The sequence below is a fragment of the Silene latifolia genome, chromosome 5 (genome assembly GCF_048544455.1).
Source record: "Silene latifolia isolate original U9 population chromosome 5, ASM4854445v1, whole genome shotgun sequence".
NCBI lineage: Eukaryota > Viridiplantae > Streptophyta > Magnoliopsida > Caryophyllales > Caryophyllaceae > Silene > Silene latifolia.
Window position 1 is genome coordinate 90292772 of NC_133530.1, and position 71269 is coordinate 90364040.

General features: G+C 39.9%; 7 protein-coding genes across 7 annotated transcripts; 5 read left to right on the forward strand and 2 right to left on the reverse strand.

The window, feature by feature from the left end:
- Window positions 1–895: 895 nt before the first annotated feature.
- On the reverse strand, window positions 896–3480 carry LOC141656251 (uncharacterized). The gene is made up of 3 exons (XM_074463078.1): window positions 3333–3480; window positions 1482–2793; window positions 896–1189 (listed from the first exon to the last, which is right to left on the reverse strand). The coding sequence occupies exons 2-3, from the start codon at window positions 2787–2789 to the stop codon at window positions 1160–1162; spliced, it is 1338 nt and encodes a 445-aa protein (XP_074319179.1). The 5' UTR covers window positions 2790–2793; window positions 3333–3480; the 3' UTR covers window positions 896–1159.
- Window positions 3481–6404: 2924 nt separating this feature from the next.
- Window positions 6405–9568, forward strand: LOC141657856 (uncharacterized). Its single transcript, XM_074465237.1, has 6 exons — window positions 6405–6858; window positions 7567–7779; window positions 7998–8144; window positions 8236–8355; window positions 8446–8532; window positions 8851–9568. The coding sequence occupies exons 1-6, from the start codon at window positions 6493–6495 to the stop codon at window positions 9274–9276; spliced, it is 1359 nt and encodes a 452-aa protein (XP_074321338.1). The 5' UTR covers window positions 6405–6492; the 3' UTR covers window positions 9277–9568.
- A 3923-nt stretch (window positions 9569–13491) lies between these two features.
- LOC141657864 (uncharacterized) lies at window positions 13492–17662 on the forward strand. Its single transcript, XM_074465247.1, has 4 exons — window positions 13492–13990; window positions 15407–15690; window positions 16283–16507; window positions 17080–17662. Exons 1-4 carry the CDS (start codon window positions 13540–13542, stop codon window positions 17557–17559), a joined length of 1440 nt encoding a protein of 479 aa, XP_074321348.1. The 5' UTR covers window positions 13492–13539; the 3' UTR covers window positions 17560–17662.
- Window positions 17663–21734: 4072 nt separating this feature from the next.
- Window positions 21735–24331, forward strand: LOC141657863 (uncharacterized). Its single transcript, XM_074465246.1, has 4 exons — window positions 21735–22402; window positions 22886–23169; window positions 23280–23504; window positions 23692–24331. The coding sequence occupies exons 1-4, from the start codon at window positions 21940–21942 to the stop codon at window positions 24208–24210; spliced, it is 1491 nt and encodes a 496-aa protein (XP_074321347.1). The 5' UTR covers window positions 21735–21939; the 3' UTR covers window positions 24211–24331.
- A 378-nt stretch (window positions 24332–24709) lies between these two features.
- On the forward strand, window positions 24710–25721 carry LOC141655749 (wall-associated receptor kinase-like 22). Its single transcript, XM_074462811.1, has 3 exons — window positions 24710–24763; window positions 24952–25329; window positions 25389–25721. Exons 1-3 carry the CDS (start codon window positions 24710–24712, stop codon window positions 25719–25721), a joined length of 765 nt encoding a protein of 254 aa, XP_074318912.1.
- Window positions 25722–26693: 972 nt separating this feature from the next.
- Window positions 26694–27383, reverse strand: LOC141657865 (histone H3.2). Its single transcript, XM_074465248.1, has one exon. The coding sequence runs from the start codon at window positions 27277–27279 to the stop codon at window positions 26869–26871; it is 411 nt and encodes a 136-aa protein (XP_074321349.1). The 5' UTR covers window positions 27280–27383; the 3' UTR covers window positions 26694–26868.
- Window positions 27384–68879: 41496 nt separating this feature from the next.
- Window positions 68880–69552, forward strand: LOC141657866 (histone H3.2). Its single transcript, XM_074465249.1, has one exon. It carries the CDS (start codon window positions 68971–68973, stop codon window positions 69379–69381), a length of 411 nt encoding a protein of 136 aa, XP_074321350.1. The 5' UTR covers window positions 68880–68970; the 3' UTR covers window positions 69382–69552.
- Window positions 69553–71269: the final 1717 nt, after the last annotated feature.

Consider the following 71269-nt stretch of genomic DNA (forward strand, 5'->3'; position numbering starts at 1 on the left):
GAGATGGGTGGGAACCGTCTAGGAACCTGAGTAGGCTATATCCAAAGAGGATATGGGTTAGTTGGAAGTGCCACGAGGTGTAGTTCATGGGAGTGAGTTTCACACAATGGTTGAGATTGAGAGAGGTGAGTGGAGTGGTGGTTTCGTGAGGGTTGGAGATGGTGGTGTCGATGGTGTTAGTCATGGTTGCAGTAGGTTTAAATTGAATTTTGGTGTGGCGTTTGTAGATGGAACGGCGGGGTTGGAGGTGAGTTTTGGCGGATCGATGTGAGCTCTTGGATACTATATAAGAAGGTTGTATTTCAATGAATAAAATTACAATGAGTTTCATCCTATTTATACTACTAATGACCTAATAGATGGAGTCATATACAAGAAGGCTATAAACACAAGTTATGGAAAAATATACTCCCTCCTATCCACTCTTTTTTTCCCTATTTCCTAAAACGGATTATTCAGGTTTTCTTCCCCTTTCCTTTTTGAGAAAGTTTTTATTAATATTATACTCTTACCTTTTTCCACTCATCAAACCCCACTATATACTTTATTAATATTTAATTCTAATTATTCCTACCTCTCTCCAATAACCAAACGTCCAAACCCCACCCATCTCCTTTATTAATATTTAATCATAATTATTCATACCTCTCTCCAATTACCAAACCCCACTCATATATTTATCAATATTATACTCTCCACCCTTAATCTCCGTGCCCACTTCAAAGGGGAAAAAAAGGATGGATGGGAGGGAGTATTACAATTATACACTTGAATTATTTGTTGCAGATTGTGTCTTGCTTGAGGAAGATATGGAAAGTATACAAGATCTTGATATATCGTTAATAGTTACAACTAAGAAAGCTGAATGAATACCTTAGACCAACATAGGATGCACTTTTTAGTAAGGTGGAAAGATCAATCTTAATTACTTTGGTACACAGCAAAAATATTCCCATTTCAAACTTTGTATCTATAAATAGAATACTAATACTAAATGGAAATGGAAATCAATCTTAATTACTTCAGTACACAGCAAAAATAAACAAGTCAGGCAATGAAACTACTAGAACAGAAAATGAGTGTCTCAAACTAAAAGATAAACAGACTCCTCCCCTAATTGTGAGGTCCTCTATTTGCTTTGCCCAACTTCTTTTAAGTCTCAGCGGTACTCGCATCCATTGCTCGGCAACTGCAAAGAGCAAGACCAACTTAAGTTCAATCATACAAGAAGCTTATATTATTTCACCAAGAGTTGAAGACATCTTAACACACGATGCAGTGCAGAGCCTTATACTTTTACTTATTATATTGGTACTGGAAGCGAAAGAAAACCAATATCAATTCAGTAAAAATTTAATGAAAAATCAACTCAAATCACATATGAATGATATTCGAAATTGTAAATAAATTATAAAGCATTAGAAAATGACAACTAAATATCAAAGCAAGGACTGGAATTGCGACATGACATGCCCAATTACCTCTTCACCAGCATCCATAAAGTTCAGGAACGGCTTAAAAGCAACAGCACAATAAAGAAAGTTTGTATGCTCAACACCTTCATCTTTTACACCACAAATCATGTCAAGGGTGTCCGTATTTAAATTGTATGCAAATATTGAGGATTTGACCAGAAGGTACATAACAGGAACATCTGGGTGGCATGCGAACACCATTACACGAGCCCTTGTATTAAGGACCACTTTGGATAGATGTTCACGGGCTACTGGCTTGCACCATTGTCTCACAGGGTTGATTTCAAGCATAGGGACCCACACCCACGCATCAATTTGGGTGCAACCCGCTTTCCAGATCCAAAGTCCGGTATCGTTGTAGTAGGAGAGATAAAGGCTGTTAGCACACCCCCAAATTTTGGACGGACTTACGTAATTTCCAACTAAGGCTTCAGGCAAAGGAAAACAGTATTGATTCATGACATAATTCATGGAGCCCTCGAATTTCACTGCTACACCAAGGCCCTTATTTGTCAACACATATAAACACAAAACTCCACATTCATTACAAACTGCATAATTAAATGTATGCCAGTAGTGTCCTGACGTCATAACTTCAGCGTCCAGCGTCAAATCATATTTTCTCCACATTCGAGTCGTCGAATAGTAGACTTCCATGATCCTCAAATGGGTACAGAATATGACAAAAATAAAGCCACACCTTTGTTCAGTGAGACGGGAGGGGAGTTTGATGATGTAACCAGTCACTTCATAACCATAATGGCATGTAAAACCATATTTTGCCGTACTTGGAGACGTTGGCACAACATAGATTTGCTTGGTGGCTGGATTGTGCACTTCCCAAATGGCATCATCACGAGCTACCACAATCAAACCACCGCTCACATTGAATGCAAGAAACCGCTCATCACGAGCACGGTCTGTGAACTTGTATATTATTGAAAAATCAAAGGATAAGTCAGTCAGCAACCCACTTTCAAAGCCACTGGAGTAATATAAATTATTTTTGGGACTGCAGCAGTCTGTGATAGAACACGTCTTGGTCCTCAAACATACGTAGCTAAAAGCGTGCTTATTTTTTGATCTGAGGCATGTAAGAAAGAGACCACACACGGGAATATACATAGGGTCGGTGTCGATTTTATTTCCCAGGGTGAAGAAAATGTTTCTCCACGACTTACACACACATCGACTAATGAAAACAGACTTGATAGGCAATCTTGAAACAATCTCGAGCCATATATCATCAGGTACATACTTATGACCTTGTTGCTGGCTTACTAGGGAGTAGTTCTCCCCATTAATGATCACCATCCTGCTGCAAAATCATACCAAACATGAAAATATAAACCAAATGTTCATTAAAATAACCAAATACGCCAAATAACACATGAAATTCCATTTTTAAGTCTTTTTTATGCTACTCTGCGTCTCATACATCAATTAACACTTCTTCTACCATAGTCCATAGCGGACTTATTCATAATTAAAATATACGGAGTACTAAATATTTAAAGTCATTCGACAACTTCCTACACAAGGAGGAAAAAAAAAAAGTCATTTGACGAGATTTCTGCTAATGCTTCAAGATAAATCTTAAATTAGTAGTCTAGACATTTAATTAAAATATTCAAATTATGATTTTATTAATCAACAATTAGAGATGTCAATTGAAGTAGTAACTAGTAAGAAGAAGAAAGTAATCACAAAATCACAATTAGACAACAAACATTCAAAATAAAAGTAGAAAACATTTATATAAACAATTCATCAAAGAGATTTTCAAGCTAACAACCTATATTATAAAATTGGGAAGGGAGAAATTAGGGTTTGAAGTTTTGAAGCTTGAATACTTACACTAAATTAGGCGGCAAGGAGCAGGTGGACGGTGGTCACGGAGGCGGCTGCAGGCGTTGCGTTTGGGGGAAAAAAAAAAACAAAGGGATCGAACACGCGACCTCAAATGCAAACAATTTGATTTTATCCGCTGAGCTCCTTTGATAATATTGATGTCCAATCTAGGCTTCTAGAATATGATACGTACTGATTTTCCTTGATTTTCACCAAAAAAATTTAAGCAAGCCAGGGTTTGCACGTACGTACACCTGGAAAAAGCAACCCGAGCCGATTGACTTAATCCGAAAAAGCTGATCCGAGATCCGAAGTGACCCGACCTACATCACCCGAATGTGCCGACCCGACCCGAACATGACCCTAGCTTTCTTAACCAGTACTGGCTCGACCCGAAAATGACCCGATCCCAAACCACCAAACCCAAAAATGACCCGACAAAATATAACTCTATTTGAACCGAAATGACTTAAAATATCTATTTCTCTATTATTCATTGACCCGAAAATGACCCGACCCGAAACAACCCGACCCGATTGACCCGAAACAGGCCCGACAACAAACCCGAAACCCGAAAAGACCCGTCATGGCCCGAATTAACCCGAACTCAGCGAGAGACCCGAATTGACCCGACCCGACCCGACCTCGACCCATTGACCCATTTTGCCAGGTATACATGTACGTTGATATACAACCCCCTACGTTCAGTTCAGTTCAACTCGATTAAGGAATTAAGTTTCTGGTCTTTAAGGTTTAGTTCCTTTCAACTCGTTTTTTCACAAATTAACTCTTATTTCTGTTCAGTTCAGCTCTTTTAAGCTGAAAAGAACACGACATAAGTTCAGTTAAGTTCATTTCAGCTCCATTAAGTTTTGTTCAGTTCAATTCTGCTTTTTTAAAAAACAAAAAGGCAGTTAATGTATTATACAACTTATTAAATGTAGTTGAGCTTTGTTACAAAGTTGTCGAGCTTTATTAACAAAATTATCGAGTTATGGTACAAAGTTATTGAGTTTAACAAAATATTTTGTTAAACTCAATAACTTTGTAAAATAGCTCAACAGCTTTGTGTAAGAGCTCAATAACTTTGAGGTGGTTGTATAATGCTATTATACAACTGGTTGTAGGATAGCGTTTGTGAAGAAAAAGACCCTAGAATACGCAACAATGCAACATGATAAATTCTTTAACTATGATAATTATGAGTTCATAATTCAAAATCTCATGATATATTTGTGTAATTCTTTCCTTATTGCCTCCTTATCATGTGCCCGTTGGGTACATGATAGAAAAACCCATATTATATTTGTCTATGTTAAACACTTAACATCTTTGTACATCTAATAAACTATATAGTATAATGAAATTATATAAATTTATCTACTTATATTGAAGTCCCTTGGTTTCCGGATTATATATATATAGTATTTTTTTTTTTTTTTTGGTGACGAGGAGGTTGGATCCTCCCCGGATACAGGACCCCACCCTGCTAGGCGCCTGTACCATGTGAGTTCATTCCCGCGGGGATTATTCCCTCTCCGGGCGTCAGGTCCCCAGGAAAGTGTTCATCTAGGGAATCGAACCCAGGACCTCGCAATTCCTCCTTAGGAGGCTTTGAGGTCACCCTGGAATTCCACTAGACTCACACATCTTAGGTATATATATATAGTATTGATTGATTGTTAGTATTGATTAGATTAAATGTAGACTAAGATCATGTTCTTTTGAACTTAATTTCATATCATTTCAGTTCAGTTTAGATTAGTTCAGTTCAATTTCATTTAGTTCAGTTCAGCTCAGTTCAGTTTATCTCTTGACAAATTAACTATTATTTCAGTTCACTTTGATTAAGGGATTACGGTCCTGATCTCTTGGACTTGATTTCAGTCCAGCTCAGCTAAGTTCGATTCATTTCAACTCATTTTTTTCACAAATTAACTTTTATTTCAGTTCAATCCAACTATTTTAAGCCGAAAAGAGCAACGGCCCGAGGAAGAAAAAGGCCCAGGAATACATAACAATGCAACATGATAAATCACACTTAGACACTTAGTTACACCACAAAATCTCATTCTAGACGGCATATATCCGTCTATAACTAAAGACGAGCCAAATACAAAACCACATTTTTAATAGAACAAGCAATAAGTAGGGTAGCGGGGGCAAAAAATGTCACAACTGTCAAGTTATTTGACTTATTTTTAGCTATAAACGGATATATCCGTCTAAGCAAAACTAGCTGTAGTTAACTACAATCACAACACCAATAAATTGATTCACGTTTTAAGCCTCCCCTATCTCCCAAATCCCAACGTTATTATTTTCAAAATATAAATATTTCCCTCCCAAATCAATATACTTCCAAAGTAGAAAAAAATCACATTCTTCTTATTCCAATAATCTCCAACAATTAAATTCCAACCCCTCTTGTTGGAATAAAATCGCAGTAACAATGAAAAGAGAAGAGATAACCAGTTTCGTAGTGACGTGGTAAGATAGCCACTGCCTTGAAAACTATATTTCCGGTACGACCGTGGTGGCGATCAGCAAATGACCGGTAGTTCCCCAAGGATTTACACTACTGCACTCAGGCGCGCCCACTCGTGACTGAGAGCATTGGAACGACAGAATTTATCTTTACCCAGAAATTATAGAAGAGAAGAGAAGAAGATAGAAGATGAGTTGTGTATCTTTTCTGGAGTGAAGAGCTGCTCTATTTATATAGAAAATAGAGGAGGTGAGGAGCCAAAAAACGGATATAGGCACAGCCCGCCGCAGGCGATTGCCAAATCCCGAATCCCGAATCCCGAATCCCGAATCCCGAATCCCGAATCCCGAATCCCGAATCCCGAATCCCGAATCACGGATCCGGGCCGGGCCGGGCCGGGCTCGGCACGGCATCGCCACATGTGCGTGTCTGAAATTAATTAAGACCTCGCAAAGCTTCCACAAAAGCCTCCCATGACCCACTAGTGATATGGTAAGGAGTGTGGTCATATATAAACACATGACAACAACTTCATTCTACCAATGTGGGACAAATTGGAAAAACTACAAAGGCAAAACAAGCCCCTATTTCCAACACCTCTTACCATTATTACAACAACATTTCACATTCAAATAAATTTCAAAAATCTCTTCATTCATCTCCTCTCTTTCTTCCTCAATGGAAGATGAAAACCCGGTTTTTACGCCGTCACATTTGGTCATACTCTCCCCTATCCCACTCACTTCAACCAACCCACGTCGGCTTTCCAGCCGGTTTGCAAAGCCGAGTAGCCCGATCAAAGCCGACTCCACCAGGATTAAACCGGCTATGGCTTGGGTTTCGCTCCAGGGTCGGCTCATTGGGGCTGAGGAAGCTACCTCGGCCCGAGCCATTGGAGGAGGATTGAGCCCCTGTGAAGCTGTTGCTTGGGAGTTATTCACTCCTATTCATCGGGTTCTTATTGTCGCTGTCGTTGCTGTCGCCGCTTCTAAGTCTGAGAAGAACCGTCAGATTCGCCAGCTTAAGAATTGCATTGAACTCCGGGTTTGTGACATTTTATGTTTTTTTTCTTTTTTCTCTTAAAGTTTTGCAAATGTAATGATTTTAAAAAAGTTAGAGTTGGAATGTAGGCACCCCGTCTTGATCATTTGTTTACATTTGATTAAAATAAATAAAAAAATGATTGGGACGGAGGGAGTTAATGTTTTTACTCTCATCTTGAGTGAGCCCTTATGAATGGAAGAAATGTGCAATGTGTTAATTTTAAGTAATTGAATGGTCTCTGACAAATTCCTTTTTAAATAGTTAAAGTTTGATTAATTCATTTGTTTACGTTTGATTAAAATACTGAAACAATAATGAATAAAAAGTAAATAAAAAAATTATTGGGACGGAGGGAGTTGAAGCTATTACTCTCATCTTAGAGCGAGCCCTTATGAATGGAAGAAATGTGAAATGTGTTAATTTTAAGTAATTGAATGGTCTGTGACAAATTCCTTTTTAAATAGTTAAAGTTTGATTAATTCATTTGTTTACGTTTGATTAAAATACTAAAACAATAATGAATAAAAAGTAAATAAAAAAATAATTGGGACGGAGGGACTTGAAGTTATTACTCTCATTTGAGCGAGCCCTTATGAATGGAAGAAATGTGAAATGTTTTAATTTTAAGTAATTGAATGGTCTGTGACAAATTCCGCGACTGTAAGATGGTGAATGCCATGAATGGTTGTTTCGTCATTGTTTATGCAGGATCAAATATTGATGAGTATGCAGCAAAAACTCGATAATTTATGTGAGGAAATGAATTGTATAAAGGACCAGTCTCAAGCTATGATTTCTCCATGTGCATCTAAGATTGTGGAGTTCTCGTCAGCTGAAGCGTCTTTTCCCTGCAACTCTGATTCTATATGTACTGATTGTTGGTTATGTGATCAACATCGAGCCCAATTAAATGATTTATCGGTAATACATTTGATTTCTTTACATTTTGTTTGGCTTGTAACAGTTTCTTGGAAATTAGGTTGCAAAATAGCTTAAGAAACTCTTTATGGCTATACTGTAGTGAGTTATCCGACTGCGTACAGGTTGCAGCATTGCATTGATATTCTCTGTGTGACATAATTTTCGACAATGATCCTCATACGAAATGGCACCTGAAGTTTCTTTCTTGACATTACCAGGGTAACTCTAATGTGAAAGCAGCTAGTATGGATGCGATGTTCAGAAGCAGACTGTCAATTTCAAATGAAACAGAACAAGAGGAACGCCGTATGTCTGATTTGTCTGATTGGGCGGCCTCTAGCATCACTTCCGCTGCAGATATGCAGGTAATTTAATTAGCCGTATGTCTGATTTGTCTGATTAGGCGGCCTCTAGCAACTTAGCATTGTCCTGAGTCAGGATGAATGTATGTTTCAGCTGAATAACTTAGCGATTGAGCAAGATACGTACAATCTTAAGAAAGAATGCGAAGAAAAAGACGCTGCTATCAAGGAACTTTCAGCCTTCATTCGCTCAAAAGATGCTGCCACTTCAAAGGTTAAATCTTTTTTCTTGACAGCTTTTTTTCTGATTTCCGCGAATGTTATTTTACAGTACAAGTAAAAATGTATGCGTATTTGTTAACAGAGGATCGAAGATCTTGAAGAAATTATACGCAGGAAGAACACTATCATTACCAGACAGAAGAAGGACATTATTGTTTTGGAACAGAAGGTAATATATAGTTCCTTCTAAGTTCTACTCCTAATCTCATCTTTAAATTCGAGATTCTGAAATTTCAGGGATAACCGGATAAGTTGTCGCCTAGAAACCCTGAATATCAATATGCAAATTTAGTAGACTGTCAATTACATATCTTTTTTATTGAATATGACTGTTTTTTCGTATGTAAGTAGAGGCAAAGTATCGATGCTAACAGGTTTTGAACGACGACTTTATCTGAAATTCTGAAATATAATGTACCTGTGAGTTAGACAGTAGCATAAATAACGAAATCAGATAAGATAAACTAATGACTCTTGCTTATTACAGGTTGTGAGCCTGACAAGGATGAGGAGGCGATCATATTCGGGTCCAGAAATAGAGAAAAAGAAGCTGCCATTAATGACGGATAATCTCCTTTACGACATGGATAGTACAACCAGTCCATCGTCTTCTGACTCTGACAGCTCCTCTAAGAAACAGCACATCTCTTCTGTAAAAACCGAGGAAGTGAATTCAGTAAGCTTTACGTGTGAGAACATGAATGTGACAAAGAGACACAGACAATCAGCGCCTCCTAGCATCCCAAGGTCGCGACCAGTGACTCCGCTTCAGGAAAAATCATTGAATCAAAGACATGGTTCAGTACCTTCTCCAAGGATAACCCGGTTTTCATCAAGTGTCGGCCTCAGAAACAGCAGAAGACGTACCCTAAATGTATCCCAGGAAACAGCAACATCCAAGAGATGGATGTAGGAAGTATATGCTCCTCATTTAAATGGCTGGTCGAACTAGTAAGAGTGTAAGACCATCTTATATAAGTGTTTTCGTGTCGACCAAAATCTTTGTTTTGCCATAGTGTGATCTAATAGACAAATATTTCAACACAATGAAAAGCTTATATGTTGGGGTCACAAATTGGCATCATTTTCTTCAAGCCACGGCACAGAATGATGTGGCCTAGTTTAAGGTAAAGTCGACATTCTCGTATACTTGTATTTTTGTACTCGTTCAATAATATTCAACATTCAATTATTCTTCTCTTCTATTGTCTCTAGCAGTCATGTTTCATTCATTAACTGCAAATGAGTTACCCTTAAGGCCTTAATCTAAAAGATTCATTGCGCAGCGTTGTTGATCACAAACGTGAAGAGCGATATTTTGATGCTGATAGAGTTTGAACTTAAGGTTATGAGTACCACCACTTTACCAAGTAAGCTAATTGATTGTATTGCAAGCATTGTGCTTATTGTGATATACAACTTCTTATAAGAGATGGTTTTATGATAAGTAAAACCTCACATATTAGTAATAATTTTATACATATTTCTTGTTTTCATTTTTTGGCCCCTAGTACATTATATATAAATGTATTTTCACATATTTAATGGGAAACAATTTCTCAGAAAATTTGTTGGTTTTGATGAAAACTGTCTTTAGTTTGCTCAAGTATGTTGACTTCTTCCCTTGGCGTAATTTTGAGAGTGTTTGACCACTTGAAACTCCATTTTATATCACAAATTTTCATTGAAGACGGACATTATCCGTCATAAGCTAAAGACAGATAGTGTCCCTCTCAAAAATTGCAAATAGATAGTGTAAGTGGGGGGAAATGGATACCCCACTTGCATTTAGTGAGAGAACTACTATCTGTTTTCAGCTTGTGACGGATAGTGATCGTCTTCAATAAGACGGACTAATTTTATATAATCCGTACGTTCTCACTATCTTTTTTTTATTTTTTCGAAGAAATTTACTCCCTCCTATTCACTAAGATGTTCCACAATTCCGAAAATGGCAAATTCACTAAGTTCTTCCACTTTCCTTATTAGTCTATTATTTGTGGTTTTTATGACTTGTGACCCCACATTCTCTCTCTTATTTTCATTTTCCTCTATTTTCTACCACAAATCTCCTTCTTCTTAAAAACTCCCCAAAAGATAGTGTGGAAGATCATAGTGAATCGGAGGGAGTATTAATGCTATTTTTGGTGGGGACTGGTTAAAAATTGCATCGGTATTTGGAAAGCGATGGATTTAAAGACATTAGCTCATTTTTGATTTAATTAGTCAAACTACTTTATTTTTAACTAAAAATGGGAATCAAAGACCGATTTAGAGCAACGATGCATAAACTACCTTATTTAGTTATTTTTAACTAGAAATAGGGAAAAAATGACCAATGTCACTATCATTCTCTCAAGATACAACAAGTCTCCCTTGTAACGGGTATATCTGTAACAAGTTTGCAACGGATCAAGTACTACCTATGTGAGTAAATAAGACAAAATATAATGTTACTTCCTAAACATTCTGTTTTTTGTCTTATTTACCCCACATAGGTATATTTGATCCATCGCAAACTTGCGACAGATATATTCGTCACAAATGAAAATTTGTGCTCAAGATATCTATGATCAAAGCGTCTTCCTTGTGACGGGTATATTTCGTCACAAGCTGAAGACAGGGTAAAATATGACTTATTTAAGACGGAAATGTAACCAATTTACCTAAAAAGTTACCAGAATAATTTTCTAAGCTATCATAATTTGTCATTAAAATGGTCACATTTTATCGTTAAATGGCGACATTTAACCCGTTTTTAACTTGTGACGTGACGAAAAGTGTCCGTATCTAATGAGAATTGATAATCTATGATAAATCTCCAAGCATGGAGCACCAAATGTCACTATGTCAGTATGTCACTGCTATAGTGCTATCCTTTGTCATCCACACGTCACATTGCACATTACAATCTAGTGGAATTAGTATATTGTACGTACTTTTGTATAAGTACGGAAGGTTCGTTGTCTTTGGGTTGTCATGTTACTATTCAATGCCTCACATATGAGTGATGTTAGTAATTTCGAAGTAATATTATATATTTTCCTTTATATTTTAACTATTTTCATTTTTCATTTTATTCTTTTTCGTATTTGCTTTCTAAGTACTTGCTTTTGTAAGTTGTCTAATTCTTTTTTCCCATAATTTTGGGAGTATTTGACCACTTTAAACTCCACTCTATATACTCCTTACATTTTTTTTTTTTTTTTTGTCAGATTACTCCGTATATTTTTAGCTTTGGTAAACCGTGATTTTGCAAGGAAACCTGGAAAGCGAATGATTCAAGACCTACATGGTCCAACCTCGGACTTTACAGATCCCCAAAAACCAGACCATGTATCAGTTCATTCTACATTTCTACATAATGATGTCGAACACCTATTTGTTCTTATTTATGTAGACCATATTATCGTCGTTAGCCTGACCACAACTGCCATTAATAATCTATTGCAGCAATCACCAAGCGGTTCTCACTGAAGGACATCGGCCCGCTCTCTTATTTCCTTGGTGTAGGTAGAGGTGACCCATACCAAATTCGGTTTCCACCTAAATCTATCTAAGTTTACTAAGGAGTTGTTTTCTCGCCTGAATATGCTGGAATTTCGACCTGTCATCACACCCATGTCAACCTATCCTCTTTGCTAACCAGGCAACCCCGCCAATAATGAACTGACTAACGAGCAATCGTCGGTAGTTTTCAATACTTATCCTTAACAAGACCAGACGTTGCGTATTCTTAACAAGCCTTGCAGACATTGGAAAGGAAGGCATAAAAGCTAGTTGAACTTGGTTAGATCGGGGGCCTGGCGGATTCGCTCTATGCCATTGGCCAAGTCTATTCCCTATTATGTCATCCTTGAGTGGCTTACCTGGTATACGTGGTTTGTAGGCTATCATGTATACCCGGGGGTTTTACCCAGATCGCACCAAAGATAGCGGCTGCAGCCTGCAGGTTCCCTCGCCAAAAAAAAAAAAAAGTCCACTCCCTACTTTCCCAACAAGTCATTACTCACCAACTTTTTTTTTTTATCATATTTTAACATCTATAATTACAACTAACATTCACGCCTTCACTTGATCATGCTCTATACAATATTAATTTAGGGAGGAAATCAGAAAAAGAAAAAAAAAATGAGATGAAAGTTATTTTACCCAAACAAAATTATTCTCCAATATCAAAATTATGTGTCCACCACTTGATAAAAGTCTAAATAATTAATTAGTATGACACAAGTTGCCTAGGAAATGCTTACTATCGAAATTAATCATAACTCATTGGAATCTATTTTTTTTTTCATATTTTAAGGTCAACAACCACAAATCATGGCTTATTAAACTACTTCCTTGAAATCTGGTTATAACTATTTCACATTTTACCTTAAGAATGAATTCTCTCTCAATTCACAATGACAACAAACTAAAACTTATGAATTACGGAGTACAAATCAAATCGATCACCATTCATTCACTAATGTCACTCTCAAGACATCTACAATCTCCAATCGAGTCTAATTAGAATTCAACTAATCAAATGTAATTATTTCGTATTTATTACTTTAATAAAAACTTCTCTTTCAATATATTTGTCTTAAGAATAAAACGGGTTAAATATCAACTCACTTGCATAGATAAGATCGTAAAACAAACGTTTTGCTAATTTCAAAGCATATATTCTGCTTTTGTCTTATGTGCGATATTTAACCCGGATGTTAAATTTAAGAAGGATATGTCAATTTATGCAATTCATAAATGACAACAAAACTAATGAGTTCCAAATCAAATCACCAAATGTCACCTTCACATCTACAATCTCCAATTAAGCCTAATTAGAATTCAACAAATCCCATAAAATATGTTACTATTTCCCATTTGTAATGACAACAAAACTAATGAATTCCAAATCAAATCACCAATGTCACTCTCAAGACATCTACAATCTCCAATTAATTTAATTAAAATAAAATTCAGCTAATCTCATAATACGAGTAGTGGTATTATGCGTTCCCTATTAATATCGGACATCGTTTTAAATCAACAACACAAAAGTAACAGCCAACTATAATCCCCTCCAAACTGTGAGAATTTCTCCCGCTACATAAAATCCGGAACCATTAAAAAAACCGTCTCACACTAAATCATCAATAGACCGTTTAATATCCTAATTAATAACAACAAAATGGCGCCACTAGACCAAGAACAATCAGCGAGAAAATCAACATCGACCAGCGACGTATCCTCGCGACGCTGGTCCCCACCCTCCGGCTCCACAAAAGTCCTCGCGGTAGAGTGCGTAAGAGGCACCTCCAAAGCCGAGGAGTGGAGCGGAGGGCTGCTCCAAAGCGGAGATATCGTCGAAGAGATCGAGATTGCTCAAGTCATTTTACGAGCCCCGTTTAAGGACGGTAACTCAGGGGTGCAGAAAAAGTTACATATTTGTTTCAGGAATAATATGAGTTCTATTCGAGTTCGGGTACGTCGTGGTGAGCTTAATGACTCGGTCGAGTTCAATGCTCGTATCGTACCTGATGGAAGGAAGAAGCATAAGTATGTTTTGACAGCTATTGATGATCCGGATTATGCCGTCGCTTTCTCTGATCGTACTGAATCTGAATGCCTCCGTCTCAAAGGTAATTCATCTCGTGTGGCGTTATCTCATTTTCCATTAATCTATCCACGGTCTTTGTTTTCTTTTTCCTTTTGAATTTGTCGTTGACTTAATATTTGTTGACTATAAAGAAGATTTCGGCTCGGTAAAATTAGCTGAAAAGGTTGGAACCTGAAAATATGACTAAAAATGGAAGCTAATTGAGACTTGAAAAGATAGCTGGAAATTAGAATCTGATAAGGTTATAACTTATTATATAAAAAATGTTTCGCAAACGAACTGAAAAGGTAGCTGACTTTTTCGTGAAATGACGTAAAATGATATACAAGTAATAATTGTTTGATATTATAAATTAAAGGGATAAAAAAAGATAAAATAGAATCATGTACTTGATTTCTCAAATGTTATCGTAATATTTCATTTTATCAGATAGCTTATTTGGTTAAATAAGCTACTTGCTAAACAGTTGCCGAAAAAATAAGCTAGCTGAAATTTTGGTCAAATAAGTTACCTGAAAGTCTTGTCAAACTACCTTTATTTCCAAGAACTAATTAAACATCACGTAATCACATACAGAGTACGAGTATATGGTATTATAATCATAGTTTTGTTTTTTGAAATTGTACAATTGAAATTTTGGAAAACCAATAAATACTACTCCATGTTGTATAATTGTGGAGATTAAAACTCGAAGTTAAAGTCGTATTCTTGTTTTCTTGTTATATTTTCGGTACGAAATAAGATATGGGGCGTATTTGGTGACATTTGTATATCTAGCCTAGTTTAGGTAGCACCAAAACGAACACGGACACGTGACACGACATCTCATGAAATTTAGGACACGGGACACGTTATTTAAATTTAATAAAATATATATTTTATAATTATAAACGTTTGATTTTTTTTTATAGAAGTATTTGATATTAAATTTAAACAAGTGAAGGTAAAACTTGTCGTTGATTATAACTCATTTTCACTTACCATCCAAACGAATCTTCTAATCAATCTCTTTCGACAGCTCATTTCACGCTTAAAGAACATCATTCACCCCAAATGATGTCCAAATGTCATGGACACGCGTCGGACACGGCCAAAATACCATGGACACGCGTCTGACACGTACCCGAATAAATGTAGAAAATTAGACATGGCTTTATAGGTGTCCGACACGTTTTGACGTGTATCCGAGGAGTGTCAGTGTCGGACACGGGACGGCTGATTCGGAGAAGTGTCTGTGCTACCTAAAACCTAGTCTAGTTACATTTGAAAAGAGGATAATATCGAAATTGGAGTAAAATGAATACTAATGTTGTTAAACTGATGCATTCGTCTATGATAGAGTAAGCGAATCGAATATAAGCAATCTTATTTCAATGTTGGAATGCGACAATATTGTTTTCTTAAGATTACTCTGTTAAATAACATGAATGATGGACAGCTTCAAGGACATCGAGGTTGAATGAGGCATTAAACAGTGCTCAGCTACAAGACGGATATGTGGCGTATCCATGGGAAAAGAAGATGCAGGAAATGCTACCAGTTCCCAAATCAAGCAGCTTCATGTCCATTCTTTTTCTCCCCAAAGTTTCTGATTTAGATTCGGGTCGCTATAACGACTTGGAGGATACTATTGCCAAAGCCAATGCATGGTTCAATTCAGCTCAATCATCTGGTGTTCCCATTCTCTTCACCAACATACAAACTGAGTCCCTTCTTACTAAGGTTTGTGTGCTCTCTTCCTTACTCAACTATCCCAATATATCGACATTTCTGACAGAATTAGAATTTGAAGTCTTCTGAGACTAATGAATTGAAATTTTAGATCTCCCCTCGCTCTGCCACTAATTTTAGAAGAAATTACGAAAGATGATCAAAACCCTTCAGCTACTCCACCAGAAAACAATGGCGTCATGGATAATTATTTTTAAAAAAAGAACACAAAAATTTGCTGTAGCCAGGATTCGAACCTGGAATCCCTTTTCATAGCTGAAATTGATTTACCAATGTGCTACTACAGCTTGTTGTTCAAATAGGGAAACAAAAACTTACTATAACTAGTTGATGCCCCGCGCCCTACCGGGCACGGGACCGCAATTTGGAGAACCGTTGAGGCGAGCACATATAAACGCACAGAAATGGAAATTTGGTTGAGGAACTACACACATATGCAACACTGTACGTCTTTACTGTACATAAAACACCTAAACTGACGAGTTTCAAACATCATCAAAACTAAATGGCTCGGCCCTTAGCTAGCTCACATACGGTTAGCCTTACATGTTAAGAAACAACAAGTTACATTCGTTTTGGGCAGATTTCGGGTGAGACAGCATCTTCTAGGGTAAACACTTCGTCACAGTCAGACTTGCCAAAGCTAGCGAATGCAAGCTTATATGGGTTCGAGGACTACCATGGAGTTGACATTGGCGTAGTCAGAGCTGTTCGTCTTTGGTACGCTCCCATCGAAGAATGTCTAGTGGAAATACAGATACTAGAGGGCGATCTGAAGCTCGGTTTTGTCATCAGTCGCACTGAAGAGGTAGTCATTCTTCTGTCATTTTGCACGTGGTACCCAACTTTTTAACCTTGTGTACATGATACCCTGCATGTTTGATTTTCATGCACAACATGCCCTTTTTGTCGCTATAAAAAACTCAATAGCGCATAACTCCTAGACCGGAATTCAGAATCAACCAATTTTTTTTCATAAAATGATTATGTGGTCATAAATTCATAATCTACAATTTGAGAAAGAGAAAAAAAATTGTCGACTGACATTTTAAAGGTTTTTTTTTTAACGAAAATATCAAATCAACCATATTTTCGATCTTAAATTTCCGAATGATCATTTTCATTTTATCAATTTATAGATCCCAAAAAGTAATCAATTTGGAAAAAAAAATTAGTCAATTCCGATTTCTGGTCTATGATTTATGCTCAATTGAAAATTTTAAAAACGATAACAATGGCACGTTGTGCTTGAAAATCAAATCTCAAGAATATCATATGCACAAACTTAAAATGGCAAAATTCAAGGGTGCCACGTGAATTTTCCGTAAAAACAATCTCGCTGCGCTTCTAATACAAGGATAATTAATGTTGCTATTGCAGGGATTTATATACATTTCATCAGTTATACAGGGAAGCGAGGACGTCCCTTCAGAACGGTCAGGCCTTAACGCACTATACAGAGAGGCGATGAAGGAGTCAAAGCTGTTAGTCATCTCGCGAGTAAACAATCAAAAGGTGTTACCATGGATAGTATCTTCAACTGGCGCCATCCAATGTTTTGACACGGTTTCTCTATGCCAAAAGCTGTCACTGCACCGCCATGCTAAGGTACCGATCATCCTACATGTTCTCATGTGGGGTAATAGTTCGCCTTCCCCCCTTGCAATGTCATCCCTGACTCAACTTCAGAGTTCAGATGATTCTAATGGTGATCATGGTCCACTTGATTTATCGTCATCCAATGTTGAGGAGTATGAAAATGAGAGTATTGGCGAAGAATCGAATATAGGATTGGCTAGGGACACTGCTGGTGAAGAGTCTTTCAGGTTTCATAACCTCAAGGGAGGTAATTGGGTTTAGGCTACAATTCAGGAAATCTATCACTTAACTTTAGGTAACAACTCTAATTGTACCTAGCCTAAGTTGTTAGGCCTTAATCTTGTATAATATAAATATTTAATATTGTAACCATAATCATTCATCACATTAATAAAACAAATTCTTCATGGTATCATAGAGCAAGGACTATCCGCCTATCCTCACCACCCCCATAAGCCCCCTTCTCAACGGAACCACCACCACGAAGGAAGCGTGGGATACCCTTGCGGCCTCCTACGATCTTTCCCTCTTGTGGTCACATTAAACAAGCTCAAACACAAAATTGTAAGCACATCACCAAACGCACTTCCACCCTCACTGCCTGATAACTACGTTATCGTCCCATTATTTATGTCAAAAACCCTTGCTTTAGTCCTAATTGTGGTGCATTTAATCGCTAATTGTTTGAGTTTATGATTAAATTGGCTAAGTTAGTTTCACCGGATATTTTGCTAAGCTTTTTGTAGTATTGCGCGCTTCCCCACGCAAGACCGATCACCATTTGGAAGCTAAGGATCAAGATAACCCAAGCCTTTATCTCATTTTGCCTTGTTGGTGTATCTCCAACTCCAGTCTGTGCATTGTGATCAGGAGCGGTGTATCATGGTCCAGCCTGTGTAACGATTTTACCCTTGTTGGTGTAACATGACCCAACCGGTGTAACTCAAGGCGACCTGTGTGATACACAGGTTGAGAATAGTGATGGACAGCTTTGGGCCTAATTTGTAGTCTTGCTATATAATTTAATATTTTGGGCCCTTCATATATATAAACAAACACCCAGTCATACACCCTGGTATTTTCCTATCCCGACATCCAAGTACCCCGCTACACTCGTACCCCAACCCCCCAAGCCCAAGCCAATCCCACTGCTCTCTCTACCCAACTGCCGCCCTTACCATTGCTGAGACCGTGCTTCGCACCATGTCACAACCAACCTAAACAATCTCTCCCTTCATTATCCTTACGATGGCACCGATAAATTAAATGTCATCTGAGATGGTTTTGGCGTTCCAATTCTAAATATCGGTTCTACTCTCCTTTTCTCCTCTTTTCGTTCAAATTGGCATCATTTTTCTTTAAGCCATGGTACAGAATGATGTGGCCTAGTTTAAGGTAAAAATGTGTACTTGGACATACATTCTCGTACACTTGTATTTTGGTGCCCATACTATATTACTCCGTATCCTAGTACCAGTAGTTAAAGAAACATTCGATTATTCATTTCAATAATCTACTAAACTATTGGTCATGTATAATTCATTAACTGCAAATGAGGTAAACTTAATCTCGGATTGGATTCTTTTCTCCTAAACAAAATATCGAAAACTTAGACTCATGCAACATTCTCCTAGACTTGTACTCTCTAGTACATTAATTATCCTAGTATACATCGTATTAAAAAACATTCAACTACTCTTCTCTTCTAGGTCTCTACTAGCTGCTACTACTAGTCATATATTTTGGCATGAGACTTTGAGGAGAACAATCAACAAGAGGCGGCTTGAACAATTATATGGACTTCCAAAGTCACTTGACAAAATAAAAACAATCTAACTAGCATTAGTAGCGTACCTACTCAAGATTCATTGCCTTTTTGTGACTTTTCCTACTAATGTGGAAATAAGTGGAATATTCTCCAACAACAACCCCTTCGTAGAATACAAAATGGAATGTATTTTGCTTATCATGTATCGTGATGTATAAATTCTTTTAAGAGAGGGTTTATGATAAGTTTGTAAGGAGTACTCCCTCCTATTCACAATAAACTTCCTTATTTTCTTTTCCGTCTATTCACAATAACTTCCCTATTTTCTTTTTTGGTAAGTGTTTGTGTGGTCCAAATTTAATTGTATGGTGGAGTAGTGTATTTGTGTGGTCCAAATTTAATTATAGGGTGGGATAGTGTGTTTCCTTAATATTTGTGTCAAAATGAAATGAGAGGTTTATTATGAATAGGAGGGAGTACTACTTTACATTTTATTAGCTTTTAATACATTACTATGTATATATTAGAAATTTAGAATTCGAGATGTGAGAAAGCATAAAGCTAATCGTTGTATTATTGAATCGTTCGTTGTGTCTCTAACTATTATAATTATGATGGATATATAGTACTAACGAAAATCTCGTAATATCGGTAACCGAAAATATTATATGCTAGAAAATCACAACATTATTCTATACGATATATTTGAATATATCGTATTCCCTCCGTCCCGGTCAATTGTTATTTATTTCCATTTTGAGGTGTATCATTGAATTGTTATCTATTTCCATTTTTAGCAACCTTTTGTGGATCACATTTCATTGCATAGTTCTTTCCTTAATCTTTGTGTCAAAAGCAATAGATAACAATTGACTGAGAAGGAGGGAGTATTTTCTAATTATGATATGTCGATATCTGAACATATCGACATATATTCTAACATCCCACTCAAATTCATAATAATTTGTCAAAATTTCCAGGCGTTTGCAAAATTTCAACTAGTTTGGAAAAATCGACGTTCACATTTCGTTGAATTTATTTTGTCTTTACTTCCTAGAGTACTTGGTTAAGTTTGTTGACTTGCTCCCTATGACATTATTTTGGGATTGTTTGTCCACTTGAAACTCCATTTTATATCACAAATTCTTGTTTGTGACGGCACATATCCGTCACTCTTGAGTGACGGATACCATTTTACCTCACAAAGTACCCACTTTTTCTCTCTCTGCAACACTATTTATGTGGTCCCCTTTCTCCACTAACTCATCTTGTTACCATTTTAACTCATAAAATATCTGCCACAAATGGTAACCCGTCACAAGGGAGACCAATTGATTTTATATAATCCGTACGTTCTTAGCTTTTGTAAACCATGAAATTGCATCGAAATTTGGAGAGTGACAGATTCAAAGACATTAAGGTCTAGGTCAATAGGAAACACGTGTTATTGTATTTAGATGCTTGTTGACTCATTTGCTCATTTTCATTTAATTAGTCAAATTACTTCATCATTTTTAACTAGAAATAATGGAACAACTATGCATAAACAAATTTATGGTTTATTTATTGTTTTAAAAAGAAGTGTTAGTTTTTTGCCTTCACATGCAACTAGATCGATAGTAGAATTAGAAACAAAGAATTGACTACGAAATCAAATAAGAGGACGGCGATAGGAATTAAGCACAAATTCTCATTTATGACGGCCGATATCTTGTGACGGATCAAATAAAATCCATATGAGAGAATAAAAATAAGTCATTTATGATTCTCTATGCATTTTACTTTTTGTCTTATCTACCAATGTGGGTGATACTTGACCCGTCACAAAATTGTGACGAATATATCCGTAATAAGTGAAACCTATTGAGAAATAAGACATTAATTTTATGTAAATAGTCCATATAAATTAAATTTAACGGAGTATACAAGAAAATATTACGGGTTAAATTGAGCTTTAACGGTCTAGCCCCAGCCTTAAATAATGAAAGTTTAACAATCAAGCAAATTCCATACTACCCGTAGTAAATCATAAGGAGTACAAAGTAATTCGTAAAAAATCTCTCTCTCCGTTAAAGTCATTTGTTTGCCTTTTATTAAAATATCTTCACGAAATTAAAAAAAAAAAAAAAGGCAAACAAGTAATTAAGACAAAGATAACCACAGCTCGAGCGCTTGCTTTAGTCGTTCATCAAAATTACTTATTACCATTTTCTTATAACCATTTACTCCCTCCATTCAACTCCACTTTGCATGTTTCTCTTTTGCACACTATTCACAAACGGACATTCAATTTCAGTTTTCTCTCGATACATAAGATAAAATATATTCATGTGGGATCTTATTTGATTCGTCTTTAAAAGTACATTAAAAATATTTCTCTTTTATAATTTTTGAAAACACGTAGCTAAAGATATTTATCGCGCAAAAATCGCGTTGACAAACGTGATAAAACAAACATGTAAAGTGGAGTTGAATGGAGGAAGTATATCTTAATAACAAATTCTCTTTCAATTCATAATGACAACAAACTTATTTAATGAATTCCACAACAAATATCACTCTCAAAACATCTTCAATCTCCAATTAAATTTAATTAAAATTCAACTAATCCTATAAATAAATAAAACTAGTTAAGGACAAAAGTATGTAGCAGCCAACTATAATTCCCTCCAAACTGACCCAAACCAATCGAAGACTTTGACAATTTCTCCCGCCACAAGATTCTCTCTCCTCCAATTTCCTCCCAACATAAAACTAAATTACACCCTCCGTTCTATTCCTTCCGTCTTCCCCTCAATTAAATCCCGAACCAATAAAAAAACTGTCTCACACTAAATCATCAATTAACGGTTTAATATCCTAATAATAACAAAATGGCGGCACTAGACCGAGCACAATCAGCAAGAGAATCAACCTCAACCAGCGTCGCATCCTCGCGACGCTGGTCACCAACCTGGACCACCAGCTCCGGCTCCACAAAAGTCCTCGCGGTAGAGTGCATACGAGGCACCTCCCGCGCGGAAGAGTGGAGCGGAGGACTACTCCAAAGCGGAGATATTGTTGAAGAGATCGAGATCGGTCATCTCAATTTACGAGCTCCGTTTAAAGACGGTAATTCCGGAGTGCAGAAACAGTTGCATAATTGTTTCAAGAATAAAGTGAGTTCGATTCGAGTTCGGGTACGACGCGGTGAGCTTAATGACTCGGCCGAGTTGAATGCTTGTATTGTTCCTGATGGAAGGAAGAAGCATAAGTATGTTTTGAGAGCTATTGATGATCCTAATTACGTCGTTGCGTTCTTTGATCGTACTGAATCTGAATGTCTCCGTCTCCAAGGTGATTCCTTCGTAGGCGGTGACGCTATCTCATTTTCCGTCTTTTTTTTTTTTTTTTCAATTTACCGTTGACTTAATATTGTTGACTTTAAGCATTTTTTTGTCTAAAGTAGATCTAATTTCTAACAACTAATTAAACATTACGTAATCACATACGGTGTACATGTTATTATAGTCGTAGTTGATTAATTAAAGAATTCAAAAAAGAAAGCCATGTAATTAAATTGATTGTATAGATACGGGTCGTATTTGGCAACATTTGTGTTTAAAACTCGAAGTTAAATAGTATTCTTGTTTTCTTGTTATATTTATCGGTACCAATTAAATTGGTTTGTATAGGATACGGGTCATATTTGGCGACATTTGTGTTTCTAATCTAGTCTAGTTACATTTGGAAATCGGATGGTACGAAATTGGGGTAAAATGGATGTTCATGCTATTACATCGAATGTAAGCAATCTAATTTCAACTGAATGATGCACAGCTTCAAGGACGTCCAGGTTAAATGATGCATTAAACAGTGCACAGCTACAAGACGGGTATGTGGCGTATCCATGGGAAAGGAAGATGCAGGAAATGCTACCAGTTCCCAAATCAAGCAGCTTTATGTCCATTCTTTTTCTCCCCAAAGTTTCTGATTTGGATTCGGATCGCTATAATGACTTGGAGGATACTATTGCCAAAGCCAATGCGTGGTTCAATTCAGCTCAGTCGTCTGGTATTCCCATTGTCTTCACCAACATACAAACGGAGTCCCTTCTAACAAAGGTAATGTGCCCTTTACCTTACTGAACTATCTGAATGACCGAACATTTAGAAATTCCTGACAGCATTCTGATTTGGGTTGATCTAAGCATTGTTACATTCTTTTTGGGCAGATTTCAGGTGAGACAGCGTCTTCTAGGGTGAACACTTCGTCACTGTCAGACTTGCCAAAGCTAGCGAATGCAAGCTTATATGGGTTTGAGGACTACCATGGAGTTGACATTGGCGTAGTCAGAGCTGTTCGTCTTTGGTACTCTCCCATTGAAGAATGTGCAGTGGAAATAGAAATACTAGAGGGCGATGTGAAGCTTGGTTTTGTCATCAGTCGTACTGAGGAGGTAGCCATTCTTCTGTCTAACCACTTGCTTCACCTATTCGTTGCGCTACTGAAATTAGACAATTGACATTACAGAAAATTATCCGCCAAACTGTACGTTTTTATGTTTTGAAGTAGGAATCACAAATACATTATGGTCATTTAAAAACAGTCTCCCAGTGCATTCTAATACTGTGTTGCTGTTGCAGGGATTTATATACGTTTCATCAGTTCTACAGGGAAGTGAGGACGTCCCATCAGAAAGATCAGGCCTTAACGCACTATACAGAGAGGCGATGAGGGACTCAAAGCTCCTAGTCATCTCGCGGGTAAACAATCAGAAGGTGCTACCATGGATAGTATCTTCAACAGGCGCCATCCAATGTTTTGACACGGTTTCTCTATGCCAAAAGCTCTCACTGCACCGCCATGCTAAGGTACCGATCCTCCTACATGTTCTTATGTGGGATAATAGTTCGCCTTCCCCAAGACGACACATTGACCGTAGGCCTGCACCTCTTGCAATGCCATCCCCGACCCTGGCCCAACCTCAGAGTCCAGACCATTCTAATGGTAACCATAGCCCACTTGATTTATCGTCATCCAATGTTGAGGAGTATGAAAGCGAGGTTATTGGTGAAGAATCGAAACTGGGATTTGCTAGGGACACTGCTGGGGAAGAGTCTTTCAGGTTTCACAACTTCAGGCTCCCTGGTAATTGGGTTTAGACTACATTTATTCATTCGGCGAATTGTATTGGTGTTTGCTACATGTACATATGTGAATTGGTGTATGGTATCACTATATCAGAATTTTTGATGTTGTCTCTATGGTAGATCTAATTAGCCAGAACAATTGCTTCATTTTAGGTTTGTGTATCGAGTCGCGTAAATATCATTTCATTCACATATTAATGAATGACCTTTATTTGAACTCCTCTATATGAATGATGAAATATGACTTATGGATTACGGAGTAATTGGTAAAAAAGAAGGTTGTATACTCGTATTACTATAGAATAGTTGGGAAATTAACAGCAATCTCCTACGGAGTACTAGCTATTAAAGCAACCAATCAACAAGTAAATTGTAAAAGTAAATACACTGCAAACAATAATATGATGAGACAATTTTAGAGACGAACCTTCCAAGACGAAGGTAAGCCCACTAGCGAAATCGACTAGCTTTCGTTTAATTTCACCATGATAGTATTCTGTCACCATGAATTATGCAGGATGATAGACAACTGCCAGCACAGGAAGTCAACAAATCAATACAGGAAGTAATTAATTATTACTCCGTACTTTTAATTAATTATTGACTTAATCAAACCCCATATACTGCAAAACTTGTTTACTCATCATTACTTTGATTCCACATTATTCCTTACTGATGGGTCAAACACAAACAAAGTAGTATAGCACAGAGCCGAAACCGGACTCCAATGGAGTTATTTTCCTTGAAAAACAGATTGCTCTTAGCAGAGGCCATGATACAGGATCAAGACAGCTGAAAATACTGTCAACTGTCGAAATTGAGAATGCTACAAACAACTATGATCCCAATCTAGTTGTCGGTAACCTTCAATCCACTGTCTTTAAAGGACTCATAGATGACCAAGTTGTAGCTGTAAAAGTCTCTAGAGATTTTCAGCTGAATCACCTCCTAATTGGTGTCTACCTAACTGAGGCCGCGATATCAATGGTCATGAATCATGAAAATTTGGTGAAGATCTATGGTAGTTGTCTTGAGACATATATACCGATGATGGTGTATCAGTATATGCCTAATGGAAGCCTCTTTAAACATCTCTATTCTGATAAAAATCGTATAAGATGGTCTGATCGAGTAAAGGTCGCAACTGGCACTGTGTATGCTCTATCTTATATGCATAATGCTATGTCTAGGCTGTTCAATCATTCATTACACTTCTCGACCAGTCATTTAGAGCAAAGTTGTCGAATTTTGGCTACTCGGTGACTCTTACTCCTGGGGAGACAACTCAAAATGGACCTGTTATTGGATCTCCGGGATGTACTGATCCTGAGTACGTTGAAACTGCGCAGGTTACAGAGAAGTTTGATGTTTATAGTTTCAGGGTTTTGTTATTAGAGCTGTTGACAGGAAAACATCCTATTACAATGGCCAGACATGGCACCGACTTGGTTGATGTCTTTGGTTCAACTGCAGAAAAAAATGGGATGATGGAGATGATAGATAGGGAAGTGTTGGAACAGTGAGATTTGACAAATTGCAGGGCTTGCAATACCATGTGTGGCAAGGAAAGGGGATGAACGACCGACTATGATAAAAGTAGTTCAAGAGCTTTGGCAAATGCAGGATCAATTTAAGTACAATAGTTGGAGTAAAGCTTAACAGGTGAGACTGAAGCTTGCAAAGTCCAAACTTTGAAACAGATTACTTGGCAAAAGGTAACACGTAGTAGACGGAACGCATGAGGTATATAATCCATATTCTGTGATCACCTTTAGTTCAGTGGAGTTGTAATCCTTTGTAGGCCTTAAGACCTGCATTAAGAGGAAAGCCCTGGTTATGATCACATCTACGTCCTTCAGTTCATTCTGCTCAGCCTAGCAAAAATCGTAAAATAGCAATTATGCCCATACTCCATAGTTGCATACCTGTAATTGTCCTCCGCGAGCAGTGACACAGGACTGCTAGGGGATTCAATTGCTCATTCAATGAAACCACCTCTAGTCAATTGGGGTTACTACTGTGGAACACAAACACAGCCACCAAAAACTAATTAGCTTCCCAGAACTGGAGAAGCATTGCTCAAAACAAGTACAGTATAAAATACTCGTACAGTTGTACATAAAAGAGTGTAGTTCAACTGTACAATCCAATTTCAGATAAATATCTCAAGACGATTTGATTTAACAATGATAGTCAGACAAATTGCTAATTTGCTACTAATTAATTATGTAACGGAACACTCAAATTCCAAATTCACACTACTAGTGCAGATCCAACATGCCTAGCAGAAAAGAAGCGTAAATCAAGTTAAGCATTACAGTAATCAGTCACAAAGAGAGGAGATAAACCAAGTTAAATCAATCAATTACTCGGTTCATAATTGAAGGTATACAAATGATTGAGATGGAGAAAGGAAAGAACTAATCAAGAAGTACACATTTTAGATCTAATAATTAACCAAATTAAAACAAAGTAACAAATCAGAAACAGCAAGATTGAAAATCAAAAACACTTGATTTCATTTCATTTAATTCCATTCCAGAAGCTAAAAGCTTGATTTACATCAACAACTACTACATAAAACCTAGATACTACTACATTCCCCGACATTTCAATTAAGCAAAAGAAAACAACGAAATTACTCAGATTACTTCCTCAATACTTGAAACCCTAAGCTCTTTCACCACGAATGCGACGGGCAAGCTGAATGTCTTTAGGCATAATAGTGACTCTCTTGGCATGAATAGCGCACAAATTAGTATCCTCAAACAATCCAACCAAATAAGCCTCGGCCGCCTCCTGAAGAGCAGCAACAGCAGAACTCTGAAACCTGAGATCAGTCTTGAAATCCTGAGCAATCTCTCTAACCAGCCTCTGGAATGGAAGCTTCCTGATCAACAACTCGGTACTCTTCTGGTATTTCCTGATTTCTCGAAGCGCAACAGTTCCAGGACGGAAACGGTGAGGCTTCTTCACTCCTCCGGTTGCTGGTGCTGACTTCCGTGCTGCCTTGGTGGCGAGCTGCTTCCTTGGGGCCTTTCCTCCGGTGGATTTGCGGGCGGTTTGCTTGGTACGTGCCATTTCGGTATCGAAAGCGGGATCGGGATTAGGTGTTGGAAGTTGATTATATTTGGGGGAGAAGAATGAGAGTGTTTGTTTTGGTTGTGATGGAAAATGAGGGATGGTGGTTGGGGTATTTATAAGGTGGAAAATGAAGCGGGAAATTTGAGTTTTGGGAAGGAAGGTGAAATTTTGAGGAAGGTGTGTTTTCTGAGAGTGGTGTGAGAGCCGTTGGATTAAGATGTTATCGACGGTTCTTGATTGGTTGAATGGATGTCACACGGATCGCTATCCGTGTGTGATGAAAGGACAGCGTTTGTGTTTTTCTTGTGGGTGTATTTCGTTTCCTACACAAAGAAGCCCCATCCCAATAGTTCAATCAGTCCGTCTTATTATAGACGGACACTATCCGTCTATAGCTATAGACTAATAGTGTCCGTCTATAGTAAGAATTTGTGTAGTTCAATACATATGTTATTTCCACAAAACAATTCTTGTAGTAGTACGAACTCCCTCCATTCAACTCCACACTACCATTTTCTTTTTTCACGTTTGTCAACGCGTCTTTTACGCGTTAAATATCGTTAGCTACATAGCGAATACAGAAAGTTTTTAAACCCGTGCACTCAATAGCGAATACAGAAAAAAAAAATTACCGGGGTCCGGATTAATATTTAAAATCACACATAAAAAAGTTATAAATTTATTTTTTTAGCCTGAAAATTAGACAAAATACGCAAAAAAAAATCTGTTTCCGGTGTCCGCACACCCCGGAATGGCCTTAGTAGATCCGTCGTTGCGTGCACTGTACGGGTGAAAACGTAAAGTATTGTTAAAAGTAACAACTTACATATTTTTTGCATTTAATAAATTATTAAATTTTAGAAAATTTCACTTTGTCTACTACCCATACACTTTTGATACTATGATTTTTTTTAATTCGAAATACTATGATTTTTTTCTCGACTTTTGATAAGTTATTAGCAAGTAGTCGAAGTAGGCGGCTGAGGTAACTTAAACTTGTCAAAATTAAGTTGATCTGAATAATCCTACCTGATATCCAAATTCAGGACCAAAGCTTGATCTGAACCCGAATTGTGTAAAACAATGGAACTATTGCAATGCGACACATGTTATTTTACTACCCCGTTGACGTATCAATGTTCACGTTCTCATACGCATTTAAGTAAAGATGTATAAAATGGTTTTGCTACCCCGTTGGCATATCAATGTTCACATTCTAAATTCTAATACTCCGTCTTAAACTTAAAACGGATCAAATAAAATACATAGGACAAGAACATAATATATAGGGATTAATAATGGGCTTGTCTGGAACACGGAATTATGTCTAGGGTTTCCTAGGGCTACCGTCTAAACTTCCTCGATTTCTGTCTAATCTTCTTCGTTTTCTCCTCTTTCTCGAGGCTCATCTCGCGAATTTCTTCGTGAGATCAGTTTCTCTTTTCGTTTTTTGTTTGTTTTGGTTTTTTCGTGCAGGTGTCAAATGTCAAGCGAAACACGAGGGCAACATCGGGATGGGAAAGAACCTATGGGGGAGGAGGGTAATACCTTCGAATGGGAAGAGGATGGAGATGACGAGAGTGCTAAGAATGACCTGATTTTGGTGGGGAAATTATGGGCGTCAAGAGCCATTAATGTGAAAGCAGCGATCGAGATAATGATTAAATTGTGGAACCCGATAAAGCCAATGATGGGAAATATTGTCGATGCTAAAGAAAAGACTTTCGTTTTTCGATTCGGACACGAGAGGGATAAAGCTAGGGTTTTGGAAGGCCAGCCATGGCATTTCGACAAATTCATGTGGTGTTTCAATGAGCCGAACTCATCAGGTAAATTAACTGATGTCCCGCTATCGCGTTTTCCAATTTGGGCTAGAATTTACGACCTACCTATTTCTGGACGAACGAATTTGGTGAACGCCCAGAAGCTTGGGAATTGTTTGGGGAAGTTTATAAGCTTTGAACATGGACCGAATGCTGAACTCGATAGGGCAATTAGAGTGCGTGTCTTTTATGATATTAAGGAGCCCCTCAAATCATCAGTGCCAGTGCGGATGAAGAACGGACGTACTATTAACTTCCCTGTAAAGTATGAGCGTCTTCCCACGTATTGTTATGGATGCGGCGTGATTGGACACGGCGAGAAAGACTGTGACGAGGGCCCTTATGAAGAGGACGATTTGAAGTTTGGAGATTGGTTACGCGCTTCGCCATGGAAAGTTATAAAAACAAATAAAGAGGGAGAGGGGAAGGCAGCTAGAGATTTAAGATCAAGCTTCGAGGCTGCTGGAATGGAAGACAATGATGAGACGATATCAGCTATGATTAAAAAGCTGCAGCTTATTTCGATCGACCTCAAAATGAAGAAGAGTGCGCAGTCAAGGAAAGGAGATGATCATGGGGAGGAAAGGGAGGTGCGGGAGGAGGGGAGGAGCATTGATATGCGGGTGACCTATTTAGAAGATCAGGAGGGGTTGAGGGAGAGACGACTAGGGGAAGAAGGGGAGCAGAGGAGGGGAATGGTGGGGACGGAGAATGGAGGACAAATGGGTAAAGGGTATGCGGTTGTTGAGGCATTGTCGATGGAGGTGGACGCTGTGGGGCTGGATAAATTGGGGGAGGATGGGTGTAGTGAAGGAGGAAAGAAAGGAGGGGCAGGGGTGAAGGAAAGCTGTAGGAGTTGGACAAGAATTAAGAGGGCGGAGATGGGAACTTTTTCAGGGGAAAGGAGGGAGGAGGGATCTGATCAAGGGGGAAAAAGGGGGAGGGAGGAGATACCGTTGAAGATGACTCAAAAAAAATCGAAACTAAATACAGACGGGGGCGTCTTGATACCTGAGGCGGAGGTTGTCCTAGAGCAACCCCGCCAGGCCCAATGAATCTCTTAAGCATCAACTGTCGGGGCCTGGGCAACCCCGACACGGTGACAGCGCTCCGTGCTCTGGTACGGAGGGAGGCCCCGGCCATGTTGTTTCTCTGTGAAACGAAACTATGTGGTCGTGAAATGCGGAGGGTGAGGGAGAGATTGGAGGGGTATTATGGTATGGAAGTAGATAGTGCAGGGAGATCGGGAGGGCTTGCTTTTCTGTGGAGGAAGGAGATCGATTGTACTTTTATATCTGCATCATTGCATCATATGGACTTCACTGTTAGAGGAGAGGATGGTGAGTGGCGAGTCACGGGGTTCTATGGGTGGCCTTCGGTGTCTGATAGACATCTTTCGTGGGAGCTGCTTAGGCTCTTAGGGAGACAGTCGCAAATTCCATGGGTTTGTATAGGAGATTTTAATGAGGTGCTTTATTCGACGGAGATGAAAGGGGGCAGTAGGCCGCAGAGACAGATGAATATTTTTCGCGAAGCAGTTGAAGAGTGTGGGTTACGTGACATGCCATGGGAAGGGTATAATTTTTCTTGGGATAATGGGCAAGTGGGAGAGGCAAATAGACAATGTATGCTAGACAGGGCGCTTTGCACGGCCCCATGGTTAGAGAAATTCCCTTATGCGAGACTGTTTTACCTTGACAGAGAGTGGTCTGATCATGCGCCCATCAAGCTTTGCTTTAATAGGAGAAACAAAGAGCCTTCAAGAAATCGGAGTTTCAAATTTGAACAAGTTTGGGTGGGGGTCGAGGGATGTAGGGAAGCTATTGAGAGAGGGGTAGAAAAAGGGAATGGCAGCTTGGTGCGTGCTCTGGACGAATGCAGCAGAGAGTTGAGAGCTTGGAAAAGCTTCAGTATCTCGGGAGTGGGCAGGGACATAGGGAGGAAAACGAAGTTGTTAGCTCGCTTAAATGAGGGAGAGCGGACTGAGGATAATGTTAAGAGAAGGCGGGTTATTGTGGCGGAAATAGCTGATTTACGAAGGAAGGAAGAGCAATATTGGCGTCAACGCTCGCGGGCTCTGTGGTTAAAAGATGGAGATCGTAACACGGCTTTTTTCCACAATAGAGCCGGGGAGCGAAAAAGGAAGAATTTCATTGGCAGGCTTGTTGATGATGATGGAACAGAACATACAGGGGCGGACAATGTCGAAAGAATAGCTGTCAATTATTTTGAAAATCTCTTCACGTCGTCGAATCCATCAAACTTCGATGTTATTGATACTGTGGGCAGGCGAGTTACCAATGATATGAATAGGCTACTGACAGTGGACTATAATGAAGAAGAAGTCGTGACGGCCCTCAACCAAATGCACCCCTTGAAGGCCCCAGGACCGGATGGAATGAACGGTTTATTTTACCAAACCTACTGGGACTCGATAGGTCCACTAGTGGTGGATACGGTTCTTGCCATCTTGAGGGGCGAAGCTTCACCGAGATCTGTTAATATGACCCATATTGTATTGATCCCCAAGAAAAAAGCCCCGGACAAGGTTAGTGATTTTCGACCAATTAGTCTCTGCAATGTGGTTTATAAATTGGTTTCGAAGGTCATAGCGAATCGCTTGAAGGTTTTTTTGGGGGATATTGTTTCCGAGAATCAGAGCGCTTTTACTCCGGGGAGAGCTATTACGGACAATGTGCTTATTGCTTTTGAACTCTTCCACTTCATGAAAAATAACAGACATGGTGACGGATTCATGGCTATTAAGCTGGACATGGCGAAAGCATATGACAGGGTGGAATGGGCGTTTTTGGAGCGGGTCCTTTGTGTTATGGGGTTCGATCGACAATGGGTGAGCCGGGTTATGGAATGCGTCACTTCGGGTCATTTGTTGTGCTTATAAATGGGGCACCATCCCGCAGCTTCAGGCCGTCTAGAGGTTTGCGTCAAGGTGATCCTCTTTCACCTTGTTTATTTATCCTATGTGCGGAGGTTCTGTCTAGCCTGATGAGGAGAGCCGTCGAGACAAATTCACTCCATGGAATCCGTATTTCGACCAGTGCACCACATATCTCTCATTTGTTATTTGCAGACGATAGTCTTTTCTTTGCAAAAGCTAAGGTGGAGGAAGCTGATGTTATTAATAATATATTAAGGCGATACGAGGAAGCGTCGGGGCAGCTTGTAAACTTGGATAAGACTACCGTTTCATTTAGCAAAGGTGTACCGATACAATGTCGAAGCAACCTAGCCACTCGGCTGTGCATCACTGAAGTGGACGAGCACTCGCGGTACTTGGGTTTACCCACGGTGGTGGGGCGATCCAAAAAGGTTTTGACGGATATTCTTCGGGATAAGCTCAGTAAAAGACTGAATTGTTGGCGTGGGAAAACGTTGTCGAGGGCTGGTAAGGAAGTTCTTATAAAGGCAGTGGCCAATTCGCTTCCTACCTATGTGATGAGTATCTTTAAAATTCCTGTCAACTTCTGTGATGAGCTTAGATCGTTGATTTCTCGTTTCTGGTGGGGCCATGAGGAAGGTAAGCGGGGCATTAATTGGGTGGCGTGGAAGCGATTATGCCGACCAAAGGGCGTAGGGGGTATGGGTTTCCGGGATTTTCACATGTTTAATATTGCGTTGATTGGGAAACAAGTCTGGAGGCTTTTGACTGATCCGGATAATTTATGGGCAAGATTGATGCGAGCTCGATATTACCCGAATGGAGATTTTGCGACGGCTGAGCTGGGGTATAACCCGAGTTATACTTGGAGAGGCATTCTTGAAGCGAAGAAGGAGATTTGGAGCGGGCTAAGAAGGAGGATTGGTGATGGGCAATCTACACGGGTTTGGTCTGAGGCATGGGTACCAAACACGCAGTCAGGCCGTGTTCTTTCCCCATGTGTGCATGGTTATGAGAATATGTTGGTGGGAGATTTGATAGACGAGAATGGCTGGAAGGATGATCTGGTGGATGCATTTTTCCTTTCTTTCGAGAGGGATAGGATAAGGCAAATTCGCTTGGGGATATAAAGGCCGCGAGATGAATGGTACTGGGGGAACGAGAAGGATGGTGTGTATTCGGTGAGGTCTGCGTATAGGCGTTTGGCGGGGGACAAGGATGACCTGGAACTGGGAGGAGCATCGAATTGGGAGCGGGAAAAGTGGTTGTGGAATAGGCTCTGGAAAGTCCCGGTGTGGCCTCGTGTGAAGCTTTTCTTTTGGCAGCTGTGCAGCGAAGCCTTGGCAACAAGAGCGAACATTGCGTCTCGAGTTCGAGGTGACATCTCTCCTTGTTCTTTCTGTAATTTTTTCTGTGAAACTAGTAGTCATTTGTTTACAGATTGTACGGTTGCTAAACGGGTCTGGGAGGGGCTTGGAATAGGCGATGAGGAGGAAGGCATTTCAGCGGGGATTCGGGACTGGGTTGAGTCTCAATGGAGGGTGTGCGGGGGGAGGGAACAAGCGTTGCTAATGGTGGGATGTTGGGCTATTTGGGAGCATCGGAATAAGGTGGTCTTTGATAATATTACGGTGAACCCGGAGATGATAGTGAGAAGAGTGATGGATGTCATGGAGGAGATTGATGGAGGGGGTTTTGGGCAGCAGATTCAGAGAAGCACAAGAGGGAGTAGAGTAGCGAGTGAGAGAGCGAAGGGTTGGATGGCTCCTACGGACGAGTTCGTGAAAGTAAATGTGGATGCGGGGGTTAAAGAGGGTGAAGGCGTCAGTCTTGGTTTAGTCTGTCGGGATGCGAGGGGGCGAGTCCTTTGGGGTGTGTCGCATGCGCAGGAGCTTTGTTGGGAACCACAGATGGCCGAAGCCGTTGCTATTCTGGAAGGGGTGCGGGAAGCGTTGGCAAGAGGACATTCGCAGGTTATCTTGGAGAGCGATTGCTTGGAAGTCATCGAGGCACTCAAGAAGAAAGCCAAAGGACGAAGCATTCTATCTCTAGTCATTGCGGATATTTTAAATTTTAGTACTTCTTTTTCTTCAGTTGTTTGGTCATACACTAGTCGTTTGAACAATTCTGTAGCTCACGCTTTAGCTCATGTTTTTCCTAGGGTGATAGGTAGAGTCGAGTGGTCTGAGGCCTTGCCACCGATCGCGAACAATGCTGTTTCTTTTGATTTATCTTTAATGCAGTAAACCTTCGGGTTTTCCCCTCAAAAAAAAAAAATAATGGGCTTGTCTGGTCCATCCAAATACGATGTTATTTAACCCCATCTTAAGAAATACCAACTAAGCATTTATAATGTGAAGTATCAAAATGGTGGTAAATACAACCATAACCGGTGTGAATTTCTACGTCATTGGTTAGAGTTGTATTGTCACTTGTGTAAAATTATATGGTAGATATATGTTTTTAAATCAACCTTAATTAGAGTAACTGCAAGTTAAAAGACGTATTGTGAAGAGTAGATTAGAGCACAAAAAAAAGATGAATCAAAGGATAAGTTATTTAACATATCAATTTATACGAATCCACTATTAACCTCCATCTAACTCGTCTCTAATAAATTGTTCAATCAATTTGTGTTAGTTACATTTCTTGAAAGATACTCTCTTCGTCCAATTCATTTATTTCTGTACCTTTGATTAAAAGACCTCCACAAAGAATATCAAAGATAAACAGATGATTTTGACGGAGGGAGTAATATGGAGTACTCCAGTCCAATCTACTCATTGGAATATTAATTGGAAAGGAGTCCTTTTTTGACGTTAATGAGGATAATCATAATTGGAATAATCATAATCCAAATCATTTTGAATGAATTTGGCCAAATTAATATGCTAATTTTATAATTGGAATATTAATTAAAAAGTAATCCCTTTTTTTCTTAATTTTGTAGGAGATGTTGTTGTTTGAAGTTAATGAGGATAATATTCAAATTACACATGCCAAATTTAACGCAAATCACACTATTGTTATTTGAGGTATGTTTACAATCTTAACAATTAACAGTATGGCAAATATAATACTCCCTCCTATTCAATATAAACTTCCCTATTTCTTTTTCCGTCTATTCACAATAACCTCCCTATTTCCTTTTTTGGTAAGTGTTTGTGTGGTCCAAATTTAATTGTATGGTTGGGTAATGTATTTGTGTGGTCCAAATTTATTTATATGGTGGGGTAGTGTGTTTTCTTAATTTTTGTGTCAAAATGAAATAGGAGGTTTATTGTGAATAAGAGGGAGTATATGGTAATAATATTTTAATATATAGTATTTCACCTGGTTATGACACGTGACATTCAATACGAAGTATACATCAAGATGTCCTACTATAAAATAACATTTGGAGTTGCTTATGGTAAAAGAGTATCATGATGTAAGATACCAATAACTTTATCGAGTATAAATTAACATTTTACATAGATAACATCTTTCCTATTATCGTATGTTATCTAATATTCTCTAATATTTGAAGTATAAATATAAAACTATAAAAAAGGATGAAGCGAAAAACGTAACTAAATAAAACAATAAATGGCTCCCAACAGTTATCGAGTTCCTTGGTGGGTCTAATGCACTTTTGGAGTCTAATGGACTTTTGCAAATTGAAAATGAACAATATGATAAAAAAAATGACATAATTCTAATTTTTATTCCTTAAAGAAAATTTACCTAAACAAAGGTAACAAATTTATTCGCCTAATACTACAATATAAAGTGTAGATTAGACGGAATCTCAACAAATCACGATTTAATTCCAAATTTAATTTAATAATGATAATTTCTCCAAGTTAATTTCTCCAATAAGGCAATAAGCTCTCCATATTATAGAAATAATAGCATATCAAATATTCATGTGTTTAGGAAGAAAGCAAATGACACGTGGCGTAGGAGTAGGTGTTGAAACGTGCCGATCAAAGGGGCTGCTGGTTTCAGCTTTAATATAATATATGATATGATATGATGATCTGTGAGTTTAGAATATGATGATCTGTGAGTTTAGAATGATGTAACTAATACAGAACGTTTAATCGTTTTATCAACAATTAAAATAGTCTTCAAATCTTTCCAAATTATAACGGATGAAATAATAATCTTACATAAAAAAAAAAGTGTAATACTACGGTTTTATGAGTCTCTGGGTACTCTATCGAGTAGGCCTTACTCTGTCGAGTAAGGGTGTGTTGCATTTTAAAAATAGTTTCTGACCTGTTGGGTACTCGATCGAGTAACCTTGATACTCGATCGAGTAAGGGGGCACTCGATCGAGTACCTCAACTACTCGATCGAGTAGCCGGTTTACGGGGTGATGATTTGTCGGGTGTTGTTAATAATGCGATTAAGTATATAATTACTTCCGCCACTTTTCTTTAAACACTTTTATAACCTAATTGCTTTCAAAAGAGAAAACAAATTACGTTCTTCGCATCAATCGCATTGTTGGCAAATCCCGGAGCTTGGAAGGTCGGATTTTACCTTTCTTTATACCTTTGTGATCCTTGCGTCGAGGGTAAGATCTACGGTACCGTTTTTATAGTATTTCGTTAAAGTTGGTTAAACCCTAATATTGGGATTTGGGGGTTTTATTGTATTTCGTGATTGGTAGTGATTATATGTTTGTATGTTAGGAGGAGGATTCGTAGAAGAAGCCTTTTGATATCAGTTGTGAGACCGTCTGATTGTGTTGCTTTCCAGGTAGGGTTTCCCTACTCATATTAGTCCTATAATGTGTTGTTGGTGTGTTGTGGTTGTTGAATATTATCGTATTCGTATTGTGACGGTTGTTGGTTTTGATTGATGTCTAATGGTTGTGATTGTTTGTCTCTGGATCTCGAGATGCGTTCTCGGCTGAGTGGAGTCACTTGCGGGAGTGGCTTCACGCCCTAGTTTTGCCCTCCGTGGAACCCGCCACGGGAGGGGATGTGCACATTAATGGGACAGGGTTATCGCTCGGTATGATGAGCGGGGATTTGGTGGGTACGACTGCGGTCCCCATCGCGGGATCGTCCAAAGTGGACGATCGGTGACGGAGATTGATTGGAGTGGGTGTGATTGTGTGTGTGACCGTGTGAGCTGCTTGTTTACTGTGTTGTTGGTTTATATAAATTGTGTGATTAGTACTGACCTCGTTTAATGTTTTAAAAACTGTAGTGATCCATTCGAGGATGGTGAGCAGTTATTGAGCAGGTGTGAGACGATGCGTATGGGATAGCTGGGATGAGTCACCACGTTGCAATTTAGAAGTCTTCCGTTGTGTCTGACGCTTGATAGTATTTTGACAGTAGATAGTTTTGAGAACTTGTATTTCTTTTATCAGTTTTGGTTTTGAACATGTAATCACTTAAACTATAATTACTTTTAAATTACGTTTATTTATTGTCTTATGATATTCATTGCCTCGGGTAACCGAGATGGTAACATTTTTATACCTGAGTGGTCCTGGTAAGGCACTTGGAGTATGGGGGTGTTACAAAATGGTATCAGAGCGACGATCCTGAAACCTGTAACCAATGAACCTAATGAACATATGGAGTCAAAATAAAATGAACCCGAGGTAGAAGTTGTAGGAGCTAATGCAAAGACTTGGGAGACGTCCTAAAGTCGCGAACTCGCCCTACAATTTTGAACCGGTCACCATGGGATATGAGTTGGGATCGCTATGTGTTTATCTTATGAATTGTGTATCTTTGTAGCAAAGTGTGGTATAAATCGGTGGATGTATGTGTGTGGAGAATGGGGAATATGTAAGAAACATGGTGATGATGTGATTTTTGTTATGTTGTTGGTTGAAAGCATGTTGCATGATAGTTGGTTTACATGTTGGTTGGAATCGTTGGAAAAGTGTATGAGAATGATGAGTAATGTGGTGGAAAAAGGAAGTAGTTCATATGTGATATGATTATACATAATTTTGTTTGTGTAATTTTATATAATGATTTCTTGTACTTGTCTACTGTTGTATCATATGCGCTAGTTAGATAAAGAATGTGATTGAACTAGATGAATTGATTGGAAAATATGAAGTGACAATTACATGAGAATATGAATTCCTTGATTATGAACATGTTTATATGATGAAGTGGATTTGTAATATTGTTGTGTTAGTAACATGGAAATAAGATTTGTAATGTATGGGTATGATTTGTGTTATGAAAGTTATAAAGTTGGGATATTCTCTCGTGTACCCCTGAACTTTTTCGTTTTCTAAGGTGTACCCCTCGTTTTTCACAAAAAAACTTTGACCGACAATAATTCTCTCTTACGAGTTCAGAAAACGGTAATTTTTTTTTTCAAACCAATTATCTCGTCAAGGCCTTAAATTTGAAAAAAAAAAATACCACTTTTTGAACTCGTAGCCGGTAGTTATGGTTGGTCAAACATTTTTTAACGAATAAACTTTGACCGACCATAATTCCGTAGTACCAGTTGAGACGCCGGTGATTTTTTTTTCAAACTGAAGACCATTTTAAGACGGTCAAGTTGGAAAAAAAAATTATCGTATTCTGAATTTGTAGCCAAAAGTTATTGACGGTCAAAGTTTTTTTGCATGAAAAGAGGGGTATATCATAGAAAATGAAAAAGTTGAGGGGTACACGAGAGAATATCCCTATAAAGTTAAAGCATGCGGGTAGTACATGTTTGATAAGTTGAATGTTATATGAGCATGATAGATATTATTGTTTAGTTTTGGTAGGTAGTAGCATGTGGTTATGGATGGTTGTAGATACCCGTATCCGTCGATATTGGAATTTATAGAGAACCCGACAAACACCCGATGATGATAGGACACATGTATTCTTTAGTTGTCATTGTCATTATTTGGGTTCGTTTTACGATGTAGAATGAGCGTTGTCGACGGAGTATTTTATTAATTTAAATGATATTTAAATTAAATGTTTTTTTAAGTGAATTCATTTTATTGCTTTATTTTGAATTTATTTTCTCAAGTTATTTTATTGAAAATAAAATAAATAATTGATTTGAAAAATCATTTTATGAGTGTATTTGATTTGAAAAATCATTTATTTTAATGTGTTAATCGATTTAAAAATCGAAAAAAGCTCGTTTTAAACACGCGTTTTGGAGCTCGATTATAGATCGGTTTTGGAGCCCGTTTTCTTTATGAGTTGGCACGAGTCTCGAGTACACTAACCAACCTAAGCCTCTACCCATCCAACCCCAGTTCGAACCCCATAACCACGGCCCAAATCCCGTCCCAAACACTCCCCAACATCCCGCATATAAAACACGAGCAGCCCCCTGTTTTGCGTGCCAAATCCCGAGCCCAAAACCCGCTCCAAATACCACCAAAACCCGTGCCCATTAACCCTAACCCATACCCTAGTATCCTACCCATATTACCTTAGCTTAACCACCAAGAAAACCCCTCCCAAAGCCTCTCAAACCCTCACAAAAGCTGCTGGACAGCAGCTATGCGTGAATGAGCCCGTCTGCCTCTCCCCTCTAAAAACCCTACCTTAACTTTTTATAAATACCCCCCTTTCACCATACATTCATTCCTCTAGGTTCTCCATACATACTACCTTCACTTACAAGCTTTAAACTCCAGAAACAAACCCTAATTGCCTCCCAAAAACCCTCGACAAAACCGACTTACAAACTGAGAATCAGTTTGTGTGTCCTCTTTGAAACCCTTCGTTCTCCCTTCAAACCTCCATTAAAATTCGAGTTTCTTGTTCCAAATTAACCACACAACATCCATATACATCTTAGACAAAGATTTACGAGTCAAATTGCCCTTGAGAGTACACGAATTCCCTCGAAAAACAGAGTGTTATACACTCTGTTTTCGCGGCTTTTCCTGTCTGTCCACTTCTGTTTGTGCTTGTTTTTCGTGCCCAATAACTCAAAACGAGCAGGGATTGTTTTAATATCTCTGTTCTCCTCCCTTTCTAGTTTTCAAAACATCTTTTAAATCGAATTTTCATCGTGAAACGAGAGAGAAATCGCAGTTTGAAAGTTGATGTCCAGATTTGCAAAAAACGTGTTGTTTGCTTTGTTCCTTCGTCGACGACGGCCTCTCGAGATAAAATCTACGATCGATTACGACCCAAGACGGTGTCAACGATACATGTAGGTTGAGGGTGCATCAAATCCTCCTCTTCTCCCTTTTATTTCGTTATTTATGTTTGTTTTTTCATAGTTCGTTTTTATTTTGTTTATCGTTTGTTTTCGTTAACTATGAAACTAGTTTAGTCCGAGTATGAGTTAAAGTACCACCATGAACACCCGCGTTGACTTGAGATGGGAAAGAAATCCGCTACATCATTCGGTCGTACCCCCCCCCTCTCATTTACATATCCTCGTGTTCAAGGTAGGGCATTAATAAAACGAATTCTAACTTCGCTCTTCGCTTTTGACCCCTCTCTTGTTTCGTTTAATTCGACATACCCTAGGACCCGTCGCATGTTAGTATGACCTCTGATTGTTAACATATAACTCGTTTAGATGACATTAGATCAATTTAATAACCTAATTAGACACGTTAGGGTACATCGACATAGCTTTAAAAATCAACTAACAATTCTATAACCTAATTGAACGCATCTCTCTTTTCACTCGATTTCTCGCTAGCATAGGAGTGCGTGATTAGCACCTTCCTATTAACACTCGATGAGTAGCGTTAATATCGTAACTTCTTGACCTAATTTGACCCCTTTAGGCCGTGTAGAATGCACGATTGCAAGACATCTTTTCAATCGATCAACGTCGTTTCTAACTTGTTTTCTAGCCCGCTTTCGAACTTGTTTCGCAATCAATTGATCTAATTATTGAACCTGACCTAGGACCTAGGGTAGCCGTGTCTAGAGTGGCCATGGCTTGGCCGTGTCCTTTGGTTTTTCTTGTTTCGTTTGTTTTACATCGTTTGTTCTTTATTGTTTTGTCGCTTGTAATTTATCGTTTGTTCATCGAGTTGTAATTTTCAAGTTAGCTTTCTTTTATCGAGTCAAAACCTCTTCCAAAAACTTTAGTCTTGTTTGGTTAGATGGTTGTGCCCCAATGCATGTAAGAGCGTAGTAAATCGCATGTTGTTTAAAGCAACATGGCCCGATTTATGCTAATGCATGCTTTGGTGCGTATCCCTATGTCTAATTCGATGAGATTAAGTGAAAGCACGCATTACGAGGAGTGACCCAAGGCCGTGAGTCATGTAAGCCGTGGGTGTGGACAGCGGGCCGCCCACGGGGGCGCTTGGTGAGAACGAAACAAGCGTTTGCATTTTGTATGGAGTCGCCACCAATTTTTATGGGAAATTGGAACCGTTCGAATACCTCGTGTCATGTCAAGACACAAAGTAGAGACATGAACACTAAGCAATCGTTACCCTTAGCATTCTATGTCTAGAATGACTCTCGTGGATGCCAATGAACACGGGTGCTCACGGAGATTTGGAGTAAGGGGTGAGGGTACGTATTAGGAAGCTCTTTTGATCGAACACCTAATCCCGCCCGCCTCGATAGCGGCCTCTACTAATGATTAGGGAAGTTATTCGTACTTGATATATCGTCGGCTATATGCATGCAATGCAACATCCAAGTTTTGATCCTAGCATGTGAGAATTTAACTAAGTCGGTTGACAATTAGTTAGCAAACAATTGGGTCGAAGTAGGATTTAATGCTCATTACATATGAGAACATACAAATGATAAAAGAAACACAATAATCATAAATTACAATAATGAAAATTACATTAATTACAATGGAATAGGCGATTTATGTCGAAAATACCTTTAAAACGGATAATTTGAGAAAAAGAAATAAAAGAATGAAGAAATAAATTAACGAACAGGAATTAGCGTGATAATACGGATAATAGTTAATTATACGTAAACTAATTAAACTATGTCAAGGCAGAAACGGAGTTCGGGACGAAACTCGGCCGAACAAAGCAGCAGTGAGCTGCGTCCTTTGAATAGGCCCAGCAGACGCCAAATCATTCCTTGGCTCGATTCGGCGTGAAGCCGTATTTGCAAGCCATTAATGTTGATTGGTAAATTTAATGATGGATTAAATTATTTACTCGGATGAAAGTGATTAATAGGTTATTTAACACGTGAATGGGTCATAAAAACAGTAAAGCATGGATGAGACGGATGCAAACGGATTAATTACAAGATGAAATAATGACAGAAGTGAAAAATATTAATGAGTCCTCCAAATTAAATCAATTAATTAGGTTAGATATGATGGATTAATGACGAATATGCGATGAACGTGACAAAAGGCAGATTAAACTATATCAAGGACGAATTCCAGAAACCCAATATGAACAAATCGAATCTCTACAACCCGGAATTGAATTTAATGACGAAAACCCGCAAATATTGGATTAATTGGGATTTAAGTCGGATTTGTTGAATTAAACATGTGAATGATGATAATTAATATACATGTGAAATTAATATGTTATCATGATGAAGAATAGACAAACGAATAAGCAAAAGAAGGATTTTGGATACGAACTTCAGAGGACAAACGAAGAAGAAAGGAAGCAGGAACTGCGGCAGCCTCACGAAGAGGCGCAGCAGAATCGCTAACGCTCCTTCGAAGAGGCGCAACAGTTGCTTTGCGTCCTTTCTCGACGGTTATTTACTGGAAATCCGCAAAAACAGGTTTTAACAAAGGGTTTTAGAAATCGATTTTAACGGTATTTTCGACGTAAACCTTATAATTGATGATACGAAAAGTAAAATACAATAAATAAATAAGGATTATACACCCTCAGACTTACATGTTGACGAAACGAGAAGAACTAAGATATCGATTAGTGATGCTCGACGCGAATGCAAAGAGAGTGCCCTCGTAAGAAGAAAACGATTGATTAATTAAATTGATTGAGTGTAGTTGGTCAAATTGGTCGGTCATGCAACGGAGAGGCTGGTACCCGGAAAGATCCGAGCTTACGTGGTCGAAAGTTCAAGCACGTAGGCGCCAATAAGTAAGAACAAAGTCTAGAATGCAAAGGGAGAAGAGAAGGGCGGACACTCGCGTGAGAAATATGAGGAACGAAGGCTCCTATTTATACTAATCACACGACGGAAATATGGTAAGACTAGGATACGGAAGGAAAGATCCGGAAATAACCGACTTAGGTTAAAACACGAAAACTTGGACAAAAAGAAAGCCCTGGGAAAAGGCGCAGCAGGTGCTGCGTCCCTTGGAAGAGAGGCGCAAAGACTGCTGCGTCCTTTCCCGGTAGGTTCCTCTCTCGTAGAAAACGCGTTTGACAAACGTCGTATTTTAGGCATAACTTTCTCTACAAGACTCGGAATAAAGTGATTTCGGTGGCGTTGAAAGATCTAGAACTTTCTGTGAAATAGGCCTGACCCAAAAAACTCGTTATGACCTCGTAAAACGGGCCTAAAGCTCGGGTTGTCATTTTAACTAAATGAAATGCACATTTTGTAATGTAAATTTTTAGTTTAGCCTAATGAAGTGACATGAGACTCAAAATGAGATATAATCTCAACATTTTATGACATCCTAACCTTGGGTAGACAAGCACATTGCTTTGACTCGGGATTTGACGGTTTTAGGAAATGAAGACGGTTTTTGACCCAGACTCCAAGTGTACTCTAATTACTTGACGATAATCTTACGAACTGTCACAAGTCGTTTCGCGTATCAAACATGCGGCCCAATCATCACCGGGTGGTTTGCGGGAGGTGCAGAAACGAGGTGTCTACAGAGCCCCCACTTTGACTGAGGCTTGGACAAGGCGAAAGTCAAAGTATAGCCATCAGGTCAATCGAAGATTACAACCTGACGACTATGGCGACGCAAGGCGGTTCAAGGGGTCTGAACCAAGGACCTGTCGTCGGGAACATTTTAGAGTCTGTCGACTATCGGGGAGGGTCGTTTAAAGTCCATTAGACTACGTAAGAAAGCTCGCCAGCCATAAGAAGAGACCATACCTGAGATACCCCTGGGTGAAACGGAACTGAAGACGCTTCGGCAAAACTCTTTGGTCTGAAGATAACTTGGTGTCTGAAGGCATTAGGGGTCACAGGGATTCTGAAGAAACTTCTTAATACTTCCGAAGGTTAACTCTGAAGGCTATCTTTCACTGAAGGGAAGGCTGAAGGGATAGTTCTCTGAAGGACTGAAAGGACTGAAGAGATAGTTCTCTCTAAAAGGAAGGCTGAAAGGATAATTCTCTCTAAAGGGAAGGCTGAAAGGGGACTTAACTGAAAAGGGGTTATTTGAAGGTTACTGAAAGGATCAACATATGAAGGATTATCTTGAAGGGATAAGGCTGAAGGAAGGACTATCCTGAAAGGTTATCTAAGGAGTTATCTGAATATAGGAAGGTTATCTGAAGGGATAAGGCTGAAGGAAGGATTATCCTGAAAGGTTATCTAAAGGGTTGTCTGAAAGATTAAGGTAAGTTTCTGAAAGATTTGAAGGGTTTATCCTGAAAAGGGTTACCTAAAGAGTTGGGTGTATGAACCTGGGTATATGAAAGGCTTGTATGAGAACTTAAAGGCTTGTGAACCTAAGAGGATTTGGGATCCTAGGGTTAAGTTTAGGAACTTACTGGGTTAGTAATTCTTGTTTTAAACGTGTGCGCTTAAACTTTCTGAGGTATGAGAACTCCAAAAGGATTTATGGGTTTATGAACCTAAGGATGTTCCTGTGGGAGCTTAAAGGTTTATGAACCTAAAGGAGGCCATTTTGGGATCTAAGAATCTAGGGGTAAGAATCCTAACTTTGGGTTTACGAACCTAAGGAATGAGGCTTGGGAACTTCTGGAGAACGACACCTTTGCCGAACTCTATGAGGAAACAAAAATGTCAAGGGTAGCAGGACACGGGCGGGAACTGCTGGGGAAGCTGCTTGGGTCGTCTTTAAACAAACTTCAGAAGAATGTAGGGTCAATGTTGATCTCCATGCCCCGAGAAGAAGTGACTGTCGGTCGTGAACTCTCATTGGGGAACATAATCGGGAATTTATTTCCATGTCTTGAGAGAGATTGTCTATCCGCTTACTCTCGCTTGGGGAAATATAATGAAGGCGTGTCGAAACACCTGTCGGGAAATACTCGCTCGTTGTGACAAGCAAGGTCTTGATAAAGTATTACTTCTAATGCTTACCTGCATGGTTAGTAGCCACACAAGAATGCAATCTAATATATGCACGTAAGCAAATATCACATGGACCTCGAACGAGGGAACACATAGGTTTTGCAAAAGTTGTTTCTTTATAAAAGTGTCTAAAACTTGCTCAAAGAAATTTGCTTTTTGTAATGCGTTATGCATATTCAATGGGCTTTAGACACGTGACTGGCGCGGCGTAGACCTTATATGGACGTGAAATGTAGACTTAGGTTTGACTGACGGGGTGACAATGCGTATCAGTTCCAAAGGTGGAAAAATCGCAAGAATGATGAAGATATATAAAGGCAAGCCATGAGCCATGGATCGTCTGTCTACTTAGACATCTTCGTCGCCGCTTGCTATAAAAGAGACCCCTCTTGAGGCACGATGACTTGGAGAATTGATCTAACATCCTTGTCATTGTCCGGACCGAGTACTAGCTAGACTTAAAAATGAGAGAGGAATAAAGGAAGGGTGGCATCTTGGAAGAGAAGCCCCCAGGATGAGAAGATGACTCTGGACTTTGGTAAAAAAGAGTGGGGCGACAGTAAGGAGCCCCCAGTATAGAGGTGTTGGTTGTGGAACGGATGTCAATTGAGGTTGAAAGTTGATGGTTGAGGTGGTTGATAATTGAGATTGAAAGTTGGAAGTGGGGATGGTTGTGTCCTTGAGGACTGCCTACGTATTCACGTGAAGTGAAATCAAACCAGATCGTAGTTCAGGTGTGTGTCTAAGCTATGTTGTTAGGGCCTTAAAGTGCAGGGGTCACAAGGGTGTATTCCTTTGGTGACTCGAAGAATCGATTTGAGATAACTCCCTCTGATCATAGACCAAAGAGGTGTAACTAATTTTGTAAAAATTTCCTTGTCATGTGAGCACACTTAGTGGACCCTTAAGGAATATATGAGTATGTCCCGTTCTAGGTAGCAAAGTATTTGAAGACTCCTTGTCTGGGTCAAGGTGAAACTGGATTGGATGTTTGGAATGTGGAGCTCGGAAATAAGAGGCTTTGATGAACAAATCTCTGGAGCTTGATTTTGTGGAGCTAAGGCTTTATGGGGTTATAGCTTGTAATGTGGTTTGGAAATGGAGTCTCTTGGCTTGATGTAGCCTGAGCACATAAAGGTAGGTTAAAATGACGTGGGATCAAGTTTCCATGTCTTGGCCGTAAAGGATGGGTATACTTGACGAGCTTGAGAGGATTCTCAAAATTCCTAACTATCTCCCCGTAACGGTCTCGAGAAGGACTTAGGGTGTGTGATGTGTGAGAGGCTAAGTGGGGGTGCTAGATGACCATCTTGATTGGTGTCTTGATTCTATACTAACTTCAGCATTATTCCGTTTAGCATTTGATTTCAGGCTTGTTCTTGATTCAGACTCAGATTCTTGGTCTATAACCTATCTTGGCTTTTTGCTCAGATTTTTGATTCGGTTTTGAAGGATAACGTTGTCTTTGGATATTGACTTGACTTGCTTGATTGAGCCTTCTTCTTTTGACTCTTTTGTCTTGGGCTATAGGCATAACTATGGCTTCGGATATTGATTTCAGTTTCTCTTGATTGAGCCTTTTGTCTTTGATCATGGCTCGTATCGTCTTGGATTTGCTTGTATCATGGATTTGGGTCAGACTAGCACCTTTGGTGTGAAATGTGTTGGTCTTTTAGTAACACGGGTTTCTTATTGTGAGGAATGGGCTTACCTTCCGTCATGGGTCGCTAACAAGGGAGATGGTCTGGATTCGTCCTAGAATCTCTTGAGATATGCTCGTCCTAGACTAGGGTTATATTGTGGTTTCTATTGCCAGACATGGAATAGGTAAGAAAAGAACACGGAGTTTCAAGTCCTCTACGACATAGAATGGAACATCATATAAGTGCACTCACATCGACTTGGAACGTGTTATTGTTGTCATTTTAAAAAACGTCTCAAACCAATTCTTGTTGTCACAGGAAAAGGGAAAGGAAGGGATAGGATAGAATATGTGGATTGAAAAGTGTACTTTTATTGAAATGGATAATAAATGTATTTAACATAGATATGAGAAGACACGTGACTCATGGGACAGCCCCCAGGTTGTCACTAGGAATAAAAATGGACACGAAGAAAGACACTAGAACAAATATGAGATGGAAAGCCTAAGACTCGGACTCGGACCCGGACTTTGACGCGATCTTAGACCCAGACTCGTAATCATCGGCCCATGCTTGAACATTTTCTCTTCCAAAGAATCGGCCGACATCCGGCTTTGAGCATTCACCCATTTGAGCACCTCGTCCTCATCATTGGGAACACTGAAAGGATAATAGTCAAGAAGAGTTTCTTGATAATTGGTATATCCATGAGGATTGCCTAAGTTACCTTGTGGGCTAAAGTTTGAGAGGGACAACTTCCCGTCTTCGATCATATCTTGGATGACATTTTTTAATTTGTAACATTTCTATGTATCATGCCCTTTGCCTCTATGGTATTTGCAGTACGAATTCCCATCCCAGAATTTGGATTTCCTTTCTGGTTCGGGTGTAGGTCCTATAGGCTTCAACATTCGTTGTTCCATGAGTCTCTGAAAGGCATCGGTGTATGTAATACCAATGTTGCTAAATTTCCTAGGAGGTGTGCCCTTATTTTCGGAAGCCTTTGTAAATGACTTTGGAGGGTTGTTAGGTTTCTTTGATGAAGGGTCCATGAGGATGCCTTTATTGATTTTGATTTCCGGATGAGAAGAACTAAGAATAGGTTGTCCATTTGTTGCTTTCTCCTTAGGACTGTCAAGTTGAGGGTTTGTCTGGACATTTTTCATCTTAAGAGGTTGGGCATCAAGCTTCTTACCCATTTCGGCAAACTGTTTCTCCATGTTGGAAAGCCGAGAGTTTAAGCTATCAATAACTCCCTCTATTTTGGAAAATTTGTTGTCGAAGGCCATGGAAAGCATGAGCATTCCATTTTGTATATCTTCGTCTTCGAGGACATTGATCTCTTCGCTATCATGAGGAGTGGGGAGTTGAGAATAGTCTAGAGATGATTCTTCATCATGTTTAATGATATTAGACCCAAGAGGGTCGATCTTCTTGGATTTCTTGGCGGAAGGTGGCACAGGAAGCTTGCGATCCTCGATCATATCCTGAATAATATGCTTTAGACAAAAGCATTCCTTCGTATCGTGTCCCCTACCTTGATGGTACTGACAATATGAATTGCCCTTCCATCTAGGGAATATCTTTTCAGGGTCTGGGGTTGACCAATTGGATGAAGTTTTCCTTGGGAAACTAGTCTTCGTAGAGCTACTTCATATGTGGTTCCGAGGTCAACGAATTCCCTATAAGCTCGTCCCGGCCTTCTGGGTGGAGTTTGCAAGAGGTTAACTCCCTTGTATTCATTGGCCTTCTTAGATGGGTTAGTTGTGTTGAAGCTATGCCCTGGCCTTGGGGTATGAGAAGATGGTAAAGGTTTCATCATATCTATCTTGTTTTCCATATTGATGACACGAGCGCTCAGGTCTTCGATGGTGGCCTGAAGCTTAATGATTACAGCACTTAGTCCCTTGACGTCGACAGATAAACGTTCTTGAATACTTTCATTGGAAATTGCGGAATTCCTACCGAGAAGAAAATGATGCGCATTACAACTTGATTTGACATGGGATCACGCATACTAGAGCAAACAACAAAGGAAGGTATAAGATGACAAATCTAGACTTGACTTGTGAATTCATGAAATGTCGTGAGCGACTTTTCGTGTTTGGATTCATGGTGTTTGACCTTGACCTTTAGACTCGAGTGTTGACTTTGGCAGAGTGACGTTTATGTGGTTGACTTGATTGACGGGATTGATGACACGTGTTGATTCTAGACTCGAGGTTTGTGTATAGGTGTTAAGAAGACTGTTGTAGCTTAGACTCAAATATGAGGCCCATTAAGCCTCGGAACGTGTGACTCGAGTGTTTAGATCCTAACTGAATTGGGGTAAGGGGTCCAAAATGATGGCGTGACGCCTTAGGACTTGACTCGAAGACCAAAAAATGTAAAGGAAAACGGGTTTATGATTTGACAGAGTTTCGACTAGGACATAGTCGGTTTGAACTTTGACTCTAACTTAGCCCAATTGAATTTACATATTCACATTTACATGTTGGAAATATTTTGAATAAAACGTTTTTGTTTTTTTTTTTTGATTTTTTTTTCTGTTTTTTTTTTGTTTTTTTTTTTGGTTTTTTGAAATGGGTTTGAGGCCCGAAGTTTGACTCGACATATGGACAGAATTTTGACTGGGTTTTGCGCTAATCAAAAGCCTATTTCGAAATTTTGATTAAGAAGAGGGGTTTTGATTTTTGAAAAATCGTCATGGTTTTGTTTAGAAATGGTGATCACGTAAGGTACACACATTTATACAAGCATTATAACGGGATGCTGAGTGCATTTAAAAGGGTTTTGGTTTAAAGGGTGGGTTGCCATACCGAACCATCAAACCCGAAGTCTGTGGAGAGGCTCGTGCCAAACAAGAGTAAGGCTGATTCCTAGTCCATTTCCTCAAGTAGTGAAGGCCCTTGATACAAACAAGAGTAAGCATCATGGTATGGATGACGTCAATCGCTATCCATCCTTAGGCCCAAATAAGAATTAGGACCGTTTAGACGGGACGATTGGTCGAATGGGTTGGGTTGGGCCTAGGAAGGCCGAATTAAACGGTCTAGGAAGACCGAGTTATGAAAACCGACAATTGTCTTGTACAAACTATTCCCTAACCTTGTTCAAGTTTCACCCTTAGCTACACGTAAGTGTATTATCCCCAGCGGAGTCGCCAAACTATGGACAGCGGGCCGACCACGGGGGCGCTTGGTGAGAACGAAACAAGCGTTTGCATTTTGTATGGAGTCGCCACCAATTTTTATGGGAAATTGGAACCGTTCGAATACCTCGTGTCATGTCAAGACACAAAGTAGAGACATGAACACTAAGCAATCGTTACCCTTAGCATTCTATGTCTAGAATGACTCTCGTAGATGCCAATGAACACGGGTGCTCACGGAGATCTGGAGTAAGGGGTGAGGGTACGTATTAGGAAGCTCTTTTGATCGAACACCTAATCCCGCCCGCCTCGATAGCGGCCTCTACTAATGATTAGGGCAGTTATTCGTACTTGATATATCGTCGGCTATATGCATGCAATGCAACATCCAAGTTTTGATCCTAGCATGTGAGAATTTAACTAAGTCGGTTGACAATTAGTTAGCAAACAATTGGGTCGAAGTAGGATTTAATGCTCATTACATATGAGAACATACAAATGATAAAAGAAACACAATAATCATAAATTACAATAATGAAAATTACATTAATTACAATGGAATAGGCGATTTATGTCGAAAATACCTTTAAAACGGATAATTTGAGAAAAAGAAATAAAAGAATGAAGAAATAAATTAACGAACAGGAATTAGCGTGATAATACGGATAATAGTTAATTATACGTAAAGTAATTAAACTATGTCAAGGCAGAAACGGAGTTCAGGGACAGAACTCTGCCAGGAACAGGCGCAGCAGAGCTGCGTCCTTTGGAATAGGCGCAACAGACGCTGCGTCTGTTCCTTGGCTCAGTTCTGGCTGTGAAGCCGTATTTGCAAGCCGTTAATGTTGATTGGTAAATTTAATGATGGATTAAATTATTTACTCGGATGAAAGTGATTAATAGGTTATTTAACATGTGAATGGGTCATAAAAACAGTAAAGCATGGATGAGACGGATGCAAACGGATTAATTACAAGATGAAATAATGACAGAAGTGAAAAATATTAATGAGTCCTCCAAATTAAATCAATTAATTAGGTTAGATATGATGGATTAATGACGAATATGCGATGAACGTGACAAAAGGCAGATTAAACTATATCAAGGACGAATTCCAGAAACCCAATATGAACAAATCGAATCTCTACAACCCGGAATTGAATTTAATGACGAAAACCCGCAAATATTGGATTAATTGGGATTTAAGTCGGATTTGTTGAATTAAACATGTGAATGATGATAATTAATATACATGTGAAATTAATATGTTATCATGATGAAGAATAGACAAACGAATAAGCAAAAGAAGGATTTTGGATACGAACTTCGAGGACAAACGAAGAAGAAAGGAAGCGAATCGCTGGCGGCCTCACGAAGAGGCGCAGCAGGAACTGCGCTCCTTCGAAGAGGCGCAACAGTTGCTGCGTCCTTTCTCGACGGTTATTTACTGGAAATCCGCAAAAACAGGTTTTAACAAAGGGTTTTAGAAATCGATTTTAACGGTATTTTCGACGTAAACCTTACAATTGATGATACGAAAAGTAAAATACAATAAATAAATAAGGATTATACACCCTCAGACTTACATGTTGACGAAACGAGAAGAACTAAGATATCGATTAGTGATGCTCGACGCGAATGCAAAGAGAGTGCCCTCGTAAGAGGAAAACGATTGATTAATTAAATTGATTGAGTGTAGTTGGTCAAATTGGTCGGTCATGCAACGGAGAGGCTGGTACCCGGAAAGATCCGAGCTTACGTGGTCGAAAGTTCAAGCACGTAGGCGCCAATAAGTAAGAACAAAGTCTAGAATGCAAAGGGAGAAGAGAAGGGCGGACACTCGCGTGAGAAATATGAGGAACGAAGGCTCCTATTTATACTAATCACACGACGGAAATATGGTAAGACTAGGATACGGAAGGAAAGATCCGGAAATAACCGACTTAGGTTAAAACACGGAAACTTGGACAAAAAGAAAGCCTTGGGAAAAGGCGCGGCCCAGGTGTCTCGTCCCTTGGAAGAGGCGCAGCACCTGCTGCGTCCTTTCCCGGGTAGGTTCCTCTGCGCGTAGAAAACGCGTTTGACAGCCTGTCGTATTTTAGGCATAACTTTCTCTACAAGACTCGGAATAAAGTGATTTCGGTGGCGTTGAAAGATCTAGAACTTTCTGTGAAATAGGCCTGACCCAAAAAACTCGTTATGACCTCGTAAAACGGGCCTAAAGCTCGGGTTGTCATTTTAACTAAATGAAATGCACATTTTGTAATGTAAATTTTTAGTTTAGCCTAATGAAGTGACATGAGACTCAAAATGAGATATAATCTCAACATTTTATGACATCCTAACCTTAGGTAGACAAGCACATTGCTTTGACTCGAGATTTGACGGTTTTAGGAAATGAAGACGGTTTTTGACCCAGACTCCAAATGTACTCTAATTACTGCCAAAACGACCGTAATGACACCTAGATGACGACCATGAGGTAAACACAAGTGTTTGAGCGATCACTTGACGATAAACTTACGAACTGTCACAAATCGTTCCGCGTAGCAAACATGCGGCCCAATCATCACCGGGTGGTTTGCGGGAGGTGCAGAAACGAGGTGTCTACAGTGGGCCACCCCCTTGTGCACGTTTCCTTAGGCCGAGTTGGCCGTGTAGTGTGTCGTGTGTGGTTTTTTGTATAGCGTTGTATTTTAGATCGAGTTGTATCTTTAATTTCTCGTTATGTCGGCATGAAATGCCTGGGTTGTAATAGGGTAGATCCCAACGGCTCCCCCATTCCCATCAAGCCTTGTTTGTTTCGTTTATATGCTGTTAGATCAATCAACCCACATGCTAAATTACAATTTTGACAAAGTTAGTTTAGTTGCATCTAAATCGACATAGAAACTTCACATGTTAGGGTTTTAAAACGATGTTTGCATATCATATATCGTAGTAGCTATGACCTTGTTTGAAATCCGACACTTGACTTAGTAGAGGCCGTTATTGACGGGCGGGGTTAGGTGTCCTTATGGGCTTCCTAACACGTACCCTCACCCCTTACTCAAGATCTATGGTTTGTGGATCCGTCTAAATACCATTGGATTACGAGAGTCATTCAAATCGAGTGATATAGGGTACAAGTCTTTATCTTTAATCACTCGTAGTCGATTGGCTTTATGCTTTTCGATGAAAGGTGTAAAGTTGACTTGAACGGTTCCAAGTTCCCAAAAAACTTGGTGGCGACTCTAATTTGTCTTAATTCGATTCGAAAGAACCTCGAGTCGATTATGCCTAGTGTGGATCCCGCGGACGCAGTTCCCGCGGGCCTTGTCCACAATGGTGGTTTTATAAATATCGAGTCGCTTTTGTTCACCTCGTTGATGTTTAAGTTGTTTGAAAGAGAAAATCAAATAACTATGTCGTCTGATTAAAGCAAAGTTGTCTTTAAACTGTTACAACTTGAGATGCATAAATGATTTTAATGTGATTCTAATTGGAGGTGATAGCTTGTTCTTTTACGATTCTAACGATAGGTCACACGCCCAAAACGACCAAGAAATGAGTGAGTTATAACTATTTTACGAAAACTGGACAATGCTGAGAATTGCGTAGGGTACTCGATCGAGTAGCCTTGGTACTCGATCGAGTAGGCAACACTCGATCGAGTACGTTAGTTACTCGATCGAGTAGCCCTGGTGAATTGTTTTACGTGCTTCTGACCTTCACCTACTCGATCGAGTAAGTCCCTTACTCGATCGAGTGGCCAGTACTCCATCTAGTGACCCATGATTCGGGTCATATGCTTATCTTTTGAATTCGTTGCATATTATGTTTAATTCGAAGTTGTTATTTTGCTTCTTTATGCATTGTTTTACGTATGTGGTAGTCCTGATGCGTAAGTTACCCAATCTTATGGGGTGGTGAGTGGCACCTTATGGTGAGTATGAGTTTGGTGGGAGGAGATGAGCTATATGTGGTTGTGATGGGAGGTGGAAAAAGAAAAAGAGCATTGATGAGCTGATTGAGGCATGGTGCAAGTTTTGTGAGACGTGGTGAGTAATATATTCGCGAATTTGAGTGATGTAAAGGCAAGTGGAAGTGAGTAAGGAGTGATATAAGTGTAAGGAATGTGAGGATAAAGGGTTGACAGGAATGATGTGGATAGTAGCAACTTGAGACGTGTAAGAATTATGGAGGGAGATGGTTAGATTGTGTTGGTTAAGAATATCTGTAATGAAAGGTCGTTGTAGAGGGATGGAGAATGGTGGTCTATAGTGAACTGAGATGGAGACATGCCGCGAGGTGGATTTGTAGACAGTGAGTGAGTTTGGGAGATTTGGTTTATTAAGAGGTGAAACTAATGTGTGATTTCCCTGGGCAATTAACGACATGAAATAAAATTGTTTGAACAGTGAACGTTGATTTTATGGATAGGTTAGTGGCAAGTATGAGTGATAGCATAATAAGAGAAGATCCATGGTAAGAAAGAGTGAGATGATATCGACATGAAATAGTGAGATTTGAGTTTTGGAGCGATGAGAAGGTAATTGGAGCACTAAAGGGTTAGACAGAAGTAATAAGGAGTTGAGCTATTAAATGGTATTGTTGAGTATAATGAGAAAAGAAGGATAAAAGTAAGCTGAGAAAAATGTTCACCGGAGTTATGTGACATAAAAGTAAGGAATCGTCGAAATGTATGATATTATCAAGAGTAAGTAAGTTAATGGTTATACAGAAGTTTCAGGACATCATGATTAATCATGAGTTTCGAGGAATTAAGGGAGTATGAAGTTGGTGGAGTATTTGCACGATACGAGATTTTTGGTGGAGAGTTAGATGATGATACAATTAAGGATAGTATTGGGAGGAATGTTGAGGTAATTTTGTTGATGGATTCGATGTTTGTTATTTGGGATGTTAACCAAAGATAGGAAAGAAATCGTGATGTTTAGAGATGAGTGTAAGAAGTTTGATGTCCGGGCGGTGGTAGTGTTACGGTTTGTGACTAGTGGTTAAGGGTGATGATATATTAGAAAGGTAGCAATTCTAAAGAGGTTGATTTTATAGAGACCCGATTGATGAGTACGGTTGTGAGAAGTATGAGGTGTGGTCTTAGACGAGGCGGGTGCTAATAGTTGAATAGTAATGGTATGGTTATACTCGGCATGAGGTGATGGTTATGCGAATGGGGGAATGTGTTATGAGGGGCATACGAGTTAAGCTCAAGCGAGAGGTAACCTCTGTTGAGTGGTTACTTACGTGATCAGGATTGACTAGTTGGTTATGATTACGGGTCTAGGATATGTGTAAATGTTTGTACGAGGTTCTGACCTCACAAGAAGTGGTATGGTGTGATAATTATAAAGTTGTTATATGAATGTTTTGTAATTTATGTTGGGTACGGTATACTATGGAATGAGGTTTAAAAAGGCAACAATTTGATTGATCTGGCATGGATAGTTAAAATTGTATGTGTATTGATGATACATGTTCATTCCGTGAAATGGTAAGGATGATGTTCATGAGATTCTTGTCAGTTTATTTCGTATAATATGTTGTGTTATAATCTAGTAAAACGGTTTTGAGTAAGTTTTCTTGTTCGAAATGTCGACTTGAGCCGTGTGTTTATGAGAATTATATGTGGTTGTGATGTTTATCGATGTGGTTGTTGTGCCTCGGATGGTGATCCGGGCATGGTACTTCATGTTGTGATGCGAGTATTTTCGCATCGCGCGCTTTGTTGGTTGGTGGCGATGTTGTGATGCCGTCACCGATTGTGGTGGAGTAGGCGGGATGATTATGATTCGAGTTTCGAAAGTGCATACCGATTATACATAGATTGTTATTTTGTTTGATGTTGCTCCATGCGAGTTTCATTTGTGCGAGATAGACAGTTGTCTTGTTTATTGATGTTTTCTTTACCTGTTTAAGTCTGGGAATGAAGGTCGAGTATGATATGAAATAGAGTTGTATATGTTTTCGTTGTTGTCATGGTATAATGATTTTCCTGTTGATGGGACACGGTTGTAAGAGGTTGTTACAGTAATTTTGATCTTGTTCTAGATAAGGCTTCAGTAGACATGGTAATGGCAAGTGAGTCGTAGAACATGTGTGGTAATGACCCGAAAGATGCAGGTGGTTCATAATCCTTTGTTGAGACAGTGACTGTAGGGTGTTGGGGAATTAGTGCCATGTTGAGTTATGTATGAGTTTTGCGGTAATGGAAGAAAGAACTTGAGGATCTAGTGTGCGTGTACGTAACGAGTGTGGATCGTGAGTTATGCTTCTGGGAGATAGGTGCATTACATAGAGAGGTATGTTGTTTTGCAGTAATAATGAAGAGTTGGTATGATGATTTTGCTATGAGTTTTATGGTATAGGTTAGGTAGTATGCCGAATGAGTTGAGGAATGAGAAATGTTTAAGTAAGGGAGCCTTGGATATAGGAATGGTGAGTGTTTGGTTTATAGACGGTTATTTTGACATGCGGTGGTGATGAGGATAATGAGAAGATATAGCTAGGATTTAGTATTAGTGAGTTACGAGGACGTAACATTTGTCTTAAGAGGAGTAGGAGGCGATAAAAGAGAGTTTCATGGTTGTGCATCTTGTAGTACATTTAGAAGTAGAGTGTTGGTGTAGCATAAAAGATTAATCTTTGTTGTGGTTGACTTTATTAAAGGTCATGACCGTGCTTGTAGTAGCGTGATGTTTAGGAGTGTGAGAATATTTCACTAGTGTTGACAGTTGGATGATGAGGTTATGAGTGTGGGTAAACTTCGAGGACGAAGTTCCTTTTAAGGGAGGTAGAATGTAACATTCCGTTTGATGTCTATGAGTGTCTTGATATGGGATTTGGTATTGGATGATATACTATGGAGCTAGCAGCGTTAGAGGATGGTAGTTGGTAGTGTATGGAGTTAGTGTCGGGAGAGTTTATGATGTAGTTGATACGATATCGTGAGCGATGTGTGGAGGTAGGAATAGTTGGTGGAGTTGGTGTTAAGAGTTCATGGTTTCATGTTTTATAAGTTGGGGTTTTGTTTTGAGTTCTTAGTAGCTTTGTTGCGTCTTGACCGAGTTAGTATGTTTGTTTTTTTTATGTATGGGTTGAACTTCGGGGACGAAGTTCTTTTTAAGGAGGGAAGACTGTAAGACTACGGTTTTATAAGTCTCTGGGTACTCTATCGAGTAGGCCTTACTCTGTCGAGTAAGGGTGTGTTGCATTTTAAAAATAGTTTCTGACCTGTTGGGTACTCGATCGAGTAACCTTGATACTCGATCGAGTAAGGGGGCACTCGATCGAGTACCTCAGCTACTCGATCGAGTAGCCGGTTTACGGGGTGATGATTTGTCGGGTTTTGTTAATAATGCGATTAAGTATATAATTACTTCCGCCACTTTTCTTTAAACACTTTTATAACCTAATTGCTTTCAAAAGAGAAAACAAATTACGTTCTTCGCATCAATCGCATTGTTGGCAAATCCCGGAGCTTGGAAGGTCGGATTTTACCTTTCTTTATACCTTCAGCGATGGATCTTTCCTAAATTTCTCAACGAATAATTTTCTATACATACGGGTTATTATTTTGGTAAATGCGTCAGGTTGCCATACCTCGTGTTTTCTAATTTCGCAGGCACGCATCTCGAGACGATATCGACATTTTCGTCATTTTAGCACACTTGTACATTTCTTTTTTAATTTTCTTTTTAGGGAATCATTTCACCAATTTAATATTATTTATTCATTTTTCTACTTTTTCGTATCTAATTTAATTATATCATTTTTTTTCGAACTTTACATTTCTCTTTCCATTTTTTTTCTTTCCTTTTGGGGAATCATTTCACTCTCCATTTCAAACTTATATGTTTTTCTTTTTTTCTTTTTTAGGGGGTGACCCTCCCTATCGTCCGGTCATTTCCGACCAAATTTTTGCCATTTCCGTCCAAATTTTTCATTTCTGGTCATTTTTTGCTTTTTTCGAGTCATTGTTTTGCGCTAATTTAGGCCATGTGTACAAATATATGTTCTATGGGGGTTATGTGTAAATTCCGGCAGCATGACGGCGTAAACCGTCATCTACCAAACCTATTCAAAGCTAACCTGCAGGTACAAACAAAACAACCCAACTGCAAAGGCACGCAGACCATGATATATACAACCAAAATGGGATATGTACACCAAACTGGGGGCTTGAGCCCCAAAACAAGATCCAAGTGTCCAAAAGTGGGTCCAAAATGTATAAATGTACAAAAATACAACCAAAAAACAAGAAGCAACACGGAAGCTATTGTTGGTCGCCGTCTAGCTCAGCGACTCTCGCCTCGAGAGCAGCAACCTCGGCGTCGCGGACCTCAAGCTCCCTCAGCAGGCAAGCCGTCTCCTCCCGGGACTGGGCAAGCTCTCGCTCCAGCTCACGCTCCCTCTGCAAACAACAAAACTGGCTCATGTCAATCACTCCAAACGTAAAGGAAGATTAGAAAATTCAAAAATAAAGTAAATGGAAGGTTCATAACTGACGTCCTCGGCCACCAGCAAGTGCCTCGACGGCAGTAGCCCGTAGCCGGTTGGCTACCCTCCACAAAGCCACGAACCGGGATGGCACAACCTACAAAAGAAAGATTCTTAGCGATTGGACAAACTTGAGCAAATGCGTTCTTACGCAAAACTACACGAGTTAGAAGACTCACCCTCCGAATGAGATGCTGCCACTCGTCCAGGCCAGCATCTCTCACCGCCACGTCAAAGTCACGCAGCTCGGAGATCGTCGTCATCCCCGTCGTGTCGGTGTACTCAAGGATCTCGGGGTACTCTGGGGGCTCGATGCCCGCTGCCTCAACCTCCTGCAAGGTCAAATGACTTCCGTTAACTGATGATCTTTCATCACATGCTCAAACAATAAAAAAATGAAAGAGGGTAAAGCACTTACCACAACCGACAGTACGCCAACCTCCCGTAGAGGAATGCCGAGTAGTCCTCACCAGGAAGAAGCAGGGCATCGCCACCGACGCCAGACAAGTCAGCCTCCCTCTCAGCCTCAGAAGGCTCCCTAAACATCGTCCGAGGAGGATCGATGGGAACCATCAAAACGTCCCGAGAGCACTGACGAGTCAGGCGCTCGCCCAAGTACCACACAGGACCCATCGATGTCCTCAGCAGCAGCCGGCTCGAGCTCTTAGGATAAAGGACCTCAGCCACGAAAGGAGGAGCGCCAGCGTACTCCTCCCAAGGCCTGGGCACCCACTAGAAAAACAAACGAAGGGTCATTCTTATGATCAGTCCTAAAAGTAGGAGAAAGAAACACAGACAAATGTAAGGTGAAATACTCACGCCGTCCTCGTGCGACACATCACCCAATCCCTCACGACGGGATAGGTCTTCTCCACCGGCTCCGTCCTCTTGGGCGCGAGGCCCGGAAAGTAGGAGTACACCCACGCCTGTAAACAACATGATCAATAACGATCTTTTGTGATTTGATAGAAAAAAGAAAATGATCTTTCATAAGAAGAAGTGAAGGTTCATACCTCCAACAGCAGTCCAGGGCCGACAGCACCAGGAGAAGTCCCATTCTCCATCAACTCCGGAAGAACCATGGACCTCATGAAGCGGATGAGGACCGCAAAACCAGCAGTGACCCAGTCCCAACGGCCTAGGTCGCTCAGGTTAGAAAGAAAGGGAAGAAGCTTCGTCGAAAGCCTCTATCCCTTGTCTCCGAGGTAGATCGAAGACAAGAACCACCAGAGCCACAAGCGGACTCTCTGCTCTGCAGTGCTGGGAGGAGGAGCCGTCTCCCTCCCCTCGATCACCACCAACGTCGGGGTCTTCCCCGCAAAGTAGTCCCGCGCGTAAGACCTAGGCACCAAGCCAGGTACCGCAGCCGCCTTCGGCACCAAGTTCCAGCCGATCAACCTCCTAGCCTCCGCCGAGTCAACCCTCATGGCTGTCTCCGGCCACTCCACCACCTCAGTCCCACACGACAGACCAGAGATCATGCCGTAATCCTCCAACGTGACCCCCACCTCACCAAAAGGCATGTGAAACTTGGAGGTCGTGTCCCAAAACCGGTCCAAGAGAGCTCGGACGAGACTGAGGTTAGCCTGAAGCTTCCTCCTCGCAATATCCCTCCAAGCCTGCACCAAGGCGCCGAACGCTCCCCGATCGATCATGGCTCGCTCCTCAGCCGACAGCCGCTCGTAGCACTCCATCACCGTCGTATAGCCCGAGAACGACCTGATGTTCCCGGCCTCCTATGATGATTTGAAATAAAAGCTATCTTTAGCTCAAATGAAGAAGAAAAGGAATGACAAACAGAAGTGAAAGAAGATGAATGAAGAGTTATGAGTTCTATTTACCAAGCTCTTCACCGACCTGTAGGACATGTGACCTTCCGCAGCCCAAAACAGGAGCCTAATGTCCCAAGTCTCAGCCCACGCAGGCACTCCGCTCAGCTGGCAAACACCTCGTCCAACGTTGGCCCGTCTCGGGGCCTCCTCCTCCTCAGCAGCCTCCTCCTCTAGGACTTCGTCCTCGGCAGCCATCACCGCGGCAGTGAAAGCCTCCTCCAACACCTCCTCAAGCACCTGAGAAGGGTCAACAACAGTGTCCACGTCCATGGGAGCTCTCCCAGATGTAGAAGCCTCAACACCTGCAAAATTAAGGTAAATTTAGGCCGCGCCAAGTGACGACAAGCCTTGATTAGGGGATTTTCGAGTTTTCGGAGCCCTGAAATCGATCTTTTCTCGCCATCATTGGCAATTTTCCTACAAACCCGTCCGATCATGTGGTAATTTGAGTCAAGTCAAGCTTAAGTTGAAGCCTAGTCATGGGTTCGAGTTGAAATTTCGGCAGCATTTCGTTATAACGGCGATTATGCCCTAGAAAGTGTCCTGAAAAAACCGTCACAAACCAAAATTCCGAGATGGTAGGAAGTTTACCCATCATACAAGGATTCCAAATATCAAGTTTCGTCGCAAATGGGCAATCCTAAGGCTATTTTCGAAGCAATTTACGGTTTAGCTGTGAAACCGTCTCAATTTCACTCAAATGCTCAAAACTCAACGAAAATTCGAAACAAATACATGGTTATGATCCTTATACTACCAATTGGCCATTTACAAAGTCAATTTCGCAAGGCAAAGTCATTTGGAGGAAAAGCCCCAAATTTTCGACTAATTAGGGTCGAAAACCCTAATTTCGTCGATCTCATTTGATCAAATACGGAAGATAAATGCAAAATTGATACACATACCTCGATTAGTCATGGCAAATGTAAGCTTTTGGATCAAATTTTGACGGAAATGGTTGGAATTTGAGAGAGAAATTGAGATTTTATGTTTCGAAATAATCAAATGAACCCTCTGTTTCATCGGGTTTTACGCAGAAAAGACACATCCAGGAATAGATGCAGCAGGTGCTGCGCCTCTTCCAAGGGACGCAACTCTTGCTGCGCCTCTTCCTCAGCCTCCCTTCATACGAATTTTCAAAAATTCGTTATGAGTACGTTATTTTGTAGGCCCATTGTCCACATTAGTAGGGGCGAAAAATTTCAGCGGGGGTGAACGGGTGATGATATAAGGGAAACTTGGATTTTTTTCGAAAATTCTAAGTAAAATTTTTGCGATTTCCATCCGCCAGCGGGAGCGAGCCCCCTTGTTAACCCCCAAAATAATGAAATTGTTAAACTTATATCCAAATTGTCATATGTAAAAAACCGAAGGGAGTATTTGCATTCAGTTGAATAACATTGTTAAACATATCTAGCTCATAAAACGATAATAAAAATAATGAAATTAAAAAAAGTAGTAATAATAATTCATAATAATAATAATAATAATAATAATAATAATAATAATAATAATAATAAATACTTGTAATATTCTCGGGCCAAATAAGTTGTAACTCAATTTCCAATTAGTATTTAGTCGAATAAAATTTTTAATAACGACAATTATAGTAGTAGTAGTAGTAGTAGTAATAATAATAATAATAATAATAATAATAATAATAATAATAATAATAATAATAATAAATAATAATAATAATAATAATAATAATTATTATTATTATTATTTTTATTTTTATTTATTTATTATGGGATGCGCGCAGCTTTCATTAAAATAAAAATAAAAGTTTACATGAAATTGGTGGGGAGCCGAGAGACAATCTGGGCTCCCACACCCTTAGCAATAGCAAAGCTAAGTCTAGTAAAAATGTAAGCGGCCACCCGAGCCCCCGCATCCTGAGATACCGAGAATTTCTGATCCGCTGAGCAAGGCAACAAAGATCCGAACCCACTCCCAAGTGAAGAGAAAGAGAAAGGTAGGAAACCATAACCCGCTATCGCGCACAAATCCCCATACTTAGCACACTTTCGCTGAGCAGCATCAGCGACAACCCGGCCCGGCACAAAATCTGCCAACCTAGTCTGAGTCAAAGGTGAAGAACCTGTCAGGTCGACGCACACATCACGCCCCCTGTCCCAAGAATAAAGCAATAAATCCGCAGGACGAAGAGAGCCACCATGCCCATCAACCAAACCGATATCAACCTCCTTCCCCGCGAAAAATACCAAATCTATAGCGGGATGTCGAAAAGAGTGTCCCGGACAAGGTTATGCCGATGTTTAACGCCCACAAGACCAAAGACAAGAAAACAGCGTGGTCCCCAAAAACATCCCAAAAAAAACCCGAGAGCAAGCGGACGGGGCCTAGATACCGTGAATAACGGAACACCCAGGACGATACCCCAAAGACACTACGGTAAGTCCTCCCGTTCATAGTCTGACCCAACCCCGAGATAGGAACCGCACGTAACCAATCGGAGGAGTGAGAACCTGTGCCGAGATTGCCATAAAGCAAGCTGGCGTGGTGTCAAAGAGAAAACAGACTGTGAGGCAACAGCAACCGTCGTGAAATAAATGTCTGCCAATTTCTTCATAAGTTTGGGGGCGACAATTTCACTAGGGAGACCTAATATACCGAACCTCGTAGTCGCAGAAACACCTACGCAAAGATCATCAAAAGCAGGGGGCGCAGCTACAATACTAGAAGGGCCGAGGAGCTTAGCCTCGCAAAACCAACCAGACCGCAAGCGGACGCAATAAAAGCATAAAATAAAACATCTCCCGCCGCATAGACACCAAGACCACCAAGATGAAAAGGGAATGTAGCAAGGCGCGTTTTGGATTACATCTTAACGTCTCCAAGACGCGGTGACAATACGTTCCAAGCTAGAACGAAGAGCGGCATCAAAAGGAAGATGGACAGACCCAAAAGCACTAGGGGAGCAAGTACGAAGGGAGAAGTAGAGCTTAGAAATACCAGTACAAGCTCGAAGAAGAAGCAACTCACATTGCGGGTCCTCAATCCTCGCAACCAAGTCCATTAGCTCAATGGTCTTAGTTACTCTCGTCGCCACAATCTCACTGCTAAAACCAGGACAAGTACTGACAGGTCCTCCCAAAACTGTAACACCGCGCAATGGCCGAGAAATAGAAGTGAGGAAAACCCCAGGAAGCCGACTCCGTGGATCCTCAACAGGCCAAAAGACCTCCGTCTTGGAGACGTTAAGATGTAATCCAAAACGCGGGCCATCCAACATAATCAAGTCCAAAACCTTCCCCACCTCCAAAGTATCACCCACAATGGTGCCATCATCTAAGTACCAAGCCTGCAAAGTGAGGTCAAAAGTGTCCCGGATCTTGCAAACCAAGGGATGCAAAACCAACGCGAAAAGCAGAGGCCCCAACGGATCACCCTGTTGAACACCCTGACAAGACCACAAGCAGTGCTCCCCATAAAAAAGGCGGGCCGGGCTGAAATAACAAAACTCCACCCAACGGGAGAGAGCCGGGCAATGACGGCGGACCTCCTGAAGCATGGTCGAACGGTCAACAAGGTTGAACGCATTCTGAAAATCAACCAGCAGCATAGAAAACCCCTCCTGAGTCCCCCGAACCTCAATGAGCCGGTTCAAGGCATGCAAGATAGCCTATCCTCCACCGGACACACCCACCCCGAACTGAAGCCCATCAAAATAAGAAGATAAAGACGGACCAACCATAGAAGCACCAACCTTAGAGACAAGCCTTCTCCAGACCGTACCAACAGTAATAGGACGAACTCCACCACCCGGTTTAACGAGTGGTGTGAGAGGGGCGCTGGCAATGTACTCACCCAGAGGAAGAGGACACCGGTCCTCAAGAAAAAGATTAACCACCCTAGTAATAGAAGTGATCAAATCATCGGAGATAGCCACAGCAGCGCCACTCAAACAAACCCATAAGGTGTCAAGCACGAAAACCATCCCTTCCACAAGAAGTACCACGAGGGAAGCTCCGAATCATATCCAAGACCACCGCCGAAGAAGAAACCAGAGGATGATGATCCCCAGACATAGGAGGCAATGAAGGAGGCGGGGCGACAGGATGCTTCTCACGCAGGGCCACGAGAGTGGCATCGGAGTAGGGCGACCCCAGAGGAAGAAAGCACCCGTACAAAGCAGCAAAGATATAATGGCCATCGAATCTTCCGCCGACATTGGCGGAGGTTAAGCTCACTCAAATCCGGATCCTCGTCCACGAAAAAATGAAGAAGGACCCTCATCCAAACACTCCTCAGAATAACAACCGCAAACCCCCTGTGTGCCCCCAGGCAAGGATAGCCCTAGCAATACTCTCCTCCTGACGCTGTCGCCGAATAGCAGTCCGACACTCATGATTACTCCGAGGAGCGAAAGTTCTGAGCAAACAAAGAGGTAGAACAAGCAAACGAACCCAGCGGGAGAGATCACTAGGGACATCAAACACCGCATCCAAGGCCCCTTTCAAAGCCCGAGCAAACCCAAGACGGCACTTAGGAGGAACAGATTTCACGGTGCGGAGGCCTAAAGACAACAAACGATCCAGCGAAGATATAGACCACTGAACGAGCTCTACACTATCATCAGTAGAAACCGAAGTAGAAGGAGCCATAGGTCTCGGAATACCATGTATATGGAAGGTGTAAATGCCATCAACACACTCCGGATGCATCACAGAATTACCCCGACTATGCCGACATCTTGCTCTAATAGTACGGGTCATAAAACACACCCCACACAACCAGAGACCCATCCGACTCAAAACACTCTCGGCATTGGTATAAACAGTCAAACTATCAGTAAGAGTCTGACGCGTAAGGTCCAACGCACCGCCATGACAATGTCGGACCTGTAAATGTTTCTGCCAAGCGGCCTTTGTAAGGCCCTTACCAGCACTAGGGGTGAGCAAAAATATACGATACGGTTTTTTAATACGGATACGATACGGTAAACGGTTTGAGTTATACGGATTTCCGTATATACGATACGAAAATCCGTATATACGATACGGTTTTATAAAAACCGTACCGTATCCGGGTCAGGCAAAAACGAAACCGTATATACGGTTTCTGACACGGTTTGAAGTTTTTGTATAAAAAAATAAAAAAAATGCAAAGTTCCTCTTTCAAGGCCACTCTTATAATGTTTTTTATGACTTTTTTTACTAACTTATCTCAATAAACAAAAATCAGCCATTTATAAGAGGTGGTCATATTAGAGATAATTATTAGCTCTTGAATAATTACAATGTTTAATTGGACATTTGTCACCAAACCGTATCCGTATATACGGATTCCGTATACACGGTTTTTCCGGGTACCCGAAAACCGTATATTCCTGTTAAACCGTATCGGATCCGTATAGTGATTTTTGCGATTTTTAAAACCGTATACCCGATACGGTTTTGAAAACCGTATCGGGTACACGGTTTTGCTCACCCCTAACCAGCACCATCCCGACACCCATGAAGACCCACAAAAGGACAATGGTACCGCACAAGCTCGGGCATGAAAAGACACCACTAACCTGCACAGAAAACTATAGAGCCACCAAACAACCACCTGAGTGTAAACCACTTAACAGACGAACACACAAGCAGCAACGAGCTCCAAAAATACTGTACCCACTACTAGCAACCAAATGGGCAGCCCCGCTAGTCAACAACACACCACGGAGGTGAGCAACAACCAACGTAACGAAAACCAACACAGCCACAAAGGCAGCCGAGAAGGAACCCAAACTCCACAGCAACCGAATCCCGTATTACCCACAAAATAACCCAGTAGTAGCGGTATAGGTGGCCGGTGACCGGAGAAAAACAGAGCAGCAACAACCAGTAACACGGGCAGAAGAAACGAGAAAAACGCATAAAAGAAAAACCCTACGGCGAAAGCAGAGAGAAACTCACCAGAGATACGTAGGGAAGTCGTCGGCCACCACGTCGACGACCGGAGACGTGAGGTCGAATGGTCCAACAGTGGTGGTGCAGGCGTACAGTTCACAGACAGGCGAAATGCACCCCGAAAACGACGAAAACCGCACGCGATAAAAAACACCCCCTATCAGCAGCCCCTCGCCGGAATCAACCAACAAAAACCTTCCCCTGACCGGCGACGTGAGGTCTAAAAGGTCGATGTAGGGTGGATATTGATGGCTACCGGCGACAACACGACGGAAACCCAATGCCCTAAACGCAGTTCTGCCCTAAATTACGAAAACCCAAAGCCCTAAACCGACGACCCAATACCGGTGAACAAAGCCGATGGTGTGCAGGTGTTTATGGTGGCGGCAGTAGGTGGTATGACAGCGGCAAAAAGCTAGGGCAGACAACGCAGGGCAATCGCAGGTGGTATTATTATTATTATTGTTATTATTATTATTATTATCATCATCTAAGCTACCCAAATAAATTATGAGCAACAACAACGGTAAATGATGAAAATAAAAGATTGCTAAGTATATATTATTTTGTAATTTATTAATCTATTTTTTTTATTCATCCTTAATTAAGGAATAGAAGTGGATTAAAAATAGATGCAAAGATAGGAGGTGTGAAAATTAATTGTGCTAAAAAATAGGAACCCACCTTTTATACTTGAAAAACTTCATTCCTTTCCTAATTTTTAGGAGCCAATAAGATTTCTTTAAAGGACTTAGCTTTTATATATAGTAGATTAGCTCATAAAACTACTAGATTAGTGCAAATGACATAAATATTAGAGCTAAAGTAAGGGGTCAAAATGCATATAAAATGGACTTATCAGTTGAAAAAGGATTTCAAATAATAGGAAAAAAAAGGCTAGGATTTTGGGTCACCATGGTCAACAACGATCAAAGGTAAGGTCAACGGTCGGCCTAAACAGGGTGTGAGGGGTAATAAAAGGTCCTTCCAGTCCGTTATTCGCCCTAGAGTACTAATCTAGCTTTCGCTCTAATTAGGATGGTCTATTGTTTGTAGCAGGTCTATCTTCTTCCAATTTCTCAATCTAGGTCAAAGTTTCCCGGGTCAAATAATTGATTACGTTGACTTAACTAAATAAATGCTATTAGATGCTACAATTGACAACACAAATATACATTAATGCCAGACCTAATCACCTAATTAAGACCGTCTTATAACCACAGATTCCCTAGTCCTAGCAAGGGAAATTTAGCTACGCATAATTGAAACGATAAACTCAACAATAATAATAAAGTTTGATTTAAACGTAATAACGAAATTTAGCTAGGCATAGTGGTTTCGGCATAGTACCATTGACCCATTTAGTATTCCAAACATTGAGGTCAGAAGATGGAGAGATATTCCAGGCTAAAAGAGGTTTAATGAGTTGGAGTCCCCAAATAGTCAAATTAAAATGCCCAGAAACATTTTAAGCGAAATTAGTTTAGGATTTTAAAGTAAAATCCACTTGTTTTTAACTTATGACCCCATGAATTCAAATTTATAGCTTCCCTCCTTATATAAAAATATCGAATTTACCGAATTTCAAGGATCTACGAAGTATAAACTAGTAACTATATTAGAGTAAGAACCATATTGTAGCCAATGTGGGATTTGAACCCACACTTTGTAAATTGTAGACGCTCTTCCATTTGAGCTAATTGGCTATCAACAATAATGTTATAAGTGTACAACATAAACCCCTAGCATTCAATTAAAAATGCAGAGTTTTTAGTTTATAATTTCATGAAATAAGTAAGTCCCTAGTTTAAAAATAGACAAAGAATAAAAATACTGTCCTGGTTTAAAGTTCACTCTACAATGTCGTCCAAATAAACGAATACTTATCTAAACAAATTAGAAATTTGTTTGAGCAGGAATACAAAGAAGAGAACTAATCATAAATATGTGTTTAAGGGTGTCCATTTACAGTTGAGAAAGGTTTACAGTTTTACACATCAGATCGAATTCAGCATGTTAATCTTACAAATTAGGGTTTATAGTATTAAATTATGGACTACAAAAAGTTACAAATTTTTATAAATTGCAACAACTACAATTAATGGCAAACAAACCTGTTTATAAATCTGAGTTATACTTCCTTTAACGACATATTCTGCATGTGAAAATTTTGAACTTCAGAAATTGAAGACGCACGTAAAAGACGATGAAAAATATTTTTTTTTGTTGAAGAGAGATGTAGTTATGATCTCACCGATAAGAAGTTGCTGATAAAGTGGTAATGCGCTTGACTCTCTTGCTCTAAATAACCAACTTTTTTTAAGAATAGGCTTTATTATTGATACTGAATCCGTCCCATGCTATATGACCATCTCTTGCAACAATTTGTGATCAAAATTTGTACTGGTCATGGGGAGATTGGGCTTCTTTGTGTAAGAAACGAAATACACCCACAAGAAAAACACAAACGCTCTCCTTTCATCACACACGGATAGGAATCCGTGTGCCATCCATCCAACCACATAACAACCGTAGATAACATCTTAATCCAACGGCTTATACACACTCTCAGAAAACACACCTTCCTCAAAATTTCACCTTCCTTCCAAAAACTCAAATTTCCCGCTTTCATTTCCCCACCCTATAAATACCCCAACAACCATCCCTCATTTTCCTCCACAACCAAAACAAACACTCTCATTCTTCCCCCCCAAATATAATCAATATCCAACACCTAATCCCGATCCCGCTTTCGATTCCGAAATGGCACGTACCAAGCAAACCGCCCGTAAGTCCACCGGAGGAAAGGCCCCAAGGAAGCAGCTAGCCACCAAGGCAGCAAGAAAGTCAGCACCAGCAACCGGAGGAGTGAAGAAGCCTCACCGTTTCCGTCCTGGAACTGTTGCGCTGAGAGAAATCAGGAAGTACCAGAAGAGTACCGAGTTGTTGATCAGGAAGCTTCCTTTCCAGAGGCTTGTTAGGGAGATTGCTCAGGATTTCAAGACTGATCTCAGGTTTCAGAGTTCTGCTGTTGCTGCGCTTCAGGAGGCGGCTGAGGCGTATTTGGTTGGATTGTTTGAGGATACTAATTTGTGCGCTATTCATGCCAAGAGAGTCACTATTATGCCTAAAGACATTCAGCTTGCTCGTCGCATTCGTGGTGAAAGAGCTTAGGGTTTCATGTCTTAAGGAAGTAATCTGAGTAATTTCCTAGTTTTCTTTTGCTTAATTGAAATGTCGGGGAATGTAGTAGTATCTAGGGTTTATGTAGTAGTTGTTGATGTAAAGCTTTTAGCTTCTGGAATGGAATTAAATGAAATGAAATCAAGTGTTTTTGATTTTCAATCTTGCTGTTGTTTCTCGAATTTGTTTGTTTTAATTTGGTTAATTAGATCTGAAATGCGTGCTTCTTTTCTTTCGATTGTTATACTTCATTTCAATCATTTATTTTCCTTTGATTCAAATACCTCTTTCAAAAAGAGGTAAACAAATGATTGATATGGAGGGAGTAATTGATTATACGGAGTGTATCGATTGTTTGTTTAATTTTGACTACGAAGGGAGTAGTTGATATAAGAATCTAGGTTTTCGACTTCCCCTTTTAATTAATGACTGTTCTTTAATAAGGCTTGTGATGCTTTGTGTTTTTAATTGTATTTTCCCCTAGTCGATTTACGGTCTTCTCTTCGGAACATGTTGAATTGCGCTGCAGTTTGACAATAAGGTTTATGATTAATTACCTGAATTTATGCGTCTGATATTCATCCTTCTGTTTCTGTATGGCTGGAAAAATCATCCCAGAACAAACCAGCTGTAAATTTGTGATTAGAATTCGGCTGTCGCATTTGAGAGCAGCTTAACATAATTTCTTAGTAGGAATGTGTCTGTGACTAGAATTTTTAACTGTTAGGCGCTGTTGCTTTAGGATGAAATCGTCTTGAGATATTTTCGTGAAATTGGAATGAATTCTGAATGTAAGGTATTATACTCCTAGATTGTACAGTTGAACTACATTCTTTTATGTACGAGTATTTTATAATGTTTCAAGCCAGTTCCGGTATGCTAATTAGTTTTTGCTGGTTGTGTTTGTGTTCCACAGTGGTAAACCTAATTGACTAGAGGTAGTCCATGGAATGAGTAATTGAATCACGTGGCACACCTGTGTGCCGAGGATGATTGCAGGTATGGAACTATGGACATGCTTTATCGTATAGTTAGTCTAGTGGGATTTGTGAGAGGCTACTTAATTGTACTAGTGTAATCAAGTAGACTGTACAGTTTGTTAGTGACATTAGGTCATTTTTCCGGCGTAGGAGCATATGGTAGGATGTTAGGAACTACCTGCTGGTGTAATCTCATTTTGCTAGGGGCAACTGCCAATGTTTCGAAGTATCATGATTTTACTATTTTTACTCCACTGAGCAGAATGAACTATAATACTGCTACAAGGAAATGGAAGAATTTAGATGTGATCATAACCAGGGCTTTCCTCTCCGTGCAGGTCTTATGGCAACTTTAGTCACCTAACCAAACGACTACAACAGGTTACATGTAGGCACAGGTGAGAAAAATGGTACCTCCCCTATCTCATCTTTTAGTTTGTGTATTTAATCTTGTTATCATTCTTCCAATAATTTACGTTTACTTTGTAGGCATGTTTTGTATAGTGGAGAATGTGTGTTGAACTCCAATAATAAGTGATTATAATGTGTGTTGTAATGGTACCTCCCCTATCTTGAAAACGTTCAGAATCTTTTTCTAAGCCAACAATAATATTAGGAGAGCCTCAAACACGGTGGCAGAAAAATTAAGAGAATACTCCTTGTCAGGCCCCAACTCTTCCCATGTAATAATTTATCAGGAAGATTAGAATAATAATACGCTTCTGTTGTCTGTCGTCATGTTTCTGTAACTTGGGACAAAGCATTTCATGATACAGGGGGTGAGGATTGAACCTTGCTGTTAAAAGTTAAAACTTGACTGTTACATGTTATTAATGATCAACTGTTATGTGCTTCCTGTCTTAAAATCAAATCCTCCTACGTACTCCTTATGTTGTATT

Excerpts from the sequence above, each read along its gene's own strand:
- LOC141655749 (XM_074462811.1), top strand. The coding sequence starts at position 24,710 with ATGCAGGATGATAGACAACTGCCAGCACAGGAAGTCAACAAATCAATA. Across the intron at positions 24,764-24,951 it reads TCAACAAATCAATACAGGAA|ATTGCTCTTAGCAGAGGCCA; the intron begins GTAATTAATTAT and ends CTTGAAAAACAG. Across the intron at positions 25,330-25,388 it reads GTATAAGATGGTCTGATCGA|GCTGTTCAATCATTCATTAC; the intron begins GTAAAGGTCGCA and ends TGCTATGTCTAG.
- LOC141657863 (XM_074465246.1), top strand. The coding sequence starts at position 21,940 with ATGGCGGCACTAGACCGAGCACAATCAGCAAGAGAATCAACCTCAACC. Across the intron at positions 23,170-23,279 it reads CGGAGTCCCTTCTAACAAAG|ATTTCAGGTGAGACAGCGTC; the intron begins GTAATGTGCCCT and ends CTTTTTGGGCAG. Across the intron at positions 23,505-23,691 it reads TCATCAGTCGTACTGAGGAG|GGATTTATATACGTTTCATC; the intron begins GTAGCCATTCTT and ends TTGCTGTTGCAG.
- LOC141657856 (XM_074465237.1), top strand. The coding sequence starts at position 6,493 with ATGGAAGATGAAAACCCGGTTTTTACGCCGTCACATTTGGTCATACTC. Across the intron at positions 7,780-7,997 it reads CCCAATTAAATGATTTATCG|GGTAACTCTAATGTGAAAGC; the intron begins GTAATACATTTG and ends TGACATTACCAG. Across the intron at positions 8,533-8,850 it reads TTATTGTTTTGGAACAGAAG|GTTGTGAGCCTGACAAGGAT; the intron begins GTAATATATAGT and ends TGCTTATTACAG.
- LOC141657865 (XM_074465248.1), bottom strand. The coding sequence starts at position 27,279 with ATGGCACGTACCAAGCAAACCGCCCGCAAATCCACCGGAGGAAAGGCC.
- LOC141656251 (XM_074463078.1), bottom strand. The coding sequence starts at position 2,789 with ATGGTGATCATTAATGGGGAGAACTACTCCCTAGTAAGCCAGCAACAA. Across the intron at positions 1,190-1,481 it reads TTATGGATGCTGGTGAAGAG|TTGCCGAGCAATGGATGCGA; the intron begins GTAATTGGGCAT and ends TGCTCTTTGCAG.
- LOC141657866 (XM_074465249.1), top strand. The coding sequence starts at position 68,971 with ATGGCACGTACCAAGCAAACCGCCCGTAAGTCCACCGGAGGAAAGGCC.
- LOC141657864 (XM_074465247.1), top strand. The coding sequence starts at position 13,540 with ATGGCGCCACTAGACCAAGAACAATCAGCGAGAAAATCAACATCGACC. Across the intron at positions 13,991-15,406 it reads TGAATGCCTCCGTCTCAAAG|CTTCAAGGACATCGAGGTTG; the intron begins GTAATTCATCTC and ends AATGATGGACAG. Across the intron at positions 16,508-17,079 it reads TCATCAGTCGCACTGAAGAG|GGATTTATATACATTTCATC; the intron begins GTAGTCATTCTT and ends TTGCTATTGCAG.